The following is a 68,808-nucleotide window of genomic DNA, read 5'->3' as shown; positions in this document are numbered from 1 at the left end:
TGTCTATGTTGCCGCCGGTGCTGTTTCCTTGGTCTTTTTCGGTCCTCCTTTTTTCACCATTTTCTGCACACAACCCTTAACAAATGAGTTCTCAAAGTTAAAACTGAGTAAATTGACATGGACAATGATTCAACACCTATGCAACTCAACAATTAACATTACAGATTTAATTCCAAATTTTCGGAATTTTTTTTTAAGAAGTAACCCTAATTTTATGGTGTTTTAATTTTTTTTTTTAAAACAAAACTTAAAATTCCTAGATCTATCCCAAAAATATGATTTAAGCCATGATTGTGTACAAAATCTTCTCTAATCATCACCTTACACATGATTGAAGCCTAAACATCCTAACTAACTCAAAAAATTTACCTTTTACCTTTCTATTTTCAAACTCTAAAAAGAAGTGGAGATAGAGTTTTATACCTTTGCAGAACGAACTAAAGAGTGATAGATTCGTAAAAAGCTCAAGAAATTGTATGGGGTTAGGCCAAATAATCGTCCAAATCAGAGTGAAATTGAGTGAGTTAGGGTTAATGAACTTGGGTGAGAATTTTGATTTTGTCTCCCTTTATTCGTGAATGGGAAATTATGGGTTTCATCCCAGAGAAATCGAGTTTAAAGAGTTGAAATCATGCTTGGTCGGTTCAAATCAAGTGGGAATCAATCCGGATATAATCATACAAAACCAAAAAAATCGATTTGGGATTCTTTCCTCGGCACGGGATTGATCGATCTATTCTTACAGATCGGTCGATCTGTGTAAATCGACCTTCGCCGATCGAGTGAAATAGACCAGGTCGATCAGTATATATTTCGCGTTTTTTTTTGTTCTGAATAATGATCGGGATCGATCGATCAACTATAACTTGTAAAGTGAGATCGATCGATCCCCATTGTCGAACTCAATATATATCTTTTTAAAAAAATTACAATTTTCAGGGCATTACTGCCATTTTGGAAAAAAATAGTCTAATAGGACATAAAGTAGTATAAATTAGTATAAAGGGACATAGTTACCATTTTTTTGCTCTGAAAAAACAGATTTCCCAAAAGAATTTAAGGTGACATTGGTGGGTTTCAAAACTGGGTTTTGGGGGTTCAGTCACTGAACTTTACCGACTCTGCTACCGAAATTTTGACAATTACTTATACAAAACCAACACTTTATCGTATTTTTACGGTGTCAAGTACTCCATAAACTATAGTGTGGGTCCGCCCCTGTACATCGCGCGTCCTAAATCACCAAAAAAACATAATAGTGGTATAAGTTTTAAAGAATTTAGTAATAATATCTCGTCTCTTTTTTTTTCCCACTACAGTACGTAATTAAGCAAAGAGAGATTCCTTCGAGATTTGTAAGGAATAAACTATTGAACCACACATTTTCCTTTGTCTTAGACTAATTGTTAGTTTGTTACAAATGGCAACGTTCTTAGAAAGACATTATCAATCATTGTAAGTATTGTGATACACTGATACTGTACTAATCATTTTTTCATGTTAGTAATGTTAAAGGGATTGACTTTTTTTCCCTCGTGATTGTAATATACTTTTGGAACTAATTTTACGTGAGTTAAATGCATGTGATACAAGTAAAAGAAGTGTGGTTAACCAAAACTGATGAAAAGATGATTAGTTATGCGGTGCGTTAGAGAAAGTTTCATGGACGAAAAAGAAACTTTTGGGTTTTTGATATCAAAAATGCAAGGATAAAAGTAATAGCTGATTGTCTTTCCTTTGGAGACCCTAATGGGTCTCTTAGTGAATACTTAAGTAATAAAGTTAAGTTAAATTTTTTTGTTAAGATACAATTAGTTTGAGTGCTCTAATGCAAGAACTCAATTAAGGCTTCTTAATTTTTTTTATAAAACTTTAGTCTCACTGTACCTCCAATGCAGCGTTTGCATCTCGAATAGCACAGCGTTTGGCTTCTTCAGCTTAGTGTAGACACTAGCTGAAACACACAACATAGACAAGTTAGGCATAGAGAATAACTTTACTACTAGAACTTAGAAGAACAAAACTCAACTAGTACTCACCTATGTTCCCGACTTCCCGTACATGATAGCTGATGTCGGATGCTCAATTGATTCATCGAAGTTTTTTTCAGAGAGAGCCTCCATGGCTTTGCCTTTAGCTTCTTGAGCAGCTTCACGGTTCTCGTCAGTCACTTCCAGTGATGCATCTCCCATCTAAACCAAACACAAAAGGAGTTAAAGAGATATAAGCAAGGGAGAAACTAGTAAATCATATATTACTACTACCTTCTGAGGAGGATCATTATCAGGTTCAACAGTGTCTCTTTCAAGCTCCACATCAGATTCAACAATCTCATCCTCTACTTCTGTTAAAACAAAAACAACTCACTGTTGTTCAAAAAAAAAAAAAAAAAAAAAAAAAAAAAAAAAACAACTCACTCGTAAATTGGCTAGATAACAAGTCAAAATTTATTGTATGATGGGCTTTGCAGAGGAACGAAGCCGATTACCGAAATTTATGAAGCTACCTTTTTGAATTGGTTATAAAAAAAAAAATTAGAATCCTCACAATATTATATGGTGTCTTTGTGTCAAATATAAAATAGAAACGCAATTGTAATATATGTAAAATGCATCAATATACTAAAATTACAATATAGCAAAATCAAGAAAGAAACGTTAGGAGATAAATAAGGAAACTAATAAAGAAAATTAATAATTGGAAAAATAATTAGTTACCTTGATCGATCTAAAAAATGTTTAATGATAATTCTGCTAATTCAGAATAAATTTGACAAAATCAATTAAAAATACATGTCAAATTATGATAACACGCTGCCATAAAATATAGTAGAAGATGCTATTGTAGGTACGTCAACGTTTAATTTTGTATTTTAGACTAAAAAACGAGATCATCTTCATAACACAAATGTGTCATTGCTTAACTTATGGTGCCGAAAAGATGTTAACTTCTCTTCTTCTTTATTTATTTTTGAATTGAATGCTAACTTGTCTTTGTAATTCATCTGTAAATTTTCTTTTATGATACTAGAGTGTAATTCAAATCAGTTTTAAGAATAAATGTCAAAAACAAAACTATGGTAAAGAAAGAATACAAAACAAATAATAAAAGCAAGTAGTGGTAGCATTTATTAGATACTTGAACGTAGAATCAATGGGGGCAATATAAGGTTTTTACCAATCGATCAGTCATTTCGGTTCCTAGATCTGCGAAGTTTTGAGAACCCTTTCTACAATCAAAGATGAACAAACAAGACTCAGAGAGGATTCATGTTCTCTTCTTCCCCTTTATGGCTCATGGCCACATGATTCCAGTTATAGACATGGTCAAGCTTTTCTCGAGCAGAGGAGCCAAATCAACCATTCTTACCACACCAAGCAACTCGAAGATTTTGGAGAAAAGCATTGAAGCATTCAAGAATCAGAACACTGATGTAGAAATCGGAATCAAGATCTTTGATTTCCCTTGTGTAGATCTGGGATTACCTGAAGGGTGCGACAACGTTGACTTTATCAGCTCGTACAAAAAACCTGGGGCGGGTGACTTGTTATTAAAGCTTTTTCTGTCTACCAAGTATATGAAACAGCAATTGGAGAGTTTTATCGAAACAACCAAACCGAGTTGTCTTGTGGCCGATATGTTCTTCCCTTGGTCTACCGAATCCGCAGAGAAGTTTGGTGTCCCAAGACTTGTGTTCCACGGAACATCGTTCTTTTCCTTGTGTTGTTTTTATAACATGAATACTCATAAGCCACACGAAAAAGTTGCTACGACTTGTACACCTTTCGTAATCCCTGGTCTCCCAGGGGGGGGCATAGTAATGACAGCAGAGCAAGCCAATGTCGCCGACGATGAAACTCCAATGGGAAAGATTATGAAAGAGATTGGAGAATCAGAGTCAACTAGCTTTGGTGTTTTGGTGAATAGCTTTTACGAGTTGGAATCGGCTTATGCTGATTTTTACTCTAAGAATGTGGCCAAAAGAGCTTGGCACATTGGTCCGCTTTCGCTGTGCAATAGAGAGTTTGCAGAGAAAGCCGGAAGAGGACAAAAGGCCAACATTCATGAGGAGGAATGCCTCAAATGGCTCGAGTCTAAGACACCTGGTTCTGTAATTTACGTTTCGTTTGGCAGCGGAAATAACTTCACCAACGAGCAGATGCTTGAGATCGCTGCCGGTCTTGAAGGCTCTGGACAAAGTTTCGTCTGGGTGGTTGGTCAAAAGAATGAAAACCAAGGCAATGAAATTCATCTTTACTCATTATGCATGCATATTCATTACTATAACAAAATCAGTAAATAGATATATAGTACGTTATATTTAATTTTATCGGCAAATGTCGAAATGCCTTAAAAATCATGAAATTGACTTGGTGTTGACATGGTTGGGACAGGTGAAAAAGAAGAGTGGTTGCCTGAAGGATATGAGGAAAGGATGAAAGGGAAAGGGCTGATAATACGCGGATGGGCCCCACAAGTGCTTATACTTGATCACAAAGCAGTTGGAGGATTTTTGACGCATTGCGGATGGAACTCCGCTATAGAAGGCATTGCTGCGGGGCTGCCAATGGTGACATGGCCCAAAGGAGCAGAACAGTTCTACAACGAGAAGCTATTGACAAAAGTGTTGGGAATAGGAGTGAATGTAGGAGCTACAGAATTGGTGAAAAAAGGAAGGTTGATTAGTAGAGAAGAAGTAGACAAGGCTGTAAGGGAAGTGATGTCTGGAGAAGAGGCAGAGGAAAGGCGGATACGAGCTAAGAAACTATGCGAGATGGCCAAAGTCGCTGTTGGGGAAGGAGGGACTTCTTATAGTGATTTGAACAGGCTCATGGAAGAGCTTAACAGTAGAAAGTAAAAGAAGACAAAACATGCTTTATTTATGTGGTGTGATAATTTCGTGACTATGTTTTCATTATCCACTACAGTTGAGTTTGTTAAAGAAAATGTCTGGATTGGATGAATCGGTTAACCGAAATTAAACCGGACGTGTTTGGAATAATTGACCAAACACTTGGTATGACTTTTTCTTTTATTTATTGCAACTATTGTTTTTTTTTTGTTGTAAAATGTTAATAAGTTTATTCAAATTTTCTATTTTGAAAAAATATACGATTGGACATCAACACACACAAACCAATCTCAAATTCTCAACTAAACACACTGTAACTGGTTATTCCTAATAGGAATACATGGAATAAAAGGAATAATTATATGTGGAATGGGAAAAATTGGAATGATAAACAAAATGGAATAAAAACTGAAATTTGTTTTGGAATTGGAATTCCAATCATCCCACACATTCACGATCATTTTTGATCTGGAACAAATGGAAAAGATTTTACAAAGGATTTGTTTTTAAGTTTTATTCCATTTTTGGAATATGTGGAATTGATTTCAAAAGGTTTTCCATGTAACTGGTAAATATTTTTTGTAATTCTGTGGAATGATGCATTCCAAACAATTCTATTCCAAAATTTAGCATTCCAGTTGCAGCCTATGACATACCGCTTTGGAGTCTCTGTGTTTTTCATTAGCAACAGTAAGAATCTTAGCATCAAAACTGAAACCATCACAAAGAGAAAACACTCATCAAGCACAAAAGATTAGCTTCACGGATGAAAGACATGACCTTTCTTCAACAAGAGAGAAAATGATCTACCAATCCCACGAGAAATCAGTATATAACAAGTAATCAGAGTCACAAAAAAAATCGAAGCTTTCAACCAGAGATGAGTAAACAAGTACACACTTTCAATGAGCATAGATACACAAAGATCAAAACTTTCTGAATCTCAACCACAACAGATTATACAAACCATAGCAAACAAATTCGATCCAGGCATAAGAGGAGGATTCCACCTCTGGAGATAGTCGCATAAGAAGGAAAGCGAAAGAGACCAGAATTCCACCTCTGGAGATAGTCACAGAAGAAGGGGAGCGAAATAAGAGAATAGATGAACGCGCAAAGAGAGACACGTATCTCATAAGAGCCATATTTTGTAACTCTTAATTAAGAAACGTTCCTTATCATTTAAGCTAATTTTTTTTTTAAAAAATCCTAATAACATTAACAACCCCACCTAAGCAACCACGTTAATCATGGTCTAAGATTTCACAAGCCACTAAAAGTCTAAAACCAAGTTTCATTTCTTAGCTACAGAACTTTTGTGTGATTGCATTTTTTTTAATCAAATTTTATCCTGTGTGATTTGTATTAAACTCGATTGGATAATGCGTTTTATCCGTTCATATGTTCAAAATTCACAGGGTTCTAGCAAGAAAATTCAATTTAGAAATTAGAAATTTTATCAGTTGCTAATACTTTCGACCGAAACTTATATTAGTATTTAACAAATTAATGAAAAGAATAAGAGAAATCAAAGATTCTTTTTTTTTCTGTCACGGGCTGTTAGTTTAGCACATTCAGACAAAAAAAAGCCAAACAAAACTCAAACTTTGCATCTTTAGCAGAATTAAGAAGTCGCCGTTGATTTATGTACGGCTAAGGCTGCTGCTGACGATGACGACCTGACACAAACATTCACAGAAAATTCCGATCGTGTTCAAGTTACATACAAGTTTCGATCTTTTTCTACGAGAACTTGTTTTCATCGTCTTGATCGTGAGACCCGCACGAAATCTTCGCTCGGTCTCTATCATCTGTTCTCAAGTTCAGAGTCCACACACAGGTTAATCTTCTTCATTAGGTTACTTTCTTTTCAAGGTTCCACTGAGATTTCATGTTCTGGTTTGTGAATTGTAATAGTTCTGATCCCAGAGTGATGAGAGTTATAGTGTTTGATCTTTACTTGTTCTGTTTAGGAACTAAGAAGTTGTGTAATGATGTCTCAACCTGTTTGTATTCGTATAGAAAGCTCGAAACTTTAGGATTTTGATAAAAGAGAATTCTTGCAATGGCAAATAACGCGGCTGCTTGTGCTGAGAGAGCTACAAATGATATGCTGATTGGTCCTGATTGGGCTATCAACATTGAATTGTGTGACATTATCAACTTGGATCCTAGGTATCATCGTTTCATGTGTTATTACTCTCAGAAATAACAAGTTATTCAGCATCATTTGTTGACCTTGTTTTGTGTATGCAGCCAAGCAAAAGAAGCAGTGAAGGTGCTCAAGAAACGGTTAGCTAGTAAAAACTCTAAAGTGCAGATTCTCGCTCTTTATGTAAGTTCTTTTTATACAAATGACTTTGGTTTGGTATGGTTGGTTCTGTTTATTGTATTGATCTTCTCATTCGGTTTTGTGGTTCAGGCATTGGAAACTCTTAGTAAGAACTGTGGGGAGAGCGTGTACCAGCTTATTGTGGACCGTGATATTTTGCCTGATATGGTCAAAATAGTCAAGAAAAAGGTTTTTCTTCTCAATTCTATTTTCAAATTCTTTTACACTGGAAATTTTACAAACCTCACCTAATGCAGCCAGACCTGAGTGTAAGGGAGAAGATACTTAGTTTGTTAGATACATGGCAAGAGGCTTTTGGTGGAAGATTCCCTCAATATAAAAATGCTTATAATGAACTCAGGGTACGTAGCTTCAGCCTTTTATGTCTATACAATTGTATTGTTATGTATCAAAGTTTTGATTGCCTTTTGAAAACTTCAGTCTGCTGGAATTGAGTTTCCACCTCGAACAGAGAGCAGTGTACCCTTCTTCACTCCACCTCAGACTCAGCCCATTATTGATCACGCCGCTGCTGCTGCGTCAGATGAAGATGCTGCTATTCAAGCCTCTTTGCAAAGTGATGATGCTTCTGCTCTCAGGTACACTCTCTTGTTTGCTAGACCTGTTCTAATAGATGAATCCATCTTAAAGACTTTAGTATCTTTTTGTGTTTTTTTTTAGTGTGGAAGAGATTCAAAGCGCTCAGGGGTCAGTTAATATTTTGATGGACATGCTTGGTGCTCTTGATCCAAACCATCCTGAGGTGAGATTTAGTGACTCTGTTGTTTGATCTGGTCTGAAACACTAAACACTTCACTGTTGTTGATGTTATGTCAGGGTTTAAAGGAAGAACTTATAGTTGACTTGGTAGAGCAATGCCGTACTTATCAAAGACGTGTAATGACTCTGGTCAACACTACATCGTAAGTATTCGTTTGTTCCCTCCTGTCTCTTTTGTTCAGTTTGATAGAATCTGTTAATAGTGAGAGAGAGACTCATTTCCTTTTGGTAGAGATGAGGAGCTTCTGTGTCAAGGATTGGCGTTAAACGACAACTTGCAGCGTGTTCTTCAGCAACATGATGATAAGGCAAAGGGAAGCTTTGTTCCTCCAACAGCTCCTACTGTACCGCTTGTTAGCATCAACCATGACGATGATGATGAGTCAGATGATGATTTTGCTCAGCTATCTCACAGGTTGAAAAGAGAGAGTGCACGAGGGAGTTTCAACCCTATTCTTCCTCCACCACCACCTACAATGAGGCCAGTACATGTTGAATCTGGTGGTGCTATGGACTTCCTCAGTGGCGATGTCTACAAACCTCAAGGAACCTCAGAGAGTCTAAAGCCTCCTAGTACTTCCCATTCATCAGATCGAGACTCTTCTGCTCCTGTTTTCGATGAGCCAGCTCTTCCCCGGAGCAAATCCCCTGAACAAGCTTTGTACACAAAGCCAGTTTATGATCAGTTGCCTCGTGCTCCACCGCCAATGTCTGTTAGAACCAACCAGAGGCCACAATACTCGCAGCATGGTAACGTTCCTCAACGCTCAAGCAGTGGCTCTGAGTCCTCTTACGATGATCTCTTGGGACAGTCGAGGAATCTTTCTCTGAATCCAACCGCCTCTGCTGCTACACCACCACCAAAGAAAGATGACAAACCAGAGGATATCCTTTTCAAAGACTTGGTTGACTTTGCAAGAACCAGGAAGTCATCTTCCTCTTCCTCCAAACCCAACAATCAGAACAACACACCGTTTTGAGACAGTGCTGCCAGCTGTGTTCTTGTTTTCTTTTGAATGAACATGGATGATGAGAACCTTGTTTCTTATTGTATAAATTAATAAAGGTGAATATATAGAGATCTTTTAATCGATAGATATGTCATAATGTATACAAAGATTCTGAAGTTTCTCTTTTTGATGAAAGTAACAGAAAAACATCAGTTTCTACTAAGCTCTCTTGTTACTGTATCTGTTCCTCTAAGTCTAGTGTCGCTAGCTCCATGGGAGAGAGCCAGGGAAAGGAGCTGAACCACAGTACCTGAACAACCCTCTAATCTCAGAGCAGCCATCAGGGTAAGGTATAGTCCTGTGGAAAGGGTCGCGCTTCAGCTTCTTACGCCAAAGCGAACCAACACATCCGTACGGATCTTCTTGAAACTGAGTTCTAACCATAGCCTCGCCTTTCAGAGCGCCTTCTTTGGATGTTAGAGAAGCTGGAGTCCCTAAGTAGAAGAATCTTGATTCTGGAAACCTCATTGCTGAACAATGCAAATGCGCAAATCTCTCCTCCTTAAAATCATAACTCACTGCCTGATCCAAGCATCAAGTTAAACATTAATGTGACAAGAATGTTTAAATCTGGAAGCTAGAGTAGAGGCTTTACTGTTATATTGTGTGGGTAAGACCCTGTGAGCTCTCTGAATTTACAAACACTAAAGAGAAGATTCTCAAAGCTGTCTCTAGCGTGCTCTTCCGTCAACGCCCTCGACCTCACATCATCTTTGCCTATTCACAAAATCCCACATTATACTAAAAATCTTAACAAACAGCAAGAAGTAAGTTAAGTAGACTCACCGAACCATCGTTTGGATTCAGCAACAGCCCAATAACTCTGAGCTTCACTGCGAGGTCCAGCTTCTTTACGAGTCTCTCCACCACTGAACAAAAGCAAAGACTCATCATCTTTCTCTGCAGCTTCAACACCTTTCTCTATAGGACTCAAGAACGTCGCAGCTTGACCTGGATGCTTCTGATAAGACTCCAAGAACCACGACTCCTCTTTATCGATCTTACCGCAGTTACTACTCGTGTAAACAGAGTGTCCAGCCACCATCACAAGGTTTTTCAGATTGGCAAATGGATAAACATCGTTATCAAAATCGTTCTTCTTATAAGTAACAGCTGATCTAAAGTTGTTCTCGTAAACCGAGGAGAGAAGTATCAAGACTGTGATCCCAAAGGAGATGCAAACGATGAAAACGAGGATTGGGTGTAATCTGAAGAGGTGGTGAAAGCGAGTTTCGAGAGATTTGAACATTTTGGGACAGAAAGTCTTGGGTTTTCTAGGTTTTCTTACAGCTCCTGACTCTATATCACTTTGGTACGCATCGTGAAGCATACCCAGATCAGATTTAGGTGAGATCCATGAGTGTGAATCATCGAAATTATCTGAAAGGCGTAGACTTTGATCCAACCCAGATCATTGGCTTTTGGTGAATCTTCTAAAAACAAAGATCCTAATAAAGACAATTAAGGATTTGAAACAGACTTGGGAAACACATGTTTTGTCGACGTGAGTGAAAGAGGAAAAGAATATGAGCCGATACCGAATTTTTGTTAACCGTATCGAATTCATTTTCATATATGTAAACCATTTAGGGACTAAACCGTATGAACCGAGAACTAAAGTTCGACCCAATTGCGATACCAATTCATATAGTTTTTTTTTTTTTAACACCGGATAATTATGCTATTACGAGAAATATTACATACGATTTATACAGCCGACACGCCTACATCTGACTGCATCACTTGAACCGCCCTATGGGATCCACGCTTGCCGGTACTCCTTACGCCATACTGCAAATCTTTTATAAGTTTTTTTCTCTTTTAATTCGCATAATTCCGCATTTTCCGGAAATTTTATGTTCTAAAAACCAATTCATATAGTTTAATTTTATGTTTTTGGATTAATTAATTAAACACGTGACTAATTAGATTTAAAGCATTTTGCTTTCTCCTCTATGCACCCTTCCCTTCCTTTTCTCCTAATCATCACATCAATCATTAGCTGTTCTTCGTCACTAAAACCATCACCACACTTACATCGCATATCTCTCTCCAACTTCATTGAAAGTCCTTAAAGATATAGATTCCAACACGATCATGAAGGAGCCACCACAACTATCGCGTTTACACCAACAAGAACCGCCGTATCAGTCTCCGCCACTACCACCGCCGCTGTTACATCAACAAGAACTGCCGCAAGCGCCAAGGACACGTGGCAGACCCCCACCAACCTCCACAACTCCAGTCTCCTTTACGTCAGCAGCACCAAACTACACGTCAGAAGCTGAGCTGGAGAAAACAAAACCGAGACTAGGGTTTGCGGGTGGCGTAGAGACCACGTATCATCATCATCATCATCATCAAAACCGAGATAACCAACGACCAAATTTGTCTCCGAGATCCTCTTCGTTATGGGCGGAGTTATCTTTTACGATGAATCCACAAGGTTATATTCTTGATTGGGCTTTAAGTTTACAACGTTTTCTTGAAATGGGCCAAGAGGTGTATGTATGAACTTATTGGGCCGTCAATATTGGGTCCGGGTCGGGTTACCCAGATTAGGACCTTGACTCAAGAACACGAGCAATCACTCAGCTGCAAATTGCAATTGAAATCAGGGCGTTTTTTTTTTTGGTTTGTAGATTTGGAATTTTTTGGTTTGTAGATTTGGGTTGTTTTTAATGCAGAGGAATGGAGATCCTATTGTTCTTTGTTTTGTTGATTTTGAAACTCCTGCATGTGCAGCAACTGCTCGTAACGCCCTCCAAGGTAACTAAGATTCTCTAAATATTTGGAATTATGAGGTCTTATACATATTGAGTTTATGGTGCATTGTTTCTTGTTATATACTCTTATCTTCATCAACATGTTGTGGTTTCCTAAAGATAGACACTCAACCCTAGACTTAACTGATTACACTATGTATTTGACACAGGCTATCGAATGGATGAAGAGGAACGTGATTCCAAGATTTTGCAAATTCAGTTTTCCAGAAACCCCAGGTCCAAGACCAGGGCAACGTGGAGGAAGGAGGTGATGAGTTGAGATACTTTTGAGGCAAATCAACCCAAAATTGTAACTTATCGTTTTCTCTAGAGCCTAATATTCAGATCCTTAGTAGCACTCTCACTTAAAAGCTATAGAGATGTATGGATAGACACAAAAGTCTAGGAGTTGAGTTTATTGGAATCTGAACTTAGACACTGTAAATAAGTACTGATGGTATGTCTAGTAAGAATATCTCAATGCATACATGTTCTTCATTGTCTTGATACTCTGGTTTTAAACTGTTTAAGTGGGCCAAAAGAGGTGAGAAACTATATAGAAATGATATTATTTTTTCATTAAAAAAAAAAAGACTCAACGTGATTGAGACAGGGGCTTGAGTAATAGATATCAGCGACCAGCTGCAACTTGCATGCTTGCTACATTCTTGATGCTGTCATAGCCAGTGCTACTTGTATCGCCTTGCGCTGATAAGACTCCAACACCGACCAAGTTCTCAGTCTCGTCCCCAGGATACTGATCTGACCACTGATGTTTGGCTTTTGTGACTCTCAAGCCCTCAAGCTTTGCAGCTACTTCCGTCATCAGTGGCCTTTCCTCTCCTGTCACTCTTGTACACTCCATAGCAACTCTGACAGCTTCATTGATCTCCTTCCAGCTATTCTCGTTGATTATTTTCGCATCTATAACCTCGTGCAACCTGTTCTCTTTCATGGCAGACGAAATGTAATGCACCAGATGTTTTGACTGCAGTGGCCTTTCGAAGCACAATGCCTTTTGGCCTGAGAGCAGTTCCATAAGGACTACCCCAAAGCTATAGACATCACTCTTTTCATTCAACAACCCTGTGTTGTAGTATTCTGGATCTAAGTAGCCTAGAGTTCCTTGCACCATGGTTGTGAGCTGCTCCTTGTCCATTGGAATCAGCCTTGAAGCACCAAAGTCAGCTACCTTTGCAGTTAAGTTCTCATCCAGGAGAATATTAGCAGTCTTGACGTCTCGGTGGATGATTGGAATAGAAGCAGATGAGTGAAGATAAGCAAGAGTTCCAGCAATTTCCACTGCTATTCTCAGGCGTTGTTCCCATGTTAGAGAAGGACCAAACAAGGAACCATGCAAGTGATCGAAAAGGGTGCCGCTGTTAATGAACTCATAGACCAGCAAGGGAACTTCTGTCTCCAGACAACATCCTAGGAGCTTGACCACGTTCCTGTGGTTGATTTGGGAAAGCACTAGCACTTCGTTGATGAACTGCTCTACTTGGCTGTTGTCTCCAAGCCGAGCTTTCTTTATTGCGACTATGGAGTTGTCAGGTAATATCCCTTTGTAGACTGTTCCTTGGCCTCCCTGGCCCAGGATTCTGCTCTTGTCATAACCATTGGTTGATGTCTTCATGCCTTCTTCGGTAAAGATTTTTACATTAGCATTAGATGTCCCTGGTCCTGAGAGTCTCTGTATTAACATGCCGCCACCATTTTGTTCAAAGAATTTTTGTCGGAGCTCAGCTGTCTTCCGGTGCTTCATTTTCTGTTGTACGCAGCTAATGAGAAGCAGGATGGACAAGAACCCAATGGTTGTTCCTGATCACATCACACAGTAAAAGAAAGAATCAGGAAATAGCGAGGGGAGCTATAGACATGGCTTTTTAAGTTCAGGACGACCCCAAAGTTATAAATAGGAACGGCTTGGGCATTTCAGATACCAGTTAGGGTCAAGTATATGGGGTAGTTCCTATAGGAACGGAAAATTTTTGGTTCGGATAATAAATTAGGAGCACTCTAATACGTAAAAATTGGGTTCATGTTTGGTTCCAATTCCGATTCGGTAGTTTCAGTTAATTTGGATAGTTCAAGTAAAATATTGGATATGTATGGTCTAATTAGATGTTTGAATAAAAATCTTCAGATAATTCAGATTATTTTGGATAAAAATATATGATACTTTCAGATAATTTCAGATACAAGTTTAGATACAATGCTTTTTGATAATTAAGCTTTTCAAATACTTTCATACACTTTTAATAGATTTTGAAACTATACATATATTTAGTCATGTTATATGTATATATAATTAATATATTTATATATTCGAGTCTTGCTTGGTTCTTGCTAGTTCGGTTTGGTTATTTCAGATATAGAAATATAAGAATCGTTTGGGTATTTAAAAATTTTGATCCGGTTTTGGCTTCGGTTATTTCAGTAAATTTTGTTAAGGTTTTCGGTTTAATTTTTTTTGCCCAGGCCTGGTTATAAACATTAGGAGATCATATACACATAGAGATGATAACATCTTGGAAACTACAAGTCCAGAAAAGAAATGAGGGAAGCTTACCAAGAAGAATAGTAGCCCATCCAAAGTCTTTACGCTTGCAACTCATAGTGGTTGTATCTAAGCGGTAACCAGATCGGCACTTACAATAGAACCCTCCATCCTTGTTTCTACAGGTGCTGGGATCCGAGCAGTTATGTTTATGGATAGTACTTTTACATTCATTGATGTCTGACACAGGTAAATAATCCGTTGGATGAAACAAGAAATGTACGACTAAACCGTTGAAAGACGATAGAAAGAAAAAATAAATTAACGTGAAGTGTACCTTGGCAACCCTTTTCATTTGAAAGGTAAGGATTCCCCTCAAAACCTTCTAAACATTTGCAGTTATACCCGGTTCCACGAGTAGAATTGACACATATGCTGTTATTCATACCGCATATGCTTCTGTTTCCAACTTGATCGCATCTCTGGTTTCCAATAGACCAATCCAGTAACACAGGGAACTCTTTGACATTTCTTAGGTTCTTAAGATCTTCCGAAGCATTAAAGTGAAAAGTACCATTTTCGGCTAGAAAGGCGTATTTGCAAGGATTAAAGTCATGCATAACAGTCATGTTCCCAAAGCCAGATGGGCGATTTTCGAATCCAATGCTATCCAAAGGGACATAGACATCGGTCCTGCAGCAACCTTCACCATTACAGTCCCCATTTCCCGCCGGTGGAGAGTCACATGCTGACAAGCATCCAGTTGAGTAATCTCGCGCTCCAGTAGTGCTCAGAAGTGCAAAAGCGTTACAGCCAACTAAAGTGAATTTGTTGTTGCGGGAGAGAGATAAGTTAGCAAGCGAGTAACTGTAGGAAACCCCATCAGTCACATTTCCTTCGCTATCGTAGCAAGCGTAAGAAATATCATTCCAGACGCGTAGCTCCGTGTGAGAAATGTTGATTACTTTGTTACCACCAAAGATCAACTCTTCTCTCTCGTTACAGGTGATATTGAAACTAGGATCGTCGGCATAGTAACAACCTGGAGAAGTGCCAAAAGGGTACTCAATTGTGACGTGGCCACAACTAGTTTGGCAGTCCTTGCGAGGTTGCCCATTGACCAGCTCCGTATATGCATGGTAGAAGAAAGTAGCCACCAAGATCAGATGCTGCACCTTCATCTTCGACCTCTCTCTAAATTTGTTTATCTTCCTCCAAACTCTAGTGTTGAGATGTTCTCTTGACTGCCCAACCTCTATACTAGTATTATTTAACTATAGACTAAGTCAATGTACCAACTCATTTAGCATCACAACGTCTTTGTTTTTGTCATTTGGTTTTGTAGGACACAAAGACCAAGACGTTCTCTATTATTGCACGTCCACTGCTAAGAGACCTACCAAAATATCTCATAGGCAAAAATACTAATAGTTTAATATAACTCTATTATTAGTTAAAGTTTCAATGATTTAAATAACTAATCATAGGTTGATACATATTGTAAAAGTATTCAATTTTCTCTTTTTTAGGTTTCTCAAATAAAACTTCATTTCTTTTTCTTCCTATTTTTTCTTCACTTTTTCCCTAGTTCTATTATTATCTACGTACTTGGACAAAAATACTAATAGTTTAATCTAATTGTAGCACTAGTTAAATTTTAAATTATATATAAAATATTAAACTAATCACATGTTGACACATATTCTAAAGTATTTTTCAAGTTGGCCCAATAAAAATTAATTTCCTTCTCTTCCTATTTATTCATTTTTTTTATCAAAAAAATTAAACTAATCACAGGTTGACACATATTCTAAAGTATTTGTCAAGTTGCCCCAATAAAAATCAATTTCTTTCGCTTCCTATTTTTTTCCCTAGTTTATTATTAACAAGATATGAGCCCGTTGCGTTGCAACGAGTTTTTGTTTGATGTTTTAATTTAATAAGAACCATAAAATAATAAATCATTTTATTATAGTATTATAATTGTTTTTTGCATATGTTGTTTGAGATTTATTTTATAATTAAAATATTTTCACACATAAGTTCAAGTTAATATTTGTATTTTATAATCATGATCCATAGATGAGTTGTTAAAACTTTATACTAAGGATTAGAGAAAATACTATATATAAACATTTAAACTGAATACAATCTGAAATAAGAAATGAAAAGTAAAAACGAAATGAAAGTTAAATGCACCAATCAAATCAATGACAACATTATACATGTTCTTATGTATTAATTTAATGTTTTACTAAATAAGTCTTTAAAATTTTATTTTGCTAGGATTTTTAAAAAAATAAAACATTCTATTTTATAAATCTTCTTTTTCTTTACAATTAAAAAATAAGAAAAAAATATTAAATACTCTTTTACAATTTTGTTTAAAATTTTAGAAAAGATAAATTACTGTCATATAACCTATTACAATTATTTTGTATTTAAAATTTCATAAAAAAACTATATTGCTATCAAATAATTATTTTTAGTTATTAATAAATATTTTTAAAATTGCTATTTTACAATTCGTATCAATACTAATTTTACACTTCTTTTGATAATTAAATAATTTTAGTATCATGTTCATCATCAAACACTCTCTTAAACATAATATCAAATAACGTTTTACAATTATTTTTTGGTTAGGACTTAAAAAAATATTATACAATTTTTTTTTTGTTTATGATTTTTTTTTTATATAAAAGGAAAACAAATATCAATATTCTTTTACAGTTTTGTAAGATTTTAAAAAAGGAAATTAATATTACATAATCTTTTACTATTATATTTTATCTAGGATTTAAAAAAAACAATTCTATCAAATAACTATTTTCAGTTAATATTAACTATATTTAAAAGTTGCAATTTTCAAAAAAAAAAAAAATTCAATATCATTAATATTTTTACAATTTTTCTTGTAAATTGAATAATTGCTTTTTTTTTTTTTTTGTAACAAAATTGAATAATTGTTAGTTTCATGTTTATCATTAAATCTTTGAAGTAAAAATTACTATTAAATAAAATTTTACAATTCTCTCTAATCACGATTTAAAAAAAAAAAAAAATTCTTAATTGGTTAAGTTTAGAAAAAAAATTTCTTTTAGAAATCTCTTTTATTTAAGATTTTAGGAAAAGAAGAAGTTATTTTGACATAATGGAGGTTTACTGACACGTTCACAATCTAATTTTTTAATTGACACTTATCACAATTATATCACGTGAAATATTTGAAGTTAATTTTGGTTTATATTTTTTAACACAAAATTATTAAAAAGTAAAATTAGTTAATTATAAGAAAAATAAGATTAAATTCACTTTTTAATTTTATTTAGACTTTTTAAAAGAAAATTAATTATTTTATTTCGTTAAAATTTTTATACAAATATTTTATTTTTAATAGAAAAATTGTGTTTAATTATTTATATATTTTGTCTTATACATACACACACATATTAATTATATGCACAGATACCCATGTACGACAATAATAACAAAATTAAAAGTTATGCTAGCATCATAAGATGTAATAAAGATAATAATAAGTAATACTTTTCATGTAAATACTATTGTGTTTCGTAAAAATAATATGTGGAAGCTTAAACCTAAATATAGATGTGAAATATTTATAGTTATTTTTGGTCATAATTGTTTGACATACAATTATCTATTAAAAAGGAAAGTTATTTGCTTATAATAAAATAATAAGAGTACTTTTACAATTTTCTTTTAATTATGCCTTTGAAAAAGTAATATTAATTATTTTAAAGTTAGTTTTTCTTCATATTAATAATTAATTGTACTTGTAGGATTTTACAATTCGTTTTTGTTTAATATTTTTTTTCTTAAAAGTGAATGTTAATCTTTTATAATTATCTATCTTTACTATCTTTTAAAACAAACATTATAATGAAAAATAATAATAACAATAATAATAATAAAAGTAATAATAATAAGACTCTTAAATAATATTTATAATTAATTTTTAAGAAAAATCGTTTTTATTATTTTAGTATATATATTTTTGATTGTGATATAGTTTAACATATGTCACATTTTTAAATATATAACTACCATGTGTCACAATCATGTTAATTACTAATTTTGAAGAACCAAGCTCAATATAATATTTTATAATTATATTTTCATTAAAATTTTAGAAAATAAAAATTATATTAAATAAATTGTTTTCAGATCTATTTCTTTGGATTTTGAAAAAAGAAATTTCTAAAAACATTACTACTAAATATTTTTAAAAAATCATTTTTACTACTAAATAATTTTTAAAAGTAGTTTATTCAAAATTTGTTCTTATTATCTTATATATATTTTTAACCTTTAATATATTTAAACACATGTCGCAATATTAGAAGGATAATTATTATCAAATAATATTTTCCAATTATCTTTTGATTAGGATTTAAAAAAAAAGAAAATTACAATTAAATAATATATATAATAATATTTATGATAAAATTCGTTTTTGTTAATATCTTAGTATATCTATTTTTAATTATGAGATAGATTAACACATGTCACAATCTTAAATATATAATTGTTATGTGTCGCGATCATGTTAATTAACAACTTTGAAGAAACAAACTTTATATAATAAAACACTAAATAAAGATAACTGCAAAAGATTATTTGATAGTTTTTTAGTTGACAATAATTTCATTTTTATAAATTTTTTTTCTTTTTTACAATTATATTTTTTTATTTTAGAAAACGAAAATTAGTATTAAGTAAATTATTATACATATTTTCTTTTAGGAATTGTGAAAATGAAAAAAATTATAAAAATGAAATTATTGTCAACTAAAAAAACTATCAAATAATCTTTTGCTGTTATCTTTATTTAGTATTTTTAAAAAACGATTTTACAAAACAAAAATTAGTATTAAGTAAATTATTATACATATTTTTTGTTTAGGAATTGTAAAAAGAAAAAAAAAATTAGAAAAAGAAAATTATTGTCAACTAAAAACCATCAAATAATTTTTTTTCTATTATTATTTTTGTTTAGTATTTAAAAAACGAAAATTACTATTAAATAATTCTTTTGTGTTATTCTCTTTTTATATTTATATTCTTAATTATGATAGATTTTAACACATGTCATCATCTTAAATTTTTAATTGACATGTGTCATCGTCATGTTAATTAACAACTTTGAAAAACCAAGCTTTATATAATAAGATATTATTAATTATGATAGATTTTAACACATGTCATCATCTTAAATTTTTAATTGACATGTGTCACCGTCATGTTAATTAGCAACTTTGAAGAACCAAAATTTTTATAATAAGATAGATACTTTGGTAACAACTTGCAATGTAATTGCTTGCTTTTATACTATAATACGTTGTTTTCTGTTGAAAGTTCTAGTGTTACTTTGCTAGTTGCCTTTTTCCTCATTATGGAAATATCACATTTAGATACTATGAGTAATTAATTTCAAGTTAAATAACTCTAATAGATGTAAAAAAAAAGTTAAATAACTCTAATTACTATCTTATACCAATTACAAATTTATAATGAAGGAGATGCTCCGATCCTAGATCTCCATGATGTCTTTATGTATTTTCATGTGATTAGAGAGCTTTAACTCAATGATAATTATGCAAATAGTGTTCATCCCGTAACATTTAACATGGTATCATCTATATCTATATATATTATTAAAAGAGAAATACAAAATAGAAATGCCCATTAGTTTTGCAACTTATTTACTTTAGAATGCCACTAAATAATTATTGAACCTATATTTAAATATGTTTTATCTTTTTCTAATTTAATAAATAATTTCTTTAATTGATCCTAAGCTAAAACAATTATTTAATTACATTTAATGTCACTAAGAAACTACATAATTTTAACATTTAGTATTTATTATCGTTTTAGAAAATTAAACAACCATAAAATACCTAAATTTAAAAAGAATTATTTATATAATATATAAATAAAATATAAATTAACATATATATATATATATGTGGTATTTTACATATATTTTCTTATAAATAATAGCCAAATGTAAATTGATAAATGTTGAAGAATATAAAATATATAGCACAAGATTTTAAATAATATACAAAAAAAATTCTAATATACATTATTATAAATTTTGATCCATAAAAATGTGGATAATACAATTGACGGTTTGTAAAACAAAATAAATTACTCAATATAAAGGATAAATTATTGTATTTAGAAATTTAATATTAATAATTATTTAATACATGTAAATTATAAAACTATATACTATTACTTATACAAATAAATATTTATTTATAAAAAATAAAAATAAACACTCGCGCGGGTCAAGGTCTAGTAATTCTTTAATTCTAACTCTAGTAGATCGGAGTTACATAATAAGTCAAGACGACCTTATCTTTATTCTACATGAGTCGTGCATGATTTTTTTTTTTCTTTTGATGTAAATGTTAAATTTATATCAAAGTTTTAAGTTTTTGATAGCAGTTACAAAGAATACTAGAAGCAAAAATGACCAAAAACCTAAACACCAAGAAGAAAGAAGAAACAACATTGGAAGATCAGAAGACATAACATTAACATTTAAACACAAGCACAAAAGATACTAGCAAAAGTATAGCCTGGCCGATCGATACTACAGCATTGCCGAATGGGTTCAGAGCTTTTGATAAAATATGAGACCACGCTCGGTAGAAATCGGCTTGCCCATAACGCTACTCCAAAAGATTGACACCGACCACACACAGCTTTGCATAGACCGGCTGAAGGAATCAAGCCGCCAACTACCACTGGTAAAGGAGCTTGAGACCCGAGCTAAGAACCTCTACTTGTATCAAGCACACTAGAGCGCCAATCTGGCTTGACGTCCCAAGACCACCAAAGTCACACTTATGCTCGGCTCCAGAACATAGTGCGAGCAGATGCAAGAAGACAGGGAGCGATGATAGTCACATCCTGAGCCGCTCGCCCAAACCTACAATATAGAGATCGATCAGCCCTCCATTGGTGACCAAGCGACCAGACAATGGAGCTGTGATGGCCAATCAGCACATTAGTCTCCTTCAAGAAAATAGAGCTTCGAGACTCAAATGCCCTGCAAGGTAACTAAGATTCTCCCTGTTTCCTAAATATTTGGAATTATGAGGTCTTATACATATTGAGTTTATGGTGCATTGTTTCTTGTAATATACTCTTATCTTCATTCAACATGCTGTGGTTTCCTTAAGAAAGACACTCGACCTCATAATTAACTGATTCCACTGTGCATTTGACAGGCTATCGAATGGATGAAGAGGATCCTGATTCCAAGAGTTTGCAAATCCAGTTTTCCAGAAACCCAGGTCTAAGACCAGGGGCAACGTGAAGAAAGGAGGTGATGAGTTGAGATACTTTTGAGGCAAATCAACCAAAATAGTAACTTATTGTTTTCTCTAGAGCCTAATATTCAGATCCTTAGTAGCACTCACTCAAAGCTATAGAGATGTATGAATAGACACAAAAGTCCAGGAGTTGAGTTTATTGGAATCTCAACTTAGACACTGTAAAATAAGTACTGATGGTCTATAAGAATATCTCAATGCATACATGTTCTTCATTATTGTCTTGATACTCTAGTTTTAAACTGTTTAAGTGAGCCAAAAGAGGTGAGAAACTATATAGAAATGATATTATTTTTTCATTAAAAAAAAAAAGACTCAACGTGATTGAGACAGGGGCTTGAGTAATAGATATCAGCGACCAGCTGCAACTTGCATGCTTGCTACATTCTTGATGCTGTCATAGCCAGTGCTACTTGTATCGCCTTGCGCTGATAAGACTCCAACACCGACCAAGTTCTCAGTCTCGTCCCCAGGATACTGATCTGACCACTGATGTTTGGCTTTTGTGACTCTCAAGCCCTCAAGCTTTGCAGCTACTTCCGTCATCAGTGGCCTTTCCTCTCCTGTCACTCTTGTACACTCCATAGCAACTCTGACAGCTTCATTGATCTCCTTCCAGCTATTCTCGTTGATTATTTTCGCATCTATAACCTCGTGCAACCTGTTCTCTTTCATGGCAGACGAAATGTAGTTCACAAGATGTTTTGACTGTTGTGGCCTTTCGAAGCACAATGCCTTTTGGCCAGTGAGAAGTTCCATGACAACTACCCCAAAGCTATAAACATCACTCTTTTCGTTTAACAGTCCTGTATGGTAATATTCTGGGTCTAAGTAGCCTATAGTACCTTGGACCATGGTAGTGAGCTGCTCTTTATCCATCGGTATTAGTCTTGAAGCCCCAAAGTCAGCTACCTTTGCAGTTAAGTTCTCATCCAGGAGAATATTAGCAGTCTTGACGTCTCGGTGGATGATTGGAATAGAAGCAGATGAGTGAAGATAAGCAAGAGTTCCAGCAATTTCCACTGCTATTCTCAGGCGTTGTTCCCATGTTAGAGAAGGACCAAACAAGGAACCATGCAAGTGATCGAAAAGGGTGCCGCTGTTAATGAACTCATAGACCAGCAAGGGAACTTCTGTCTCCAGACAACATCCTAGGAGCTTGACCACGTTCCTGTGGTTGATTTGGGAAAGCACTAGCACCTCGTTGATGAACTGCTCTACTTGGCTGTTGTCTCCGAGCCGAGCTTTCTTTATAGCAACTATGGAGTTGTCTGGTAATATCCCTTTGTAGACGGTTCCTTGTCCTCCCTGGCCAAGGATTCTGCTCTTGTCGTAGCCATTGGTTGATGTCTTCATGCCTTCTTCCGTAAAGATTTTTACATTAGCATTTGATGTCCCTGGTCCTGAGAGTCTCTGTACTAACATGCCGCCACCATTTTGTTCGAAGAATTTTTGTCGGAGCTCAGCTGCCTTCCGGCGCTTCATTCTCTGTTGTACACAGCTAATGATAAGCAGGATGGACAAGAAGCCGATGGTTGTTCCTGATCACATCACACATAGATGATTAGACACACAAAGATGATTACATCTGGGAAACAATAAGTCCAGAAGGATGCTTACCAAGAAGAATAGTAGCCCATCCAAAGTCTTTATGCTTGCATTTCATAGTGGTTGTATCTAAGCGGTAACCAGACTGGCACTTACAATCGAAGCCTCCAACCTTGTCTCTACAGGTGCTGGGATCCGAGCAGTTATGTTTATGGATAGTACTATTAGTAGTACACTCATTGATGTCTGGCACAAGGGAAAAGGCATAAGAGATGTATCAGGAAAACAATGAACTCTCAAAAAAAGAAAGTAGTATTAAGATAAGACCAATTTGAAGTGTACCTTGGCAACCATGTTCATTTGAAAGGTAAGGATTTCCTTCAAAACCATCTAAACATTTGCAGTTATACCCGGTTCCACGAGTAGAATTGAAACATGTGCTGTTAAACATACCACATATGCTTCTGTTTCCAACTTGCTCGCATGTCTGGTTTCCGATAGACCAGTCCAGTACCAGAGGGAACTCATTGACATTCCGTAGGTTCTTAAGATCTTCCAAAGCATCAAAGTGAAAAGTACCATTTTCAGCGAGAAAGGCATATGTGCAAGGATTAAAGTCATACACAGAAGTCATGTTCTGCAAACGAGATGAGCGAGTTTGGAATGAATAGCTATCATACGGGTCAGAGACATCTGTCCTGCAGCAACCTGCGCCATTACAGTCTCCATTTGCCACCGGTGGAAAGTTACACGCTGACAAACATCCAGTTGAGTAATTTTGCGGTCCAAAAGTGCTCAGAAGTGCTACAGCGTTACAGCCTACTACATTAAACTTGTTTTTGTGGGAGAGAGATAAACTACCCAGCCTGTAAGTGTAGTAACGACTACCATTCGAATTTCCTTGTCTATCGTAGCAAGCGTAGGAAGTATTAGTCATGACGCGTAGCTCCCCGCTATGAGAAATGTTGATTACTTCAATATTATTTCGAAAGAATAGCTTCTCTTTATCGTTACATGTGAGATTGAAACTAGGGTCGTCAGCATAGTAACAACCTTGAGAAGTGCCGAAAGGGTACTCAATTGTGACGTTGCCACATCTAGTTTGGCAATCCTTGCGAGGTTGCCCGTTGACCAACTCCGTACATGCAAGGTAGAAGAAAACAGCCACCAAGATCAGACGCTGCACCTTCATCTTCGACCTCTCTTCTCTTTATCTCTCAAAATTTGTCTCTCTGCAAGTTTCCTCCAACCTCCAGTCTTGAGATGCTCTTTTGGCTTGTTTTCATTGACCCAATCTCTTAATACTATTATTTAACTATAGACCAAATCAATGTACCAACTTGTTTTGCATCCCCGAAGTCTTTGTTTCTGTCATTTAGTTTTGTAGGACACAAAAGACCAAGACTTTGGTGATTACCAGGAATATTCATATCGCCATATGTATGACTCATGATCGTATCGTCATATGTATGACTCACGATCGTAACGCATCTCTGTTAGAGTATGTCCACTTGTAAGAGAACCACCAAACTATTTAATAGATAAAAAAATGTTATTTTGTGATAAAATAAGTATTTTTTGTGCTCTATTTATTAGAATTGTCCATAATTTGATCATAGTAAAATTTTAAATCATAAAAAAAATTGAACTGACAGATACTGTAAAAATATTTCTTTTTTTTTTTTGGTTGTGTTTTTCAAATGAAAACTTTTTTCTCCTTTTCTTTCTATATTTTCGTCAATCTTTCTTCAACTTTCTCTATTTTTCTATTTTTTTTGTCCAGATTCTGCTAGAATAGCAAGGGGTAATTAATTGTAATGTTACTTTGCAAGTTGACTTTTTCCATATGAGTAATTAGTTTGAAGTTAAATAACTCCAGTTATTCTACTTCATCTGTTTCGTAAAATTTATTTGAAATAAATAAAATTATTTATAAGATCAATGTATTTTGTAATTGATATTAAATTAAAAGTAAGTATAAATTTCGCTAAAATTTAAAATGATAACTTATATAAAAGTTTTTTTTTTCAAAATAACACTTTTTATTAAAAAAACAAAATATCTTTCAGTGATTACAAATTTTCAAAGAAAGAAGTAGGCAATGATATTTATGCGTAAGCAGGATAATATTTCCTTGATCTCCAAGATGTCTTTTTATGTGTTTAGAGAGTCCAATGGGAGTCTTGGGAGTCCTTAGGAAAAAAATAATTAAATAATCAATGGACTCCACCAAAAGCTAAGGATTCAATCATTAAAATTCATAAATAAAGATTCTTTCTTAGCGAATCTTTGCACTATTTGCAGACCCCCACGACACGGGGCGATACGCGATTGGTTGATAGATATATTTTTTTTTATCTGAAAAAGAAAAAAAAATACTTAAAAAATCAAAATACACTTTTTTTAAAGAATTTTCTTTGGTTAACACCATTGCAGGTGTTCTTTAGATTAGAGCTTTGACTTTGTGTTAAAAAAAAAGAGCTTAGACTTTATGTATTAAGGGCGTGTCCGTGCTTGCGCGCTATTTGTTGCGTGTGATTTTGCTGTGGTGATGCTGTTTTGTCGTAGTGTATTTTTTTTTTTGTTAACTTTATCAGTAGTATTTTTCGCACGTGTATTTTGTTGGTGTTGTCATTGTGTTATACAGTAATATGTGATTGGTACCGATGCAGAAATGTTCTTCGCTGTCTTGATACTCTGGATTTTAACTGTTTAGGTGGACGAAAGGGGTGATAAGAAATACATAAACGATATTCCATCCAATTCAAAAATATACATGTTTTAGTTTATTCACACAAATTAATAGAACATACTCCTCCGTTCCTAAACGATAGATTTTTTAGTATATTCACACATTAAACTACCATAATAAATATATTGTTTTCTGTAATTTTCAATTTTCGATAACTTTTAACTAATAGTAATTCAATAAAATCAATTAATTTTCTTGAAGTTTACAATTTTTTCATAGAAAACACAAAAAATACATCTTTTTGAAACAAACTTTTTTCCTAAAAAGTCTATCATTAAGTAACGGAGGGAGTACTTAATTTTAATATTAAATGCATAATTTTCTGTGATTATCTATTTCCTATAATTTTAAACAAATAAAAATTCAAAAAATGTAATTAATTTTTTGTTGATTCAGCTGCATCAGCTATCGCAGTATCAACAAGCTACTTTATGTTGCTTGCTACCTTAACCTAGTTTGTAGTATTTGGGCTTTAGTGGACTTGAAGTGAAGTAATTTTTTGCCATAAATACACGAAAGTATTGGCTTTGTATTTTGAATTTTCATTTGCTTTCATTTTCAATGATTTGTAATAGTATTTTTCATTTTAATGATTATTTTTAAAAATTATGTAATATTATTATTTGGGCAATTCTTGTAAATAGTTTTTTTTTAAAGTTTTTATCACAAAAATAGTTGTAGAAATAAAATGACCAAAATGGTCCTTTTTAATTTTGAAATTTATAATATTTATTTTTTAATTTGAAATCTCATCCCCTAAACTCACCCTTTAATTCCAAATTGTACGTCTATATTAGTTAATCGTAAGGATATAAATACATATTTTATTCTTTAATAAAACCTCCTTGAGATCTGTCTTAAGCGATGAAGAAAACCCTAGCTTTCCTTCCAAGACGACACTTGACCATATGGGTTTACTCAAACTGTTACAATGCATAAAATCAAATCGGCCTTTTCTTTATTTTCAGTGACCAAAGAGTAAAAATATGTTTTAGAAAACCATCTTCTTATTTAAACTATAATATATCAAAGTTAAACTTAACTATATTGTATCTTGTTTTTTTCTTGCAAATATGTTTTATCTTAATGTTTTGTTTGTTATTCAAGGATTGGAAAACATAAAGAAGTTGTAAGATTTTAATTATATGCATACAATTGTCATAAAAGTTATCTCATGACAGTAAAACAACAGTAAAATTGTAAATGTAATTTTCTCTCGGAAGACTTATAATACTTCTAAACATGATCCAGCAATAAGTATTTACCTATATTAAAACATCTTTTAAAACATTTTCCAAGAAATAAGCATCTAATAAAGAGTATCAATGTTCATAATCTTAGCCAGCAGAAGACATCATGTTTCTCTCCTCTTCCTCCCAAGCTGTACAACATCCTTGTAATATTTCTTGAACATATTCAGGTCTAAAGAGTAGGTCAGTTGAATTACATGACATGTCATGTTTCTCTATTCTTATAAGTCAAATGTATTTTGTAACTTATCTTTTATTCTACGGACTATGGTCGACCTTCTCATGTTTGTTGTTAAATAAGTGGATCCTTTTGAACTGTAATAATTCTTCGCCATCTCAAAAATTTGCAATCACAACAAAATATGGAAGTATATAGGAATTGCGAACTGCAACCTGTCAAAGATTCAGAAAATCTTAGAGTTACAGTAATGGACAATCCATTACCTGTTTAAAGGGTGTCAAACCGAGCAACCGCAAGGAGTGTGGGAGAGGATACAAAATTTATTCATCCGCCGTACTGGCTACCCTAAGTGAAGTCATACTATGCTTTTGAAATATGGAACTATTAATGTACACACTGCATAAAAACAAACCACTTCAAAACTAAGCAGCTATCCCGGAAGAATCAATCCAAACGCAATAGTTTTTAATGTATACCTTACTGAAAGAAGAATCATATCTGTAATGCCTAATGCTTCAGGCGTTGACTTGCATCTCCCTTCTAGCCTAACCTTCTTGTCTCTCACATGCGGTAGAAGACACCGAGCCCACTAAGTAGGTATTCTACCAATCTGCTACATAGATATGGAAAGTCAACATAGCAAACTAAAAAGTGTGAAAAATAAGATGACTTTAAACACACCTCTCCTGAATCCTTTGTACGTAGAGATGGCCTTCCCCATCCAAAGCGCTTTGCAGTTTAAGAGTTTATGCTTACAGCTTACTATTTGGAAACTTGGAACAGCCCACGAACCCCCACTCATTCTCTGAAAGACACTCATCTTCCTCCACTCGATGATTCCATCCTTCTGAGCTGGGCTTAGCTTTTAGAAAAGTAAAAAGGGTACAAAATCTGATGCAGTTGATAGACAAATCTTAATCCTTTTCAGAACCAGTATTTATTCAAAACTTAAGAGGCGAAAGTATTTATTCTAAGTTCAATACGTTCAAAGTTTGTAAGTTATTTTATATATACAATACTTACAGTCTCTTTTTCTTGAGTAAAGCCAACATGTAAAGGCACAAGATGATCCAAAAGTGTATACCTTTTTGTCTTCTTTCTGGAGCTTACCACTTGACACTTCTTCATGTTTTCATTCAGAGAGCCATCTTATCTTCACACCTTACAGCAATCGCTACCGCACTTCAACCTAATCGAAACAAAACAAAAAATTGTAAGAACCCGTAAGACTGGATCAAATGAATCAATATCAAAACTAAAAGGCGACGCCCTTTGATTGGGTTATCAACACCATTGAAGAAAAAAAGAAATTGATCATCGCCTTAACTTTAGATTCGAAATCCTAATTCGTATTCTGGTGGACATGGTGAGATATCCTTGAAATACAAAGCGACAGAGACTTGCCGGTGGAGACATGAGACTTTTGATTGGATTTTATTGCCAGAGCTTTCAATTCTTCACTGGAGGTTTTCGGGTTTGCTTGCAAGTAAGTTTAGACGAAGATGTTGAGCAATCGATATATATATATATCTATGAGGATAAAAAGAGGGAGGTGGAACGAAACTATTAAGAAGGAATCAAAGAGCACCATTGATTGAGTTCACCGTAACGGACATCACGAAGAACCTAGATGGTGAAGACGAAGTGGAACCCGATTGATGCTTCGTATAGTATGATTCTCTCTGTAGTTGTATGACGTGTTAAAATACTTGTCCCTGATTGGTAGATTTTTTTTTTGAGGACGTGGACACCTCCCCATGGATTATATCTCACTTTTAGTATCGTATGATATATAAATAAAATATAAATTAATAGCAAAATGTAAATTGATAAATGTTGAAGAGTATAAAATATATAGCACAAGATTTTAAATAGTATACAAAACAATTCTAATATGCATTATTATAAATTTTGATCCATAAAAATGTGTATAATACAATTGACGGTTTGCAAAAAAAAAAGAATTACTCGATATAAAGGATAAATTATTGTATTTAGAAATGTCATATTAATAATTATTCAATACATGTAAATTATAAAACTATATACTATTACTTTTACAAATAAATATTCATTTATAAGAAATAAAATAAACACACGCGCGGGTCAAAGTAATAATTCTTTAATTCTAACTCTAGTATATGGGAGTTACATAATTGACATAATAAGTCAAGACGACCTTATTTTTATTCTACTTGAGTCGTGCATGATTTTTTTTTTTTTGATGTAAATGTTAAATTTTATATCAAAGTTTTAAGTTTTTGATAGCAGTTACAAAAAATACTAGGAGCAAAAAAGACCAAAAACCTAAACACCAAGAAGAAAGAAGAAACAACATTGGAAGATCAGAAGACATAACATTAACATTTAAACACAAGCACAAAAGATACTACAGCATTGCCGAATGGGTTCAGAGCTTTTGATAAAATATGAGACCACGCTCGGTAGAAATCGGCTTGCCCATAACGCTACTCCAAAAGATTGACACCGACCACACACAGCTTTGCATAGACCGGCTGAAGGAATCAAGCCGCCAACTACCACTGGTAAAGGAGCTTGAGACCCGAGCTAAGAACCTCTACTTGTATCAAGCACACTAGAGCGCCAATCTGGCTTGACGTTCCAGGACCACCAAAGTCACACTTATGCTTGGCTCCAGAACATAGTGCGAGCAGATGCAAGAAGACAGGGAGCGATGATAGTCACATCCTGAGCCGCTCGCCCAAACCTACAATATAGAGATCGATCAGCCCTCCATTGGTGACCAAGCGACCAGACAATGGAGCTGTGATGGCCAATCAGCACATGAGTCTCCTTCAAGAAAATAGAGCTTCGAGACTCAAATGCCCTGCAAGGTAACTAAGATTCTCTCTGTTTCCTAAATATTTGGAATTATGAGGTTTTATACATATTGAGTTTATGGTGCATTGTTTCTTGTAATATACTCTTTATCTTCATTCAACATGCTGTGGTTTCCTTAAGAAAGACACTCGACCTCATAATTAACTGATTCCACTGTGCATTTGACAGGCTATCGAATGGATGAAGAGGATCCTGATTCCAAGAGTTTGCAAATCCAGTTTTCCAGAAGCCCAGGTCTAAGACCAGGGGCAACGTGAAGAAAGGAGGTGATGAGTTGAGATACTTTTGAGGCAAATCAACCAAAATAGTAACTTATTGTTTTCTCTAGAGCCTAATATTCAGATCCTTAGTAGCACTCACTCAAAGCTATAGAGATGTATGAATAGACACAAAAGTCCAGGAGTTGAGTTTATTGGAATCTAAACTTAGACACTGTAAAATAAGTACTGATGGTCTGTCTAGTAAGAATATCTCAATGCATACATGTTCTTCATTATTGTCTTGATACTCTAGTTTTAAACTGTTTAAGTGAGCCAAAAGAGGTGAGAAACTATATAGAAATGATATTATCTTTTCATTAAAAAAAAAGAGTTAGACATGATTTTGACAGAGCCTTGACTAATATATCTCAGCGACCAGCTTCCATGTGCATGCTTGCTACATTCTTGATGCTATCATAGCCAGTGCTACTTGTATCGCCTTGCGCTGATAAGACTCCAACACCGACCAAGTTCTCAGTCTCGTCCCCAGGATACTGATCCGACCACTGATGTTTGCTTTTCGTGACTCTCAAGCCCTCAAGCTTTGCAGCTACTTCCGTCATCAATGGCCTTTCCTCTCCCGTCATTCTTGTACACTCCATAGCAACTCTGACAGCTTCCTCTATCTCCTTCCAGTTATTCTCGTTGATTACTTTCTCGTCAATAACCTCGTGGAACCTATTCTCTTTCATGGCAGAAGCAATGTAATGCACCAGATGTTTTGACTGCAGTGGCCTTTCGAAGCACAATGCCTTTTGGCCTGAGAGCAGTTCCATAAGGACTACCCCAAAGCTATAGACATCACTCTTTTCATTCAACAACCCTGTGTTGTAGTATTCTGGATCTAAGTAGCCTAGAGTTCCTTGCACCATGGTTGTGAGCTGCTCCTTGTCCATTGGAATCAGCCTTGAAGCACCAAAGTCAGCTACCTTTGCAGTTAAGCTCTCATCCAGGAGAATATTAGCAGTCTTGACGTCTCGGTGGATGATTGGAATAGAAGCAGATGAGTGAAGATAAGCAAGAGTTCCAGCAATTTCCACTGCTATTCTCAGGCGTTGTTCCCATGTTAGAGAAGGACCAAACAAGGAACCATGCAAGTGATCGAAAAGGGTGCCGCTGTTAATGAACTCATAGACCAGCAAGGGAACTTCTGTCTCCAGACAACATCCTAGGAGCTTGACCACGTTCCTGTGGTTGATTTGGGAAAGCACTAGCACTTCGTTGATGAACTGCTCTACTTGGCTGTTGTCTCCAAGCCGAGCTTTCTTTATTGCGACTATGGAGTTGTCAGGTAATATCCCTTTGTAGACTGTTCCTTGGCCTCCCTGGCCCAGGATTCTGCTCTTGTCATAACCATTGGTTGATGTCTTCATGCCTTCTTCGGTAAAGATTTTTACATTAGCATTAGATGTCCCTGGTCCTGAGAGTCTCTGTATTAACATGCCGCCACCATTTTGTTCAAAGAATTTTTGTCGGAGCTCAGCTGTCTTCCGGTGCTTCATTTTCTGTTGTACGCAGCTAATGAGAAGCAGGATGGACAAGAAGCCTATGGTTGTTCCTGATCACATCACACAGTAAAAGAAAGAATCAGGAAATAGCGAGGGGAGCTATAGACATGGCTTTTTAAGTTCAGGACGACCCCAAAGTTATAAATAGGAACGGCTTGGGCATTTCAGATACCAGTTAGGGTCAAGTATATGGGGTAGTTCCTATAGGAACGGAAAATTTTTGGTTCGGATAATAAATTAGGAGCACTCTAATACGTAAAAATTGGGTTCATGTTTGGTTCCAATTCCGATTCGGTAGTTTCAGTTAATTTGGATAGTTCAAGTAATATATTGGATATGTATGGTCTAATTAGATGTTTGAATAAAAATCTTCAGATAATTCAGATTATTTTGGATAAAAATATATGATACTTTCAGATAATTTCAGATACAAGTTTAGATACAATGCTTTTTGATAATTAAGCTTTTCAAATACTTTCTTACACTTTTAATAGATTTTGAAACTATATATATATTTGGTCATGTTATTTGTATATATAATTAATATATTTATATATTCGAGTCTTGTTTGGTTCTTGCTAGTTCGGTTTGGTTATTTCAGATATAGAAATATAAGAATCATTTGGGTATTTAAAAATTTTGATCCGGTTTTGGCTTCGGTTATTTCAGTAAATTTTGTTAAGGTTTTCGGTTTAATTTTTTTTGCCCAGGCCTGGTTATAAACATTAGGAGATCATATACACATAGAGATGATAACATCTTGGAAACTACAAGTCCAGAAAAGAAATGAGGGAAGCTTACCAAGAAGAATTGTAGCCCATCCAAAGTCTTTACGCTTGCAACTCATAGTGTTTGTATCTAAGCGGTAACCAGATCGGCATTTACAATAGAAGCCTCCATCCTTGTTTCTACAGGTGCTGGGATCCGAGCAGTTATGTTTATGGATAGTACTAATACATTCATTGATGTCTGACACAGGTAAATAATCCGTTGGATGAAACAAGAAATGTACGACTAAACCGTTGAAAGACGATAGAAAGAAAAAATAAATTAACGTGAAGTGTACCTTGGCAACCCTTTTCATTTGAAAGGTAAGGATTCCCCTCAAAACCTTCTAAACATTTGCAGTTATACCCGGTTCCACGAGTAGAATTGACACATATGCTGTTATTCATACCGCATATGCTTCTGTTTCCAACTTGATCGCATCTCTGGTTTCCAATAGACCAATCCAGTAACACAGGGAACTCTTTGACATTTCTTAGGTTCTTAAGATCTTCCGAAGCATTAAAGTGAAAAGTACCATTTTCGGCTAGAAAGGCGTATTTGCAAGGATTAAAGTCATGCATAACAGTCATGTTCCCAAAGCCAGATGGGCGAGTTTCGAATCCAATGCTATCCAAAGGGACATAGACATCGGTCCTGCAGCAACCTTCACCATTACAGTCCCCATTTCCCGCCGGTGGAGAGTCACATGCTGACAAGCATCCAGTTGAGTAATCTCGCGCTCCAGTAGTGCTCAGAAGTGCAAAAGCGTTATAGCCAACTAAAGTAAACTTGTTGTTGCGGGAGAGAGATAAGTTAGCAAGCGAGTAACTGTAGGAAACCCCATCAGTCACATTTCCTCCGCTATCGTAGCAAGCGTAAGAAATATCATTCCAGACGCGTAGCTCCGTGTGAGAAATGTTGATTACTTTGTTACCACCAAAGATCAACTCTTCTCTCTCGTTACAGGTGATATTGAAACTAGGATCGTCGGCATAGTAACAATCTGGAGAAGTGCCAAAAGGGTACTCGATTGTGACCTTGCCACAACTAGTTTGACAGTCCTTGCGAGGCTGCCCATTGACCAGCTCCGTATATGCATGGTAGTAAAAAACAGCCATCAAGAACACACCATGCACCTTCATCTTCCCACTCTCTCTCTCTTTCACTCTAATTTGTTTCTCTATGAGTTTCCTCTAGCCTCCCGTCTTGAGATGTTCTCTTGACTTATTTTCCTTGACCCAACTCTAATACTACTCCCTTTAACATAAGTCTCTTTAGAAATTTTTTTATTTTTCAAATTATATGATGTTTTCGGTTTTCTATGTAAAATTTATTAACACTTAATGTTATATGACTAATGATAATATACTTTCTATTTTATTATTGGTTGATTTGTGGTTAAGTAAATAATTAATGATGTTTTTGTTTATAAAATATAAAAAATTAATGATTTCTTATTCTATGTGCACAGTTCTAAAACGACTTATATTAAAAGATCGGAAGGAATATTATTTAACTATAGACAAGTCAATGTACCAACTCATTTAGCATCCCGAAGTCTTTGTTTCTGTCATTTAGTTTTGTAGGACACAAAGACCACGACGTTTGTGATTACCAGGAATATTCGTATGTATGGCTCCTGATCATAACACGTTCTCTCTATTATATCATGTCCATTGGTAAAGACCCACCAAAATATCTCACGGGCAAAAATACTAATAGTTTCAATTCTATCGTTAGTTAATTTTAAATTATTAAAAAAGAAATTAAATGAATCACAGGCCGACACATATTGTAAAAGTATTTCTAATCTTTTTGTTGGGTTTCTCAAATAAAAATTCATATCCCTCTTCCTATTTTTTTCCTAGTTTTAATAACTTCTACATACTTTGCAAAAAAAAAAAAAAAATAGCAGTGGGATTACTCTTAGACTATATATATAATAAGTTGTTTTCTGTTGAAAGTTCTAGTGTTACTTTGCTAGCAGATGGCTTTTTCCCCGCTATGGAATATCACATTTAGGTACTATGACTAATTAATTCAGACTAGTAATAGAATGGCAGTTCGTAATTAATTCAAAGTTAAATAACTCTAGTTACTATCTTATACCAATTACAAATTGAGATTATAACGAAGGAGATGCTCCGATCCTAGATCTCCATGATGTCTTTATGTATTTTCATGTGATTATAGTTGGACTAGATAGCTTTTACATTATGGTAATTATATCAATAGTGTCCATCCATAACATTTTTAACATGGTATCATAGTCCTTTATTAGTTATATTCTAGTGAATCGGAGACTCGGAGTTACACCTTATCTTTATATATTCCATATGAGTCGTGCATGATCTGATCTTTAAAAGGAGAAGGCCGAGACAATAATTGGAGGGCCGGACGTTAAAGACGAGGGAGACCAAGATGATGAAGTGAAGTACTGTGTGACTGTGACATATACCAGTGGAGGGGCCGGAAAACGAAAGAGACCAAAATGATGAAGTGAAATTTGACTTTTCGTCAAAAAGAAAAGTCTCTACTGTTTAACTTAACTTAAATGTTTGGGCTTAGAAGAGGAATTGCAAGGCCCCTTTAAGCCTAATCTATTTTAATAGAGTTACAAAATAATACTTACCTATTTTAATAAATTCTTACAGATTTTCATTCATTTTTATCTAATTACTTCATTTATTGTCTTTTCTAATTAATTCATCTTCATTTGTTTCAGAAATACAAAACAAAACTTACATTTTTTTTGAAACACACAAAACAAAACTTACATATTTTTAATTTTTTATTATATTTTTACATTGTTTTTCTACTTTTTCAAACTACTTCATTAATTACATTAACCATAATAATTCGACATCATTTATTTTACGTGTTAACCATAATAATTTCACATGTTTCAATAAAATTATTCTATTCGCGAAGGGAATTCAAACCGGTTATCAAAAAAATATACTTGTTTACAGAGTTAGCTAGATATAGGCATTCATGTACAAGTTCGAGTACATATCGATTTTACGGGTATTAATTTTTTTTTTGAATTTTAAAACTAAACTATGTTCGAGTATAATAAATTTTTGGATGGAGTTCGAATAGGATTCTTCTATGTATGGGTAAGTTTGTAAATAACTAAATTTAGACAAGTAATCTATGCATGTATTTAAAAATGTCATTACGCAATTTATAGAAAAGTAAAAACCAAATCTTCGCGCCCAAAAACCAAAACCCGCACGGGCGCGCTCTAGTTGTTTAATGAATTGCAAACCTTTCTGTCATTCATTAAAAAAAATCTCCTATATATTATTTGTGAAACATTACAACTTTTTTTTGTATCCACGTGTCATCAATAGGATGATTCTTAGAATTATTAGAGAAATATGTTAGTCCATCTAATTATATAATAAGCTTTTTATTAAACTAACCATAAATTCATTATTAATATCATTTATTATTTCCTTAAATAAAGATTACGGAATTGTCTAATGTGGCTAAAATATATATGACAATTAATAATTTTGAATAATAAAGATCTGATAAAAAAAATAATATATCTTGTATCAAATTTGTTTAATTTTAAACTATTAAAATAATTAAAAAAAATCACAATAAAAATATTATAAAAATTTAGCATTTTCTGTTTATGTTATATTTTAAATTTTAAAAAATGACTATAATTACTAAAACTGTTAAAAGTCTCACATTCAAATTTTGCGATTCATGGTTTAAAATTTTTGTTATGACAAAAATACAAATGATTACAAAATCATATAAATAAAAGTCTAATTTAATTAATCATTTAGATTTAAAATATATTGTATATATATCATTCTAAATTAAACTATAAACCATATTGAATAAATTAATATTTTAATTTCAAAATTTACTTTGTATAATATTTTTGATAAAAGTTTTGAACTAACATTGATAAATTCTTTTAAATTATAAATTACTAAAATTATTAATTCCACAATGAAAATTTTGTTATCAGTAATTTAAAGTTTTTGCTATTAAAGATACGCATGATAAAAAAATTATGAGTAGAAAGCATCATTTAATAGACATTAATATTAAAAATATACTATCTATGTTAATATCATTTAAATTTAATTACATATCCTATCAAATTTTTTTAAAAATTGTTTGGATTAATAAAATTGATTTATACGTTCGCACCAATTTAATTATATATGTAATAGTTATTGACTTTTAATTATTCAAGGCGCTGGTCTTAATCTAGTTGTTGGCCGGAGCCTACCTTCCGCACTCGACCCCAAATCACCCTATTATCTTGATTTTAATCCACTCTTTCTTTCTTTCTTTCTTTCTTTCTTGAGTTGTGCAACCATAATGGCATTTCAATGACATGAAATCACAACCACGAGGGGAGATTTTGTTAAAACACGTTTTACGTGTTGGTCGGCATGCATGGACTGTGAGCTGAAATTGTTGACGTTGGTTTTGTCAAAGATTGTGAGCTCACCAAACACATTTTTCATGTTTATAAAAGGAGAGCTGAGGTGAAGATGAAAGGCATCCCAAAAACAAAAAAAACAGAGAGAACGAGAGAAGAGCAGAAAAGAAAAGAAGAAGAAAAAGAAGAAAAAAAAGATTTTTTTTTTTTCACAAAAATTCTTCTATAAGAAATTACGAGTAATTTCTGAGTATATTTGAGATCGGGGTGTGAGTTGTGAGCTTGTAAAATTTTTCTGGTTAATAATAAAAGATCTGTAGCAGATCCGGAGACGTAGGCAACATTGGCCGAACTCCGTTAATAATTTTGTGTGTGTACTTCTTTCCCACTCCCATAAATTTTGGTTTTCCGCAAAATTTGACCGCGTATTTCCTAACATCTGGTATCAGAGCTTGAATTACGGTGATCGGTCAAATTTTTTGCGGAGTTATTATTCACATGAACAGTAATTCGTGAATAGTGAATTTTGTCGGTAACATCGGTTTGTCGATTGAGGTGTTTAATACACGGTGGTTCTAGAAACGATGGGAGGCGAAGACGGTTTGGCGCACAGTATCGGGAAATTTGACGGTACAGATTATGCATTTTGGAGAATGCAAATTGAAGATTATCTATACGGAAAGAAGTTTCATCAACCGCTGAGCAAGAAGCCTGAGAAGATGTATCAGGATGAGTGGGAGCTCCTTGACAGACAAGTTCTGGGTGTTATAAGGTTAACACTGTCGAAAAATGTTGCTCACAACGTTGCGAAGGAGAAGACCACGAAAGGGCTCATGAAAGTTCTCTCGGATATGTATGAGAAACCTTCGGCAAACAATAAGGTGTTTCTCATGAAGAAACTCTTCCATTTGAAGATGGAAGAAGGTGGCCTGGTTGCCGCACATGTGAACGAGTTCAACACGATTGTCAACCAATTGTCATCAGTTGAAATCGAGTTTGACGATGAAGTGCGAGCACTGATTCTGGTGGCATCTCTGCCAAGTAGTTGGGAGCCGATGAGGGTAGCGGTTAGTAATTCTGTGGGTACTCAAAAGCTCAAATTCAATGATGTTAGAGATCGTATCCTTTCTGAGGAAGTTCGAAGGATAGACCCTGGGGAGGCATCAACGAGCTCTGCTTTCAACGTGGAAACAGAGGGAGAAACCCATATAGAAATAACCGGAGTAATGGCAGATCGAAGTCAAGGAATGGACGAGGTCAATCCAAATTCAGACAGCCTGCAGAGTGCTGGAATTGTGGAAAGACAGGTCACATCAAGAAGAATTGCGGAGCACCACCGAAGAAGGAAGAAAACACTAGAGGCGGAGCCAATGCAGTGACACGTGAAATCGCTGATGCATTGGTAGTGTCTGTTGATTCCCCGAGGAAAATTGAAGCTCGTGATGCAGCTACAAGTACCACCAAAGCGTCAATATCCTATGTTGATAGCCCAGTCGATCCATGGGTTCTTGACTCAGGAGCGTCATTCCACACCACACCGCACCATAACATTATGGAGAATTATGTTGCGGGAAATTACGGAAAGGTATATCTTGCTGATGGATTACCTTTGGACATAGTTGGTATTGGAGATATCAACCTGAAAATGTCAGACGGACGTGTGTGGAAGATTACAAAGGTCAGACATGTTCCAAAGTTGATGCGAAATCTGATCTCAGTAGGTCAACTTGATGATACGGGGCACGATGTTAATTTTGGTGGTGGAGCCTGGAGAGTCAAGAAAGGTTCCATGGTGGTGGCTAGAGGTCATAAAAGAGGCACTCTTTATATGACGACGAGTTATCAAGACACTGTTGCTGTTGTCGAGAATGCCAAACATACCAAGTTGTGGCATTGTAGTTTGGGGCACATGAGTGAGAAAGGGATGAAACTCATGGTGGAAAATGGCGCTCTTCTGGATCTGAAGACGGTGGATCATCAGATGTGTGAAAGTTGCATCCTTGGGAAACAGAAACGAGTTAGTTTCTCTAAAGGAGGAAGAGAGCCAAAATCTGAGAAGTTAGAGCTGGTGCACACTGACGTGTGGGGACCCGCTCCTGTTGCATCGCTGGGAGGTTCGTACTACTATGTGACCTTTATTGATGACTCCACAAGAAAGGTGTGGGTTTACTTCATGAAGAACAAGCATGAAGTGTTTTCGGTTTTCAAAATATGGAAAGCCATGGTTGAGATTGAGACGAATCTCAAGTTGAAGTGTTTAAGGTCTGATAATGCTGGAGAGTACATTAGCGACGAATTCAAGAGATATTGCGCTGATAATGGGATTAAGATGGAGAAGACTATTCCTGGAACGCCTCAACAGAATGGAATCGCGGAAAGGATGAACCGAACCTTGAATGAGCGTGCAAGGAGCATGAGATTTCACTGTGGATTGCCAAAGACATTTTGGGCAGATGCAATCAATACCGCAGCCTTCTTAATAAACAGAGGACCGTCTGTACCATTGGGATTTAAGATCCCTGAAGAAGTTTGGAGCGGAAAGAAAGTAAATCTTTCTTATCTAAAGGTGTTCGGATGCTTAGCTTATGTTCATATTGATGATGCTGCAAGAAGTAAACTTGACTCGAAGTCTAAGAAGTGTTACTTCATCGGTTATGGTAACACGGAGTTTGGTTACCGGTTTTGGGATGATGAAAATCGAAAGATCATCCGCAGCAAGAATGTTGTGTTCAACGAAGAAGTGTTGTACAAGGATAAGCTAAGAGAAGGCTCGGAAAGGAAAGAGCCTAGAGCTGTTGACTTAGAAGATATCCTGACACCGGAGTTGCCACAGGATACCACAACAGCAGAAGAAGAAATCTCTCAAGACGAGAGTGGTGAAGCTGAAGAAAGTGATGATTCTGAAGTGGTCCCATATACACCAGTCACGGAGTTACGACGGCCATGCAGAATCATCAGAAAGCCAGTAAGATTTTCTCCATCGCTCAACTACATTCTGCTCACAGACAGAGGCGAGCCTGAATGTTATGAGGAAGCTATGCAAGTTGATGAGTCGATCAAGTGGGAGCTTGCAATGAACGACGAGATGGACTCGTTGTTATCCAATCACACGTGGGAGTTAGCAGATTTGCCTAAGGAGAAAAAGACATTGCATAACAAGTGGGTTTAAAGAATAAAAAAAGAACCTGATGGGAGTAAGCGCTATAAAGCGAGGCTTGTTGTGAAAGGATTCCAACAAAAAGAAGGCGTTGACTACACTGAAATCTTATCTCCTGTAGTCAAGATGGTGACCATCAGAACGGTTCTTGGGCTGGTAGCACAAGAAGATCTGCATCTTCAACAAATGGATGTGAAGACGGCATTTCTTCACGGTGATTTGGATGAGGAAATTTATATGAAGCAACCCGAAGGCTTTGAGATCAAAGGAAAGGAAAGCCTTGTTTGCAAGCTGAAAAGGAGTTTGTACGGCTTAAAACAAGCTCCAAGACAGTGGTATAAACGGTTCGACAGCTTTATTAAAGGCGTTGGTTTCTTGAGGTGTGAAGCTGATCACTGTTGTTACTTCAAGACGCTTGAAGAGTCCTACTTGATATTGCTCCTATATGTCGATGACATGCTGATAGTAGGAGCAGACTTGCACGAGATCAATAGCTTGAAGACGAAACTCTCAGAAGAGTTTGCGATGAAAGACCTTGGAGAAGCAAGACAAATTCTAGGGATGAGAATCAGTAGAAGCAAGGAAGGTCTTAAGTTATCACAAGAGGAGTATGTGAAGAAAATCCTCAAGAGGTTTAACATGGATGATGCGAAGCCAGTCAGTACTCCCCTGGCAAGTCATTTTCGGTTATTCAGAGAACAGTCTCCAAAGACGGAAGAAGATATGAAATGTATGGATAAAGTTCCATATGCTTCTGCTATTGGCAGCCTGATGTACGCAATGATATGTACAAGGCCAGACATTGCACATGCAGTGGGAGTCGCCAGCAGATTTATGAGCAATCCAGGAAATGAACATTGGGAAGCCGTTAAGTGGATTTTCAGATACCTGAAAGGAAATCCAAGTTTATCGCTATGTTTCACGAAGTCTAAGACGGGATTGCAGGGATATGTAGATGCTGACAATGGAGGTGACGTTGATAGCACGAAGAGCACAACCGGTTATGTCTACACCTTTGGCGGTATTGCAATTTGTTGGGTTTCAAAGTTGCAGAAAATTGTATCTCTATCAAGCTGTGAAGCTGAGTATATTGCGGTAACGGAGGCAACAAAAGAGATGATATGGCTACAGTATTTCCTAGAAGAGCTAGGCCATGACCAAGGGAAAAGTATGTTGTACTGTGACAGTAAAAGTGCAATCGATTTGGCAAAGAATCCGGTTTACCATGCTCGGACGAAGCACATACATCGTCGATATCATTTCATCAGATCAGCGTTAGAAGATGAAATGTTAGTGCTTGAAAAGATCCCAGGAAGCAAGAATCCGGCAGACATGCTGACGAAGCTCGTGCCATATGATAAGTTGAGGTCGTGTGCAACCTCAGTTAGCTTGTTGGAGTAACAAGCTGGAAATACCTGCTACATTGATCAAGGTGTGAAGACAAATTGAAATCAGTCTTCAAGTGGGAGATTGTTAAAACACGTTTTACGTGTTGGTCGGCATGCATGGACGGTGAGCTGAAATTGTTGACGTTGGTTTTGTCAAAGATTGTGAGCTCACCAAACACCTTCTTCATGCTTATAAAAGGAGAGCTGAGGTGTAGATGAAAGGCATCCCAAAAACAAGAAAAACAGAGAGAACGAGAGAAGAGCAGAGAAAAAAAAAATTCACAAAAAATCTTCTTTAAGAAATTTCGAGTAATTTCTGAAAATTTCTGAGTATATTTGGGATCGGGGTGTGAGTTGTGAGCTTGTAAAATTTCCCTGGTTAATAATAAAAGATCTGTAGCAGATCCGGAGACGTAGGCAACATTGGCCGAACTCCGTTAATAATTTTGTGTCTGTGCTTCTTTTTCGCTTCCATAAATTCTGGTTTTCCGCAAAATTTGACCGCGTATTTCCTAACACATTTTGCACAAGAACTCTAAATTTTCTATCAGTTAGCATACAAATTATGAACATTAGTAGTACTGATGGTCTATAACAATTTGTCAAAGCATAAATGTTCTTGAATGTCTTGATACTTTCATTAACAAGAGATCTAGATGTGGTTTTGATAGAATTTTAACTAACACTTCCTCCGTAATAAAAAATGATGGTTTTGACTTTTAGTTAATGCACTTTGTTTTATAACATAAACATAAAATAAAATCTAAAAATATGAATGATTTAACTGTATTGGAAATGAAATAAAGCTAAAATAAAAAATAAGAAATAAAATATGTATTTAACTTTTGTTAATATATGTGAAAATCCTAAAACATCAGTATTTCAAATGAGTAAATATCAGCGACCAGCTTCAATGTGCAACCTCGCTACATTATTGATGCTGTCATAGCCACTGCTACTTGTATTCTCTTGCGCTGATAAGATTTCAACACTAAACAAGTTCTCAGTTTCATTATGATACTGATCCGACCACTGATGTTTGATTTGTTGGAATGAAAATTTTATAAAGATCGAGGAAGTGTTTAATTGTTTGAAGAGAAAGAAGTTTTGTGAAGAAGAAAGATTATATAACTTAGAAGAGGATTTTATTACTTCTTACAAACTTGGATTATTTCTTGGTGATACAAAATGAAAGAGGAGTGGAGGTATTTATAGTCTCCAAAATACAAAATATCTTACATATTTTGATCCTAAATCTAGAGAATTCTACCATAATATCTAAGATTTTTTATTATAATTATCTAGATAATTCTATGAGAATATCTAGATTTTTATTCTAAGGAGGTGGAAGATTATTCTAGAATTTGAGTTAAGGTTTTGGATCAACACATGATTAGCCCAATAATGCTTAACCCAAATCAAGTTTACTTTTCAACACCCCCTCTTAAACTTGATTTGGTTACTCCGAGTAAGCTCCTCATCTTGATAAAGTCTTCTCGCTTGAGTGGCTTGGTGAAGATATCAGCTACTTGATCATTTGTCTTCACATACTCTAACTGCACATCCATCTTGGTAATACATTCTCTAATGTAGTGATAACGGGTATCAATGTGCTTACTCCGATCATGGAAGACTGGATTCTTCGCCAATGCTATTGCCGACCTGTTATCCACAAAGATCTTTGTTGGCTCCTCTTGTGGTAGGTTCAACTCCTTTAGCAAGTTTCGTAACCAAATGGCATGGCAAACACATGAAGTAGCTGCCACATACTCTGCTTCACAAGTAGAAAGAGTGACAATTGGTTTCTTTGACATCCATGTGAAAGCGGTTTCTCCAATGAAAAACACGAAGCCACTTGTGCTTTTCCGGTCATCTACGTCTCCATCCCAATCGCTATCGCTATATCCAACAAGCTTGTAATCGTCAAAAATAGAGTAATACAAGCCAAAGTTGATTGTACCTTTGATATAGCGTGGGATCCTCTTGGCTGCCTTGAAATGAGTTGTTGTTGGATGCTCCATGTATCGACTCACAACTCCAACTGCGTGTAGGATGTCGGGCCTTGTGCACGTTAGATATCGTAAGCTTCCAACCAAACTCTTAAAGAGTGTTGGATCCACACTCTCTCCTTCTTCTTCCTTTGATAACTTGACTCCACATTCCATTGGCGTGCAAACTGGATTTGAGTCATCCATCTTGAACTTCTTAAGCACCTCTTTAGCATAGCCTTCTTGAGTAATGAAGATTCCATTTTCTTCTTGCTTTACTTCAATGCCAAGGTAGTATGACATCAATCCAATGTCGGTCATCTCGAACTCCTTTGTCATCTCCATCTTGAAATCTTCAAACATAATCGGATTGTTGCCAGTGAATATCAAGTCATCAACATATAAGCATGCAATCAATATATCATTGTTTTGAGTTTTGATATAAAGTGCATGCTCATATGGACACTTGATGAAGCCTTTCTCCTTGAAGTACTTATCAATCCGAGTGTTCCATGCTCTTGGTGCTTGCTTTAATCCATAAAGCGCCTTCTTCAGCCTTAAGACTTTGTCTTCTTCTCCTTTGACTATGTAGCCTTGTGGTTTCTCAACGTAGACTTCTTCCTCAAGGTCTCCATTTAAGAAAGCTGATTTTACATCCAGTTGATGTATCCTCCAACTCTTTTGGGCTGCCAATGAAATGATTAGTCTAACCGTTTCTAAGCGAGCAACTGGAGCAAATACCTCATCATAGTCGATCCCGGCTCTTTGACTATAGCCTTTTGCCACCAATCTTGCCTTGTACCTTTCAACTTCTCCTTTAGAGTTCTTCTTTGCCTTGTACACCCACTTCACACCAATTGCCTTGTGTCCATTTGGAAGTGAAGCTAACTCCCATGTATCATTCTTTTGAATCGACTTGATTTCCTCATCCATTGCACTTCTCCATGACTTCTTTTCTTGGGCTTCTTCAAAGTTCATAGGCTCGCAATCCGCAAATAGACAAAATAGAGTAAGATTGTCTTGATTTTTGGTTACCTCGTAGATGTCCTGTAGACTTCTAAAACGTGGAGTCCTTTCACTTGAGCTTTCATCTCCTTGAGAACTTGTTGTTGGTGGTGTAGCTGGCTCTTCTCTCGGTTGCTCCACATTCTCTTCTTCAAAGGATGGAAAGAAGTTGTAGTCTTCATTATTTGATCTCCAATCCCATTCTCCTTCTTCATCAAAGATGACATTCCGACTAATGATTGTCTTCTTTGTTTCAGGATTGTAGAGCTTGTAGCCTTTGGAGTTAGCGTCATACCCAATGAAGATGTACTTTTCACTTTTATCATCTAGTTTGCTCCGCTTCTCGTCTGGAACATGAGCGTGAGCAATGCTTCCAAAGACTCTTAGGTGTGAGACTCCAGGCTTCCTTCCGCTCCAAGCTTCTTGTGGTGTCTTTTCTAAAACACTCTTTGTTGGAGAACGGTTTGATATATAAACCGCACAAGCAACTGCTTCTGCCCACAACTCCTTTGGTAGCTTCTTACTCTTGAGCATGCTTCTTGCCATCTCAAGTATTGTCCTATTCTTTCTTTCCGCTACTCCATTTTGTTGAGGGGTTCTTGGCACCGTCAACTGTCTTCGAATGCCATTATCTTCACAATACTTCAGAAACTCCTTGGACATGAATTCTCCTCCTCGATCTGATCTCATGGACTTGATCTTAAGACCACTTTCCTTCTCAACATGGGCTTTGAACTTTTTGAAATTTTCAAACACTTCTGATTTTTGTTTCAAAAAGTAAACCCATGTTTTTCTTGAAAAGTCATCAATAAAGAGAAGGAAGTAGTTACTCTTACCAAGTGAACTTGGTTTGATTGGGCCACATACATCTGTATGTATGAGTTCTAGTGGCTTTCTTGCTCTTGTCTCCGACTCCTTTGGAAAACTCATCTTGAATTGCTTTCCAAGTAAGCAACCTTCACACACTTGATTTGGATGATTGATGCAAGGTAATCCTTTCACCATTTCTTTCTTGGAAAGTAGCTCTAAGCCTCCAAAGTTGAGATGCCCAAATCGAAGATGCCAAAGCCAAGATTCCTCCTTGTAGCACATCTTGAGACATCGTGCAATGTCATTTTGAATGTTTAGGACAAACATTCTATTGCTTGACATTGGCACCTTTGTGATGAGATTATTTGCATTATCTCTTAAAGAAAGGCTATTATCTTTTAGTCGAATGTCATAACCTTTCTCTAAGAGTTGTCCTAGGCTCAAGATGTTGGTCTTCATGCTTGGAATGTAGTAAACGTTGGAAATGAATTGATGATCTCCATTCTTCAAGCGGATGAGAATATTTCGTTTACCTTTCACTTCCATCTTCGATTCATCTCCTAAAGCCACATCAGTTTTCACCGATTCATCAAGCTCCACGAACATGCTTTTATTTCCACACATGTGGTTGCTTGCACCACTATCAAGGTACCACTTGTGAACCTCATTTGGTTCATCTTTCTTGTAAGCCATCAATAGCATATCTTCTTCTTTACTCCTTTCTTCAACATAGTTGGACTTCTCTTCAACTCTATTGTTGTTTGGAGTTTTGCATTCAGAAGCATAATGTCCAAATTTCCCACAACTATAGCATTTGATGCTTGATTTATCGTACCTTGATTTTGGATTTCCTCTTCCACGACCTCTTGATGAGTTCTCTCCTCTTTGGTTGAAGTTGTCTTCATATGGTCTCCAACCTCGTCCATTTACACCACGACCTCGTCCTCGAAAATGACCACCACCACGTCTCGGATGATTTCGGCCACTGTCTTCCTTGTGATCAATTCTCATCTTGAGAACTTGCTCCACAATATCTTCTTTCTTCTTCTTCTTTTCTTCATAAGCTTGTAGTGATCCAAGAAGTTGCTCCATTGTCATAGTCTCCAAGTCTTTTGTCTCTTCAATCACGGTAACAATGTGTTCGAATTTCGAATCCAATGATCTAAGAACTTTCTCCATGATTCTTACATCATCTAACTTCTCACCATTTCTTTTTAGGTTATTAGTAACCGTCAAGACTCTTGAGAAGTAATCTGAGATGAGTTCTCCTTCCTTCATTTGTAATGCTTCAAATTATCCTCTTAGAGTTTGAAGACGTACCTTCTTAACTTGTTCCGCTCCCTTGTAAGATGTCTGAAGCTTCTCCCATGCTTCTTTGGATGTCTTTGCTCCAGCAACCTTCTCAAATGTATCTTCATCTAATCCTTGATAGATTAGACAGAGAGCCTTCTTGTCTCTCTTCCTTGAATCTCTCAAACCATCCTTTTGAGTTTGAGATAGACCACCATCATTCTCCGGTTCATTGAAGCCTTTCTCGACTATCTCCCACACATCATGTGCTCCTAGGATAGCCATCAGCCTAAGACTCCAATTGTCATAGTTGCTCTTAGTGAGCAATGGAACTTGGAAGGGAACACCATTGTTTGCCATCTTCAAAAGGAACTTGTAGCTCTGATACCACTTTGTTGGAATGAAAATTTTATAAAGATGGAGAAATTGTTTAAGTGTTTGAAGAGAAAGAAGTTTTGTGAAGAAGAAAGATTATATAACTTAGAAGAGGATTTTATTACTTCTTACAAACTTGGATTATTTCTTGGTGATACAAAATGAAAGGGGAGTGGAGGTATTTATAGTCTCCAAAATACAAAATATCTTACATATTTTGATCCTAAATCTAGACAATTCTACCATAATATCTAAGATTTTTTTATTATAATTATCTAGATAATTCTATGAGAATATCTAGATTTTTATTCTAAGGAGGTGGAAGATTATTCTAGAGTTTGGGTTAAGGTTTTGGATCAACACATGATTAGCCCAATAATGCTTAACCCAAATCAAGTTTACTTTTCAACATGATTCTTGCGACTCTCAAGCCCTCAAGCTTTGCAGCTACTTCCTTCATCAGTGGCCTTTCTTCTCCCGTCACTCTTGTACACTCCATAGCAACTCTGGCAGCTTCCTCTATCTCCCTCCAATTATTCTCGTTAATTACCTTTTCATCAATAACCTCGTGCAACCTATTCTCTTTCATGGCAGAAGCAAAGTAACTCCCCAAATGTTTTGACTGCTGTGACCTCTCAAAACACAATGCCTTTTGGCCTGATAGCAGTTCCATGAGAACTACCCCGAAGCTATAAACATCACTCTTTTCGTTTAGTAGGCCTGTGTTGTAGTATTCTGGGTCTAAATAGCCTACAGTTCCTTTCACCATATTTATGAGCTGGTCTTTATCCATTGGTATAAGCCTTGAAGCACCAAAGTCAGCTACCTTTGCAGTTAAGTTCTCATCCAAGAGAATATTAGTAGTCTTGACGTCTCGGTGGATGATTGGAATAGAAGCAGAGGAGTGCAGATAAGCAAGACTTCCAGCTATCTCCACGGCTATCCTCAGGCGTTGTTCCAACGTAAGAGAAGAATCAGACATGGAACCGTGCAATTGGTCGGAAAGGGTGCCATTAGTTACAGACTCGTAGACCAGCAAGGGGACTTCCGTCTCCAGACAACAACCAAGGAGCTTGACCGCGTTACTGTGGTTGATTTGTGAAAGGACGAGCACTTCGTTGATGAACTGCGCCATTTGGCTACGGTCTACTAGCCGAGATTTCTTAATAGCAACTATGGAGTTGTCTGGTTATATCCCTTTGTAGACTGTTCCTTGGCCTCCCTGGCCTAGGATATTGCTCTCGTCGTAACCGTTACTTGCTTCCTTCATGGCTTCCTCGGTAAAGATTTTGAAATCAACATTAGACAGCCCTGCTCCTGAGAGTCTGTGTATCAACATGCCGCCACCATTCTGCGTAAAGAATTGTTGTCGGAGCTCGGTGTTTTTCTCCTGCTTCCTTCTCTGTTGTACACAGCTAATGACAAGAAGGATGGACAAGAACCCGATGGTTGTTCCTGATCACATCACACATAGATGACCAGAGTAAGTTTTTTTTACGTAAACATCATAGAGACATAGAGATGATAACATCTTGGAAACTAGAAGTGTAGAAAAAAAAAGTGAGGGAAGCTTACCAAGAAGAATGGTAGCCCATCCAAAGTCTTTACGCTTGCAACTCATAGTGGTTGTATCTAAGCGGTAACCAGATCAGCACTTACAATAGAAGCCTCCATCCTTGTTTCTACGGGTGCTGGGATCCGAACAGTTGTGTTTATGGATAGTACTATTACTAGTACACTCATCAGATTACTAGTACACTCATCAGAGATGTATCAGGAAAACAATGACCTCTAAAAAATAAAAAATAAAACTAATTTGAAGTGTACCTTTGCAACCATGTTTGTTTGAAAGGTAAGGATTCCCCTCAGCGACCAGCTTCAATGTGCAACGTTGCTACATTCGTGATGCTATCATAGTCAGTGGTACAACCCCCTTGGGCTGATATGATTTGAACACCGACCAATTGTTCAGTTTCCTCAGGGTACTGATCCGACCACTTATGTTTGTCTTTGGTGACTCTCAAGCCCTCAAGCTCTGCAGCTACTTCCTTCATCTTTGGTCTTTCTTCTCCCATCAGTCTTGTACACTCGACAGCAATTCTTGCAACTTCCTTGATCTCCATCTTGTTATCCTCGGTCAACATTTTCCCATCAATAATCTCGTGCAACCTATTCTCTTTTATGGCAGAAGCTAAGTAACTGACCAGATGTTTAGAGTACTGTGGCCTTTCAAAGCACAATGCCTTTTGACCTGAGAGGAGTTCCATGAGGACTACCCCAAAGCTATAAACATCACTCTATTCGTTTAGGAGCCCTGTGTTGTAGTATTCTGGGTCTAAGAAGCCTAAAGTGCCTTGCACCATGGTAGTGAGCTGCTCTTTATCCATTGGTATCAGCTTTGAAGCACCAAAGTCAGCTACCTTTGCAGTTAAGTTTTCATCCAAAAGAATATTAGCAGTCTTGACGTCTCGGTGGATGATTGGAATAGAGGCAGAGAAGTGAAGATAAGCAAGAGTTTCAGCTATCTCCACGGCTATTCTCAGGCGGTGTTCCCATGTAAGAGAAAGACTAGAGAAGGAACCGTGCAAGTGATCGAAAAGGGTGCCACTGTTAATGAACTCTTAGACCAGCAAGGGAACTTCAGTCTATAGGCAGCAGCCTAAGAGTTTGACCATGTTTCTATGGTTGATTTGTGAAAGCACAAGCACTTCGTTGATGAGCTGCTCGACTTGGCTGTTGTCTCCAAGCCTAGCTTTCTTTATAGCAACTATGGAGTTGTCAGGCTATATCCCTTTGTAGACTGTTCCTTGGCCTCCCTGGCCCAGGATTCTGCTCTCGTCGTAACCATTGGTTGCAGTCTGTTGGATTTCCCTCCTTAAGCCCAAAACTAATCAAATCATAATCAAGCCTTAGTCCAAGAAGAAGAAACGTCTACAGAAAAGTGGAGAAGTATAGAAGAAGAATTGTGTAGAAGAAGAGAGAAAGTTATGGAGTTAGATATTTTGAAATAAAATAATAATTTAGAGAAATCTAGAACATGTTAGAGTGTGCTCCTTCACTTGTATAAATAGGGGTGCTTAGCACCATTTGTAATCATCCAAGAGTCAAGCAAAGCAATAGAGAGAAAATATTTCATAAAGAGTTCTAAGAGTCTTTAAGAAATCTCCAAACACAAGCCTTAGTGAAAATCCCTTTCCCAAAAATAAGAAGGTTATCTTAAACACTAACCGTCTACATTCCATCTCAACCTCTCAAAGAAATTATTATCCGATAATTTTCCCAACAGCTGGTATCAGAGTAAGGTTACCGTTATCTTTGAAGAAGTGAAGATGGAGGCAACCGTTACCGTTGAAGGTGACATGTTCAAGCTCACGACAGACAACTTCTCTTATTGGAAACCGATGATGGAATATCACCTTTATTGTAAGGATTTGCATGAGCCCATCATCATGAAGGATAAGCCGGAAGGAAAAGATGATAAAGCATGGGAGATTCTTAATAGAAAGGCGGTTGCCGTAATACGTAAGTATGTCGACCGATCTCTCTTTGAACATGTCTCTACCTACACAAATGCTTTTGAATTATGGACAAAACTTGAATCCATGATTTAAAAGAAAACACCTCGAAACAAAGCTCTTCTTGTTCGACGGTTGGTAAAGTTGGAGTACAAGGATGGCCAGACCATGATGGAGCACTTGAACAATTTCAAGGGGATTGTAAATCAGCTTAACAAAGTTGATATGAAGGTTGAAGACGAAATGCAAGCCCTTTGACTCCTTAGTTCATTACCGGAGAGTTGGGATATACTAGTTGTCACTCTAAGCAATTCAGCACTGGAGGGAAAGCTTACCATGGACACCGTCACTGATAGCCTTCTAAACGAAGAAGTTCGCAGGAAGGAGCAAGGTTCGAGTTCTTATTCAGAAGCTAACATTGTTGATAGACGAGGCAGAGAAGAGACTCGTGGTCAAAACAGAAGCAGAGGACGAGACCAATCTCGAGGAAGATCTAAGTCACGTCCGAGAGTTACTTGCTATTACTGTGGCAAACCGGGTCACATGAAGTCGGAATGTCGGTTTTTCAAGAAAGACAAACAAGCTGGTAATATCAAACCAGACCGGCTCAATCCTACAAAGAAGCATGAAGACAAGACTACCACCATTGTGGAAGACCAGAGCGAAGAATTATATCTCGTTGGAGAATGTAATCTTAGCTCAGATGATAGTTCATGGATCGTTGATTCTGGTGCTTCTTTTCACGTCACCCCCCATGGAAGCTTTTTCACAACCTACCAAAGTGGTGACTTTGGTAATGTTCAAATGGGAAATCAAGGAAGAAGCAAGATTGTTGGAAAGGGGGATGTTATTCTTACATCAAACACTGGATGTAAGATAGTTCTCAAGGATGTGAGACATGTTGCTGACATGCGACTCAATCTCATATCAACCGGGAAGCTTGATGATGCCGGTTTGGATAGCCACTTTGGCAGTGGCAAATGGAAGCTAACCAAGGGGAGTTTGATCATGGCGCGAGGAAGAAAAGAAGGCTCTTTATATGTAACACAAGCCAAGCTTTGCAAGGAAGAAGTAAATGTCGCAAGTGATGACATCGATATATGGCACCGAAGACTTGGACATATGAGTGAGAAAGGTTTAAATATACTTTCTCGCAAGAAACTTCTTCCTGATATGAATGGTATTTCTCTCTCACCATGTCATGATTCTTAGCCGGAAAACAACATAGGGTCGCTTTCCGAAGATCATCTACGCCTATGAGAAGAAAGCATATTCTTGATCTTGTGCATACTGACGTATGCTCCATGTCCGAGAAATCCAATGGAGGGGCATCATATTTCGTCACCTTTATTGATGACCATTCAAGGAAGGTATGGGTATACCTTTTGAAGTCAAAAGATCAAGTTCTTGATGCTTTCAAGGAATTTGTAGCCCAAGCAGAGTGAAGTACAGGTCAAAAACTCAAGTGTGTTCGATCTGACAATGGTGGAGAGTACCGAGGTCCGTTTGAAGCGTTTTGCAAAGCTCATGGAATCAGGATGGAGAAGACACCACCAAAGACGCCACAACTGAACGGGATAGCAGAAAGAATGAATCGAACGATCACAGAAAGAGTTCGGTGCATGCTCTCTCATGCTAAACTACCCAAGCCATTTTGGGGAGAAGCCATACAGACTGCAGTGGATGTCATAAATCTTACACCATCAGTTCCTTTGGAAGGCGATGTCCCGGAGGAAGTTTGGTCGTATAAGAAGGTCTCTTACAACCATTTGAAGGTGTTCGGTTGCAGAGCGTTTGTTCATATACCTGAGGATGAACGAGCCAAGCTAGACTCCAAGACTAAAGAGTGCATCTATCTTGGGTCACCAAGAGATGATTTTGGCTATCGGCTTTGGGATCCGGTTAACAGGAAAATTATCCGGAGAAGAGATGTTGTTTTCTTCGAAGATCAAACAATCGAAGACATCAACAAATCAAAGAAACCAAAGCTAAGGGTTGTAAGGAATGAAGATTCTCATAAGCCTCAAGATCATGAACAAGTGATTGGAGATGATGGTGAAGGGGATCCTATCATGGATCCGAATGGTGATGAAGGTGAAGAAGAAGTTCAAGTGGAGCCAGAGGAAGAACATGAGCCAAGAAGGTCTGGAAGAGAGACAAGACCATCTGTAAGATATTATCGAGATGACTACGTTAATCTTACATATGAGGGGGAGCCTCAAAGCTATGAGGAGGCCATAGGAGACACTCATAAAGATGAGTGGGTTGAAGCTATGCAAGATGAAATGAAATCCTTGCATGATAATCACACTTATGAGCTGATGAAGCTACCGAAAGGAAAGAGAGCCTTGAAGAACAAGTGGGTGTACAGGTTGAAGTATGAAGAGAGAAGCTCAAATCCAAGATACAAAGCTCGATTGGTTGTGAAAGGATTCAACCAGAAGAAAGGCATAGATTTTGAAGAAATATTCTCTCCAGTGGTGAAGATGTCCTCTATCCGAGTGGTTTTTGGTCTAGCAGCGGTTTTAGACTTGGAGATTGAACAACTCGATGTCAAGACGGCCTTTCTACATGGTGAACTCGAGGAGGAGATCTATATGGAGCAACCTGAAGGATTCAAGGTTCCAGGAAAAGAAGAATTGGTGTGCCGATTAAAGAAGAGTCTTTATGGCCTCAAGCAAGCTCCAAGACAATGGTACAAGAAGTTTGACTCCTTCATGGTGGATCATAACTTCAAGAAAACCAAGAATGATCATTGCGTTTTCATAAAGAGGTACGAAAGCGGCGACTTTCTTATATTATTGCTCTATGTTGACGATATGTTAATTGTGAGCCAAGATCGCAACAAGATAGCTGCGTTGAAGAAAGATTTGGGAAGGTATTTTGCGATGAAAGATCTAGGGCAAGCGAGACAGATTCTTGGAATGAAGATCACTCGGGATAGACCAAAGAAGCTTTTATGGTTGTCCCAAGAACGATATGTTGAAAGGGTGTTGGAGAGTTTCAACATGCACAAAGCAAAGCCGGTGAGCACTCCACTTGGTGGACATTTCAAGCTAAGTTCGAAGCAAAGTCCAGCAAGTGAGAAGGAGAAAGAGGAAATGAACACTACCCCATATGCATCAGCAGTGGGCAGTCTCATGTATGCTATGGTGTGCACCAGACCCGACATTGCCTATGCTGTAGGAGTTGTGAGTCACTTTCTCGCCAATCCAGGAAAAGAACATTGGAAAGGAGTTAAGTGGATCCTACGCTATCTACGAGGCACAACGAAGAAGTGTCTATGTTTTGGAAATGGAAAATTGGAGTTGAACGGTTACACCGATGCAGATTGGGCTGGTGATAAAGATTCAAGGAAATCAACATCAGGATTCGTGACTACCTTTGCAGGGGGAGCTGTTTCTTGGCAATCGAAGCTACAAAAGTGTGTTGCCTTATCCACCACAAAAGCGGAGTACATCGCAGCAACAGAAGCGTGCAAGGAGATGCTATGGATGAAGAACTTCTTGCTTGAGTTGGGAGTAAAGCAAAAAAAGTACAACATGCTATGTGACAACCAAAGTGCTATTCACTTAGCAAAGAATCCAACGTTTCACTCTCGCCCAAAGCACATCGATTCCCGACATCACTGGATCCGAGAAGTTCTTGAAGAGAAGCTCATACATCTCACAAAGGTACACATCGACGAAAACTGGTCAGACTTTATGACCAAAGTATTACCGATCAAGAAGTTTGATGATTGCTACAAAGGCACGGGCATGGCGACTATTTCGGGCTAAATCGGGAAGGGGGAGATTTGTTGGATTTCCCTCCTTAAGCCCAAAACTAATCAAATCATAATCAAGCCTTAGTCCAAGAAGAAGAAACATCTAGAGAAAAGTGGAGAAGTATAGAAGAAGAATTGCGTAGAAGAAAAGAGAAAGTTATGGAGTTAGATATTTTGAAATAAAATAATAATTTAGAGAAATCTAGAACATGTTAGAGTGTACTCCTTCACTTGTATAAATAGGAGTGCTTAGCACCATTTGTAATCATCCAAGAATCAAGCAAAGCAATAGAGATAAAATATTTCATAAAGAGTTCTAAGAATCTTTAAGAAATCTCCAAACACAAGCCTTAGTGAAAATCTCTTTCCCAAAAATAAGAAGGTTATCTTAAACACTAACCGTCTACATTCCATCTCAACCTCTCAAAGAAATTATTATCCGATAATTTTCCCAACACAGTCTTCATGCCTTCTTCAGTGAATATTTTTATATTAGAATTTCATGTCTCTTCTCCTGAGAGTCTCTGTACTAACAAGCCGCCACCATTTTGTACGAAGAATTTTTGTCGGAGCTGACTGTCTTTCCGGTGCTTCATTTTCTGTCGTACACAGCTAACGGCAGGCATGATGGACAAGAAGCCGATGGTTGTTCCTGACCACATCCACATAGATGATTAGATTAAGTTTTTTTTTTTTTTTCAATAAAGAACCAATCCTGGACAAGTGAGGGGACATGACCGGTCATCCAAAGTCCAGAGGGAAGCTTACCAAGAAGAATTGCAGCCCATCCAAAGTCTTTACGCTTGCAACTCATAGTGTTTGTATCTAAGCGGTAACCAGATCTGCATTTACAATAGAAGCCTCCATCCTTGTTTCTACAGGTGCTGGGATCCGAGCAGTTATGTTTATGGATAGTACTAATACATTCATTGATGTCTGACACAGGTAAATAATCCGTTGGATGAAACAAGAAATGTACGACTAAACCGTTGAAAGACGATAGAAATAAAAAATAAATTAACACTACAAGAAAACAGCAAGGATACTGAGGGAAAAAATCGTCGGAATTTCGTCGGAATAACGTTATTCCGATGACATACCGACGAAACAAGTCCTCGGAAATAATTCCTCGGAATTTCTTCTTTCCTCGGAAATCTCTCGGAATTTCCCGACGGAATTCCGAGGAAACAAATTTCCGAGGAAATTTCGAGGATCACTAGTTTGTCGGAAATCTCCTCGGAATATACCGAGGGAGAACTTCGTCGGGATATTTCCTCGGAAGTTCATCGATCGATGCGTTTTTGGACATATATCCATCGATCGATCCGTTTATAAAAAAAACGTTCGGAAAATTCCGAGGTATTCCGAGGAACATGTCCCTCGGTATATTCCGAGGAACATGTCCCTCGGTATATTCCGAGGAAAGGTGTCCCTCGGTATATTCCGAGGAAGATGTCCCTCGGTATATTCCGAGCGTTTTTTTATAAACAGATCGATCGATGGATATATGTCCAAAAACGCATCGATCGATCGAGTAAAAAATATAATTAATTTCCTCGGAATGTAAAAAATATTAATTTTTTAAAAAAATAAAATTTTTGAAATTTAAATTCGAAAATATAAAATTAAAATTAAAATTGAAATCATATTAATTAATATTCAAAGTTTCACAAATAAAAATAAAACTTTCCGAGTTTTTGGAAAAAAAAAAAACTACGGGTCTGGCACGTCCGGGAACACCTCGTTCGGGTACATCCTCTGCATCATCTCCATCATTTGCTGGTTCAGCCTCCTATGTGCCTCATAGCCCGCCTGTTGAGCCGCCATCTGGGTCTCCAACAAAGATATGCGATCATCCTTGTCCTTCAACTGAGCCGTAAGTACTTCTAGATCAACAAAGGGCGGTGGTGCAGAAGAAGGAGGAACCGACCGGGTGCGACGACCCAAACCGACCAAACGTCCCTTCTTCTTTGGAACCGACTGAATAGAAAATAGTCAAATTTACAAATTTAAACCAAGAAATAAATGAATTGAACTTTTAAAAAAAGAACTTACGGATTCAACGATTTCGTTGATTCGAAACCGGGACAAGTTGGTCGAAGCCGTCAAAGCGTCATCCTCGGTTTGAAGCTGAGACACTTCGTCTACCACCTGAGTTTGGACCAGGTCGACCACGTCCCTCACAAGACCGTCATCAATCTGGCCGGTCTTCTTGTTGGTATACGCCCTCCTCATTAGGGCGAGATCATCAACCGGCTCGCCATCATTTTCTTCCGCCTTGAAAAAAAACATAAATTAAAGAAACATTAGAAATTATAATAAATGCACAATAAATTAAAATTCTGAAACTCAAATAATTGAAGAAAAAGCGGTTGAACTTACCATGCGATCTCCCAGAGTGGCAATAGATTGAGCACCCAAGTTATGCTTGTAGATGCCTTTCCCTTTACGGTCGCTCCTGCGGTTGGTGGAGTTGGTGGAAGAAGTTTCTTTCTTCTCTTCCTTATCCCAATGCGCACACAACTCCTTCCAGACCGTGTCGTTCATCGACTTTGGGACCTTTTAATAAAAAAAAAAATAGTTTAATAAATTAAAAAATTGTTTAATAAATTAAAAAATTGTTTAATAAATTAAATCGAACCTTATTGATTTTCCACTTCTTCTTCCACTCGTGGATCTGCTTCCCATAGTTGTCCATAACTTTATGGACGAAGTGGTGATAGATAAAGAGCGTCTCATCGGAATTCCAGTTGAACTCTTGCTGAAAAAAATCACAATTAGTAGAAAATTTATATTAAAGATTAAAAGTATAAGTAAAAAATTATAATACTTACCGCAAACTGACGAAACCACAGAACCTGCTTGTCGGTAGGGAAGTGAGTGAAAGTCGGATGTCCCCTGTCGAGGGCCGAGTACATCATACGGTTGATCCATTCGCTGATCCTGTTCCCGGATCGGTTGAACCTAATAAAAAGAACAAACGGTTAATAATGAATCCAAATTTAAAGAAAAAAAAATGTTAAATTACCATGTTTGACCCCGTCCATGTGGATACGGAGTGAGATTCGGAAGATGGTCACGACCGGGCTGTTGAACCAACTCCGCAACACTCATCACTCCCGGAGGACCCGGAGGAGCCTGAGCGGATGCAGCAGCGGGAGCGAGAGGAGCAGGAGCGGGTGCAGCAGAGGGAGATGTATGGTTGGAGCTGTGGGGCGAAGGAGAATTCTGAAAATGGCTGGAATCCCGAGACTGGCTCCCCGTACCACCACGACCACGACGCTGTCGAGGCCGGGTCTGATCATCATGAAACCTATAAATTAAAAATATATATGTAATAAATACAGAAATATATAAATTATTTAAAAAAAAAAAATCCCAAATAATTTAATCACAAAAAAAGATTTATAGATATTAAAAATATTTAATAAATATATAAAAATAGTTCTAATAAACAAAAAATAGTTTTAATAAATAAAAAATAGTTTAATAATTACAAAAAATAGTTTTAATAATATATATATATATATATATATATATTAAAAATATTTTTAAATCCCAAATAATAGTTTTTAATCACAAAAAAAGTTTTATAGATATTAAAAAATGTTTTGTAAAATCCAAAAAATCGAATTTATATACAAAAAAGATTTTGTAAAATCCAAAAAATCGAATTTATATAGAAAAATCGTTTTGTAAAATACAAAAAATGATTTTATATACAAAAATCGATTTTATAAAAATACAAAAAAATAAAAAAATTATTAAAAAATTCAAAATCAATTCAACAAAACAAATTATTCAACCAAATCACAATTCTAAACCTATTATACAACCAAATCACAATCCTAACCAATCAGCCTAACAAAAATCTATCAAAACTACACAAAAACCTAACAAATAGAACCTAAGAGAGTAGGATAGGGACCTTACATGATTTGTGTAAGAGAAGGGGGGAGATCGCCGGAGATATCGTCGGATTTCAGGGGGAAATCGCCGGAAAGAAGAGAGGAGTCGCGCAGAGGAAGAAGAAGGGGCTCGTGGTTATAAAACCTAGGGTCCGACGGACATTATCCGTCGGAATTCCGTCGGAAATATAATTTCAATTTTCGCGAAATATTTGCCCGGTAAAATGAAAATATTCCGAGGAAATACCGAGGAACTAGTGTTTGGGGTTTCAAAACATCAATTTTTTTTGCCGTATTTCATTTCTTATACAATTGTAATGCATACCATTGAGGATTCTTTGTATAGATGAGCATAAACTATGAAATAACAAATTTCAAAACTAATTGAAAGTATTCCCTTTACCGTTCATTAAAAGGTATAAGTGTTTCTCTTATGTTGTGGGATTTCGTTCATACAATCGGAAAAGTGTTAATTATACGGTAAGGAACAAATTTTTGACTTCATAATGAACGTAAGACACTTAATAAGGGTTATATAGGTGTTATTCAAACCGCAAAACGTTGTTTTCGGTTTAAAAACCCTATTTCCTCGGAATTTCCTCGGATTATTCCGATGGAATTCCGAGGAACCCCTTTTCTTCCTCGGAATTACGTCGGAATATTCCGAGGAAATTCCGAGGAACATGTATTTGGGGTTTCAATACGTCAATTTTTTTTTATAAACGGATCGATCGATGTATATATATCCAAAAACGCATCGATCGATCACTAAGATGGACCAAAGCGTAACAATGTGATCGATCGATTAGATTATCCGATCGATCGATCGAGAATCTCAAGCGTTCCTCGGAATGTTCTCGGAAAATCTTGTACGTTTTTTTTATAAACGGATCGATCGATGTATATATATCCAAAAACGCATCGATCGATCACTAAGATGGACCAAAGCGTAACAATGTGATCGATCGATTAGATTATCCCATCGATCGATCGAGAATCTCAAGCGTTCCTCGGAATGTCCTCGGAAAATCTTGTAAGTTTTTTTATAAACGGATCGATCGATGAATATATGTTCGAAAACGCATCGACTGATCACTAAGATGGACCAAAGCGTAACAATGTGATCGATCGATTAGATTATCCCATCGATGGATCGAACAAAATCTCGGGAGCCTTTTTTTAAACGCATCGATCGATCCGTATTTGTACAAAAATGCATCGATCGATGGGTGTGCGGGAAACATAATTATAAGGCAAAACCCGAACTTTTTGGGTCAAAACCTCAGAACTCTCATCCCCTCCGATTTTCCCTATAATTCGACCCCTCCCCCTTTTTCTCTCTCTATAATCATCCGATTTGAACAATTTTGGGCTCTATTCCCCTTGATTTTTCGAGCTCTACCTGATTCCTACACTCGTTTTCACCCTAAGACAGGTATACTCCGCGACTAAATCCAGTCTTGACTTCAAATTATCCTTTGTTTTACCTTGAACATTAAGGATCGTGTTCATGAGATTGTCAAAAAAGTTCTTCTCAATATGCATGACATCTAAATTATGCCTTAGCAGATGATCCTCCCAGTATGGCAGATCCCAGAAAATACTTTTTTTGTGTCAGTTATGTAGTTCTCCAACAGCATCTACCGGAAAACGCTCATGTCCACCGATGTCTGGCGTCCTTTCTGCACCAAAATCTCTTAGTTGTATCTTCAAATCTTTCCCACAAATTTCCGGAGGTGGACTGTCAAACACCCTCTTGTTCTTCGTAAACAAATTCCTACTCCTACGATATGGATGATCAGGTGGTAGGAATCTCATGTGACAGTTAAACCAACATGTTTTCCTTCCGTGTTTTAGTTGGAAAGCATCAGTGTTATCTTGACAATATGGACATGATAGCCTTCCATGCGTTGTCCATCCAGACAACATACCATATGCTGGAAAATCACTTATTGTCCACATTAGTACTGCCCGCATTTGAAAGTTTTCTTTACACGAAACATCGTATGTTTCAGCACCTTGAGCCCATAGTTGTTGCAACTCATATATTAGTGGCTGAAGAAACACATCAAGTGATCTCTTAGGATGCTCTGGTCCGGGAACGAGAATCGAGAGAAATAAAAACTCTCGTCGCAAGCACAAGTTTGGGGGTAGGTTGTATGGTGTAAGAATGACGGGCCATAGAGAATACTGTCTTCCACTCTTGCCAAACGGACTGAAACCATCAGTACATAATCCAAGGTAGACATTTCTTCTCTCATACGCAAAGGCGGGATACTTTGATTGGAAATGCTTCCACGCTTTTGCATCTGAAGGATGTCTGATCTCACCATCTGTTGAGTGCTCCGCATGCCATCTCATTGGTTGCGCTGTGCGTTCAGACAGATACAACCTCTGCAACCTTTCCGTCAAAGGTAAATACCACATCCTTTTATATGGCACTGGAACTCTTCCACTCGTATCTTTATAACGAGGCTTTCCACAAAATTTGCATGTAACCCGCTGTTCATCCGCCCTCCTATAAATCATGCAGTTGTCGCTGCATACATCTATTACCTGATACGATAAACCAAGACCAGCTACGAGTTTCTGAACCTCGTAGTATGAACCAGGAGCTACATTATCCTCGGGTAGAATACCTTTTACAAAATCAGCAATCGCATCCACACAGTCTTCAGCCAAATTATAATCTGTTTTAATGCCCATCAATCTTGTAGCAGATGATAAAGCTGAATGACCATCTCTGCAACCTTCGTACAATGGTTGCTTTCCAGCATCCAACATATCATAAAATCTCCTAGCTTGTGCATTGGGTAAATCTTCCCCTCTAAAATGATCATTTACCATCTGCTCAGTACCTACACCATAATCTACATCCGTTCTAATTGGTTCTTCTAATCTAACCGCTGGCTGAGGTTCGCTAGTACTACCATGTTCATAATCAGTTTTCCCATGATGATACCAAATTTTGTAACTTCGTGTAAACCCACTCAAATATAGACGAGTCCAAACATCCCACTCTTTAATAACCTTTCTATTTTTACAATTAGAGCAAGGACATCTTAACATACCTGTTTTTGCTTCCGGTTGTCGGTGAACTAACCCCATGAATTCGGTTATACCTCGTTGGTATTCTTCCGTAAGCAATCTCGTGTTCGGATCCAAATGAGGTCGATCGATCCAAGAACGGAAATAATTTGAAGAAGACATATTTTTTATGAATCAAATTCGTGTGTAAATAGAGTAAGAGGGAGGATGAAGATATGGAGTGAATGAAGAGGAAGAGGAGTGCTTGTATTTATAGTTTAAATCCTGCCGACAGACCGAGAAAATTCCGACGGAATTCCGACGCCAACGGATAGTTCGTCGGAATTTTCTCAGAATTTTGTAAAATCCCCCAACGGCTCTCCACCGGCTATAATATTTCCTCGGAATTCATCGGTTTTTTCCGAGGAACACATTTTTCCTCGTAATTTCCTCGGAATATTCCGACGGATTGATATTTCCTCGGAATTCCGTCGGTATATTCCGAGGAAATTCCGAGGGAACCCAATTTTGTGTTTCCTCGGAAATTCCTCGGGATATTCCGAGGATTTCATTTTCCGTCGGAATGTCCGTCAGAATACCGCTGTTTTCTTGTAGTGTAACGTGAAGTGTACCTTGGCAACCCTTTTCATTTGAAAGGTAAGGATTCCCCTCAAAACCTTCAAAACATTTGCAGTTATACCCGGTTCCACGAGTAGAATTGACACATATGCTGTTATTCATACAGCATATGCTTCTGTTTCCAACTTGATCGCATCTCTGGTTTCCAATAGACCAATCCAGTAACACAGGGAACTCTTTGACATTTCTTAGGTTCTTAAGATCTTCCGAAGCATTAAAGTGAAAAGTACCATTTTCGCCTAGAAAGGCGTCTTTGCAAGGATTAAAGTCATAGACAGAAGTCATGTTAGGCACACGAGTGGGAAGAGTGTGGAATTTATTGCTATCCAACGGGACAAAGACATCTGTACTGCAGCAGCCTTCACCATTACATTCTCCATTTGCCACCGGTGGAGAGTCACATGTTGATAAGCATACAGCTGAGTGATTTCGTGTTCCATAAGTCATCAGCAATGCTAAAGCGTTACAGCCTACTACAGTAAACTTGTTGTTGCGGGAGAGAGATAAATTAGAAAGCCCCATCATTCAAATTTCCTGTGCTATTGTCGCAAGCGTAGGAAACATTATTCCAGACACGTAGCTCCCCGCTGTGAGAAATGTTGATTACTTCAAAGTCACGTCCAAATAATAGCTTCTCTTTGTCGTTACAGACGTGAGTTTGAAACTAGGATCGTCAGCATAGTGACAACTTGGAGAAGTTCCAAAAGGGTACTCAATTGTGACGTTGCCACATCTAGTTTGGCAGTCCTTGTGAGGTTGCCCATTGACCAGATGAGTATATGCAAGGTAGAAGAAAACAGCCACCAAGAACACACCATGCACCTTCATCTTCTCCCCCTCTCTCTTTCTCTCCAAATTTATTTCTCTATGAGTTTCCTCCAACCTCCAGTCCTGAGATGTTCACTTGACTTGTTTTCATTGACCCAAAATTATAGGCCAAGTCAATGTACCAACTCATTTAGTATCCTAACGTCTTCGTTTCTGTCATTTAGTTTTGTAGGGCCTCAAAGACCAAGACGTTGGTGATTACCATAAATATTCATATGTATGTCTCCTGATCACAAACACGTTCTCTATTAGAGCTTTGTCCGTTGGTAAGAGACCTACCAAATATCTCATACGTAAATTTACTAGTTCAATACTATAATTTTATCATTAGTTAAATTTTTTAAAAATAAACTATCATAGGTTGACACATAATGTAAAAGACTAAAAGTTCTCAAATGAAGATTCATTTCTTTCTAGGAATCTGTTTCTTTTTTTCATCACTTTTTCTCCAACCTTTTCTATTTTTCTAATTTTATTATTATTCAGATACTTTGTTAGAAACTAGCAATGAAGTTTTTCTTATCATTTGATATTTTTTCTGTTAAAAAAAATCTAGGGTTACTTTACGAGTTGGCTTTTTACCCATTATTGAATATCACATTTAGATACTATGAGTAATTAATTCAAAGTTAGATTTTTTTTTTTTTTTTTTTTTGATAACTCTGGTATCTGGGCAGCCACATTCCCAGTTATCCCTTCGAAAGGGGTCCAGTGCCCCAACGGAATAGATATGAAGGAGAGAGGCTTCTTAATTCTTATGAAGGAGAGAGGCTTCTTAATTCTTTACCGATTACAAATTTAAAATGAAGGAGAGAGGCTTCTTAATTCTTATAAGAAGTAGGTAGAGATATTTAGAGCAAGAGCATTAGTGAAACCCCCTTTGAGGTTCATAAAGATTTTTTAATATTTTTTGGTGGGTCCATGAATAGTTATGAACTTGTATCTATTATTTTATGCATTAGTGAACCTGAAGAAGAAGTTCATAGGAATAAAATAATAATATTTATATTTTTTAAAAAAAAAATCAAATTATTGAGAATACATGAATAAAATATTAAAATATATTATAAATATTTTAAAACTTTTTATTCAATACATTAAGAGTAGATTACATAAATCGAGAACATACAAACATACAAACATTATTCATCTTCATTACCAAACTTTTGCCATATATTTTTCATTAAATCAGCTTTCAAACGATCATGCTTCTCTGTATCTCAAACTTCTCTGTGAATGCCTAACATATCACCGACATGGATCCTTTCTCTCCTTTTCACCTTCGAACTTCTGCTTGACTCTCCTGACTCGAACTCAGATGTATCAATTTGAGCGTATCCGTGTCGTTCGTTCTCTACTATCATATTGTGCAATATGACACAAGTTCTCATTATCTTTCCTATCTTTTCCTTGTCCCATAATAGAGCTGGGTTTTTAACAATTGCAAACCTCGATTGCAATACTCCAAAAGCCCGTTCGACATCTTTTCTGGTGGATTCTTGACGTTCAGCAAATAGCTCTGCTTTAGGACCTTGAGGAAGTGAGATGGGTTGGATAAATGTTGCCCAATTCGGATAAATTCCATCCGTAAGGTAGTAGGCCATACGATAAGTGTGGTTGTTGACCTTGAACTTAACTTTAGGTGCTCGACCTTGTAAGATGTCATCAAAAACTGGTGACCGATCAAGAACATTGATATCGTTGAGGGTACCTGGTAATCCGAAAAATGCGTGCCATATCCAAAGATCCTGTGATGCCACGGCTTCTAAGACAATTGTCGGCTTTCCTGAACCACGTGTGTACTGACCTTTCCAAGCCGTTGGGCAGTTTTTCCACTCCCAATGCATACAATCGATGCTGCCTATCATCCCTGGAAACCCGCGTACCTCTCCAACATCGAGTAATCGTTGAAGATCCTCAGGTGTAGGTCTTCGTAGATACTCATCTCCAAACAATTGTATTATTGCATTAGTGAAATTTTATCAAAATCTAATTTTTTTTTGCATTATTCTATCATATTTTTTCATAAGCTATATTGTTTTTCATTATTCTATCATCTTTTTTCATAATCTAAATTTTTTTTCACATTATATCATCTTTTATTAAAATCTAATTTTTTTTTTTCATTATTCTATCATATTTTTGCATAAGCTATATTTTTTCACATTATATCATTTTTTTGCATTATCACTTACCTTGATTTGGAGCTTGAAATTTGTTGTTGAATTCACTACTACATGAGAGAAAGTTTGAAGCTTCAAGTTTGATGTTTGAGCACCACGATCAGCTTGCTCGAAGGTTGTTGTTACAGATTGTTACCACAGTTTGTTGACAAGAGAAGAGAGAAGAGAGACAAGAGAAGAGAAGAGACAAGAGAAGAGAGGTGATAACGAGAGAGAGACAAGAGAAGAGAAGTGAGACAGTTTCTTTGTGTGCTTTTCTCAGTTGTAATAATATGAGACAGACATAGAGAAGAGAAGTGATGCACATTTTATAACCAAACCGAAAGACATAGTTTATATAGAGAGAGACATTGTTTTACATCCGTGAATCAACATATTTTACATCCGTAAATCAACAGCAAAAGACATCAAGTCCTACACATAGTACATCCGTTCACATCCGGGATTAAAAACTGACATAAAGTCCTACTACTTGTGGCTTAAAGTATCCGCAAATAACAACCACAGTTAATTACACAACAACTAAATGTTCTTCAGAGTCTTCCTCGTAGTTGGCGCAGGTGAAGAAACGCTTCCCAGGAAGAGTGCCGTACTCCTGCTTCTCTCGAACCTCGTCGATGATTCTCCCACCACAGGAACACCTTCTCGGAATCCCGTATTCTGAATCGCAAGTGTATGAAAGCATGTTGATGTAGTCCTTTTGCCTCTTTGAATGCTTTCTCTCTTCTGAGGGATCCATCTGTAAAACAAATCGAATCTATTTTAGAACATTAAAATCCAAACAATATAATAAACGACCCCTATATCGAACCCTCTTGAGGATTTACAATTATTAAACGAAACCCCCGAATCAATTCAGAACCCTAACTCAAAATCCCTCTATCGATTTGAAATCTCAGAGAAACGAACCCTAAATGAAACGACCATGACGATTTACAGCAATTATTCGAAACCCAGATATCGATTTACATCCCAAACTCGAAAGCCCCAAATTGATTTGAAATCCGAGAAAACGGTTTCGAGTTTCGACCACAAAATCGACCCAATTCAACCCTCAATCTACTCGATACTCACCTGAGCAAGTGGAGAAGACACTCCGTCGTCGATTAGAACGAGAAAACCTCCGGGAGACGGCGTCGCACGAGAAATCGCCTCTCACAACGAAACCCTAGCTTTTTGGTCGAGAAGAGCAAATGAGTCGATACACGGGGAAGCCCAACTTTCCTCCTCCTCTACGCGCCTTCGTTCAACAAATCAACACACGACGCGTGGCTTGAACCCGCTTCATACGATATCACTCGTAAGGCCCGGTTCATCAAAACGAACCCATTTTTTATTTTCTTTTATTCATCGGTCCCTTAGAACTCGAGCCCATGAACCTCACTAAAACCCCTGCTGTGCATGGTCTTATATCTAAGCATAAGAATATTACCTACTTCACCATGGTGTCTTTATGTGGAGGGGCCGGACGTTAAAAGACGAGGGAGACCAGGACAGGATGATGAAGTGAAGTACTGTGTGACTGTGACATACCATACCACTGAGACAGACAGGGGAGACCAAAATGAAGTGAAGTCTCTACTGTTTGACTTTTCTTCAAAAAAAAGTCTCTATTGTTTGACTTGACTTTTGAGATGATGATCCCTAAACGTTTGGGCTTAGGAGAGAAATTCAAGGCCCGTTTAAGCCCAACTATTTAATAAATAAATAGTGCAATCCTTTCTCCAATTTTGAAAATTTTGTTTATATGGGCGTGAGTTCGTGACAATGGCCGGAGCACTCGACCGCGGATCACCACCCTATTATCTTTCTTTCTTGAGTTGTCTTGTAACCACAACGGTATTTCAATGACATAAAATGACAACCATGAGCAGAGGTTTTGCACAAGAACTCTAAATTGTCTACCAGTTAGCATACGAAGTGTGAACTTTAGTAGTACTGATGTTCTTGAATGTCTTGATACTTTCGTTTAAACTGTTTAGGTGGATAAGAGTGGTGAAAAATACATAAGTGATATTATTGGATTAAGATGTCAGAGATAATAGTACATCAGAATGATGAAGAAAGAGACCAAGAGGTGCTTTTCCTAACCAAATCCTTGCTCGCTACATTCTCCACATTCATCACTGCATGCAACCACAATGATCTCTCACATCAAAGTCTCGAGATCATTTCAATCAAAGCAAACCTTACAATAACACAAAACTAGTCTTCCTTTTAGCGAAGCTCTGTATACAAATTAAGAAGAAAAAAAACAAAAAGCTAACTCCGTTATAACTCAACACCCAGTTCCCTTTTTTTCAACTCCAGTCCCATCCTATCATTCTCAAGTTTCATCCTCTCATTCTCCATCCTCATTCTCTCTAGCTCTTGATCCCTTTTCTTACTAAACCTTGTTGGGGTCAAAATCAGTCACGACGGAATCAATGTCTTAAAGTCCGTGTTGAGGTCGAAAACGGTTGCAACGAAGTTAATGTCAAAATCCCCGAAGAAGAAAACGTAGAAACCTTCTTCGACAAATACTTTTTCGAAATAGATTCTTCTTTACGAAAAACTTTGCGGAAGAAACGCGAATCATCGAACAAGAGCTCGAGAAGGATCGTTACGCAGCGACCAAACGCGTGCTCCGCTTGGTCGCTACGTAGCGACCGAGCTCGAGCCGGAGCTCGGTCGCTGGCTCGAGCGCTCGGTCGCTACGTAGCGACCGAGCTCTTCCGAAACGTCGATACGACATCAGTCCATGCATTCTCGTCCACCCTTTGATGCTATCTCCCGAATACCGTAGCGAACCCATCTCACTTTCCCCGCCATTTCTAAGTTATCAATCAAACTTTACCGTAAAAACCGCGGAAAGTTCATTCTTTATCAAAAGAAGCCGTAATAAACGCTTCGAGTCGAAAGACGGCCCAAAGGACCTAGGACACGACTCGAGGCCCAACTTACGATTTCTTAACCAACAGCCCGTAAACCGCATGTCGGTTTACACTTGGTCCGCAAGGGGAGATAAATGTCAAGTTTCCGCGGATAAATACGAAATTTTGAAGATAATTACGAAGATCGGAAAAAATGGAATATCTCCATTTTTATGCTATGGCGGCTTAAGGGCAGAAGAGGAAAGGCGTAAACCGACCTTGGAGTCAGTATATAAGGGGTCCTAGGCGAGAGGCATGAGAGGAAGATTTTTCAGAGCGAACTTAGCATTTAGAGCAATTAGGCATATTTCCATTTTTGTTATTCGAGCTGCGACTCAACTATGTTATTGCCGTCTTAGGGTTTTAGAACTAGGAATCTCGCCGATAGCTCTTGTAGCCCAGGCTCTTACCTTGTTGTAACGCTCAAACGTGAATTCGGAATAAGATTTACTTTGCTCTCTTTTCGATTTCTTATATTGTTGTCATTATTGTGTTTTGATTGCTTGGCGTGTGGTATTAGCAGATATCTGGGACCTCTGGGAAATTAGGGTTTTCCTAGTTTCCTTATTTAAACGGAAATCGACAGTGTGAATTTTGGTTCCCACAGTTTGGCGCTAGAAGGAGGGGGGTATGGATCAATCTAACTCTCAGCCACAAAACGCTTGATCAAAACAATGTCTGAAAACACGAAAGACAAAGTCGTAGTGTGCAATAATGCTGGTAAGACAACTCCATCCGCCACTGCGCCTACGGCGAACGCTTAGGCAAACGCCACAGTTCTTGAGAAAATCGAAAACCTAGCTGCGACTCTTCGCCACAGGAAGTGCAACGAAACAAGCTCGCGCTTTCTCTGTCT

The 68,808-nt window shown here is 36.9% G+C and overlaps 10 protein-coding genes across 13 annotated transcripts in view; 2 read left to right on the top strand and 8 right to left on the bottom strand.

The window, feature by feature from the left end:
• The window catches only part of LOC106392384, a 4,080-nt gene extending 1,736 nt beyond the window's left edge, over positions 1-2,344 (bottom strand). Inside the window, exons 1-3 of the mRNA XM_048766496.1 lie at positions 2,265-2,344; positions 2,040-2,192; positions 1-1,954 (exon numbers count right to left, since the gene is read on the bottom strand). The exon at positions 1-1,954 is cut by the window's left edge and continues 1,736 nt beyond it. The gene's annotated coding sequence lies outside the window, so the exon portion shown is untranslated. The remainder of the gene's footprint in view (positions 1,955-2,039; positions 2,193-2,264) is intronic.
• Positions 2,345-2,441: 97 nt separating this feature from the next.
• Positions 2,442-5,058, top strand: LOC106392383 (UDP-glycosyltransferase 73B5-like). 2 transcript variants are annotated; one of them, XM_013833199.3, is made up of 2 exons: positions 2,442-4,217; positions 4,395-5,058. In XM_013833199.3, exons 1-2 carry the CDS (start codon positions 3,242-3,244, stop codon positions 4,856-4,858), a joined length of 1,440 nt encoding a protein of 479 aa, XP_013688653.1. In that variant the 5' UTR covers positions 2,442-3,241; the 3' UTR covers positions 4,859-5,058. The 2 variants fall into 2 exon arrangements, with proteins under 2 accessions (XP_013688653.1, XP_013688652.1); XM_013833198.3 differs by having other exon boundaries at positions 2,500-4,238.
• Positions 5,059-6,438: 1,380 nt separating this feature from the next.
• LOC106396612 (TOM1-like protein 3) lies at positions 6,439-9,055 on the top strand. Of its 2 annotated transcripts, XM_013837052.3 has the most exons (9): positions 6,439-6,692; positions 6,875-7,027; positions 7,109-7,187; positions 7,275-7,373; positions 7,442-7,546; positions 7,626-7,783; positions 7,866-7,947; positions 8,022-8,107; positions 8,197-9,055. In XM_013837052.3, the coding sequence occupies exons 2-9, from the start codon at positions 6,918-6,920 to the stop codon at positions 8,942-8,944; spliced, it is 1,467 nt and encodes a 488-aa protein (XP_013692506.1). In that variant the 5' UTR covers positions 6,439-6,692; positions 6,875-6,917; the 3' UTR covers positions 8,945-9,055. The 2 variants fall into 2 exon arrangements, with proteins under 2 accessions (XP_013692506.1, XP_048622451.1); XM_048766494.1 differs by lacking the exon at positions 6,875-7,027 and having other exon boundaries at positions 6,462-6,692.
• LOC106396613 (uncharacterized protein C57A10.07-like) lies at positions 9,026-10,515 on the bottom strand. The gene is made up of 3 exons (XM_013837053.3): positions 9,761-10,515; positions 9,570-9,691; positions 9,026-9,496 (listed from the first exon to the last, which is right to left on the bottom strand). The coding sequence occupies exons 1-3, from the start codon at positions 10,302-10,304 to the stop codon at positions 9,179-9,181; spliced, it is 984 nt and encodes a 327-aa protein (XP_013692507.1). The 5' UTR covers positions 10,305-10,515; the 3' UTR covers positions 9,026-9,178.
• A 1,669-nt stretch (positions 10,516-12,184) lies between these two features.
• On the bottom strand, positions 12,185-15,511 carry LOC106396656 (wall-associated receptor kinase 5-like). Its single transcript, XM_013837115.3, has 3 exons — positions 14,577-15,511; positions 14,312-14,479; positions 12,185-13,560 (listed from the first exon to the last, which is right to left on the bottom strand). The coding sequence occupies exons 1-3, from the start codon at positions 15,418-15,420 to the stop codon at positions 12,371-12,373; spliced, it is 2,202 nt and encodes a 733-aa protein (XP_013692569.1). The 5' UTR covers positions 15,421-15,511; the 3' UTR covers positions 12,185-12,370.
• A 6,256-nt stretch (positions 15,512-21,767) lies between these two features.
• LOC106396097 (wall-associated receptor kinase 1-like) lies at positions 21,768-24,553 on the bottom strand. The gene is made up of 3 exons (XM_013836393.3): positions 23,506-24,553; positions 23,236-23,409; positions 21,768-23,156 (listed from the first exon to the last, which is right to left on the bottom strand). Exons 1-3 carry the CDS (start codon positions 24,353-24,355, stop codon positions 21,967-21,969), a joined length of 2,214 nt encoding a protein of 737 aa, XP_013691847.1. The 5' UTR covers positions 24,356-24,553; the 3' UTR covers positions 21,768-21,966.
• A 6,184-nt stretch (positions 24,554-30,737) lies between these two features.
• Positions 30,738-48,912, bottom strand: LOC106396098 (wall-associated receptor kinase 4). 2 transcript variants are annotated; one of them, XM_013836394.3, is made up of 3 exons: positions 33,043-33,998; positions 32,778-32,945; positions 30,738-32,026 (listed from the first exon to the last, which is right to left on the bottom strand). In XM_013836394.3, exons 1-3 carry the CDS (start codon positions 33,884-33,886, stop codon positions 30,837-30,839), a joined length of 2,202 nt encoding a protein of 733 aa, XP_013691848.2. In that variant the 5' UTR covers positions 33,887-33,998; the 3' UTR covers positions 30,738-30,836. The 2 variants fall into 2 exon arrangements, with proteins under 2 accessions (XP_013691848.2, XP_048622447.1); XM_048766490.1 differs by lacking the exons at positions 32,778-32,945; positions 33,043-33,998 and adding an exon at positions 48,750-48,912.
• Positions 47,261-48,663, bottom strand: LOC106392579 (wall-associated receptor kinase 4-like). The gene has a single exon (XM_048766492.1). The coding sequence runs from the start codon at positions 48,307-48,309 to the stop codon at positions 47,557-47,559; it is 753 nt and encodes a 250-aa protein (XP_048622449.1). The 5' UTR covers positions 48,310-48,663; the 3' UTR covers positions 47,261-47,556.
• Positions 48,913-49,039: 127 nt separating the features above from the next.
• LOC106390797 (wall-associated receptor kinase 4) lies at positions 49,040-49,504 on the bottom strand. Its single transcript, XM_048766493.1, has one exon. The coding sequence runs from the start codon at positions 49,439-49,441 to the stop codon at positions 49,040-49,042; it is 402 nt and encodes a 133-aa protein (XP_048622450.1). The 5' UTR covers positions 49,442-49,504.
• A 5,451-nt stretch (positions 49,505-54,955) lies between these two features.
• Positions 54,956-67,538, bottom strand: LOC111202607 (wall-associated receptor kinase 1-like). Its single transcript, XM_048766491.1, has 4 exons — positions 66,115-67,538; positions 62,023-65,779; positions 55,224-55,391; positions 54,956-55,107 (listed from the first exon to the last, which is right to left on the bottom strand). The coding sequence occupies exons 2-4, from the start codon at positions 62,552-62,554 to the stop codon at positions 54,956-54,958; spliced, it is 852 nt and encodes a 283-aa protein (XP_048622448.1). The 5' UTR covers positions 62,555-65,779; positions 66,115-67,538.
• Positions 67,539-68,808: the final 1,270 nt, after the last annotated feature.

Source organism: Brassica napus, chromosome C8, assembly GCF_020379485.1.
Source record: "Brassica napus cultivar Da-Ae chromosome C8, Da-Ae, whole genome shotgun sequence".
In the NCBI taxonomy this organism is placed as follows: domain Eukaryota; kingdom Viridiplantae; phylum Streptophyta; class Magnoliopsida; order Brassicales; family Brassicaceae; genus Brassica; species Brassica napus.
This window is presented reverse-complemented; position numbering and strand designations above follow the sequence as displayed.

What these genes read in the sequence shown, in the direction of transcription:
- LOC106396613 (XM_013837053.3), bottom strand. Translation starts at nt 10,304, where the DNA reads ATGCTTCACGATGCGTACCAAAGTGATATAGAGTCAGGAGCTGTAAGA. An exon ending in TGAATCCAAACGATGGTTCG is followed by an intron (nt 9,692 to 9,760) that starts GTGAGTCTACTT and finishes TTTTGTGAATAG; the next exon opens with GCAAAGATGATGTGAGGTCG. An exon ending in CTTACCCACACAATATAACA is followed by an intron (nt 9,497 to 9,569) that starts GTAAAGCCTCTA and finishes TGCTTGGATCAG; the next exon opens with GCAGTGAGTTATGATTTTAA.
- LOC106396097 (XM_013836393.3), bottom strand. Translation starts at nt 24,355, where the DNA reads ATGAAGGTGCAGCGTCTGATCTTGGTGGCTGTTTTCTTCTACCTTGCA. An exon ending in AAATGAACATGGTTGCCAAG is followed by an intron (nt 23,410 to 23,505) that starts GTACACTTCAAA and finishes CCCTTGTGCCAG; the next exon opens with ACATCAATGAGTGTACTACT. An exon ending in ATGGGCTACTATTCTTCTTG is followed by an intron (nt 23,157 to 23,235) that starts GTAAGCATCCTT and finishes TGATGTGATCAG; the next exon opens with GAACAACCATCGGCTTCTTG.
- LOC111202607 (XM_048766491.1), bottom strand. Translation starts at nt 62,554, where the DNA reads ATGATGGGGCTTTCTAATTTATCTCTCTCCCGCAACAACAAGTTTACT. An exon ending in AAATGAAAAGGGTTGCCAAG is followed by an intron (nt 55,392 to 62,022) that starts GTACACTTCACG and finishes TACCTGTGTCAG; the next exon opens with ACATCAATGAATGTATTAGT. An exon ending in ATGGGCTGCAATTCTTCTTG is followed by an intron (nt 55,108 to 55,223) that starts GTAAGCTTCCCT and finishes GGATGTGGTCAG; the next exon opens with GAACAACCATCGGCTTCTTG.
- LOC106392383 (XM_013833198.3), top strand. Translation starts at nt 3,242, where the DNA reads ATGAACAAACAAGACTCAGAGAGGATTCATGTTCTCTTCTTCCCCTTT. An exon ending in TCAAAAGAATGAAAACCAAG is followed by an intron (nt 4,239 to 4,394) that starts GCAATGAAATTC and finishes TGGTTGGGACAG; the next exon opens with GTGAAAAAGAAGAGTGGTTG.
- LOC106396656 (XM_013837115.3), bottom strand. Translation starts at nt 15,420, where the DNA reads ATGAAGGTGCAGCATCTGATCTTGGTGGCTACTTTCTTCTACCATGCA. An exon ending in AAATGAAAAGGGTTGCCAAG is followed by an intron (nt 14,480 to 14,576) that starts GTACACTTCACG and finishes TACCTGTGTCAG; the next exon opens with ACATCAATGAATGTAAAAGT. An exon ending in ATGGGCTACTATTCTTCTTG is followed by an intron (nt 13,561 to 14,311) that starts GTAAGCTTCCCT and finishes TGATGTGATCAG; the next exon opens with GAACAACCATTGGGTTCTTG.
- LOC106390797 (XM_048766493.1), bottom strand. Translation starts at nt 49,441, where the DNA reads ATGGAACTCCTCTCAGGTCAAAAGGCATTGTGCTTTGAAAGGCCACAG.
- LOC106396612 (XM_013837052.3), top strand. Translation starts at nt 6,918, where the DNA reads ATGGCAAATAACGCGGCTGCTTGTGCTGAGAGAGCTACAAATGATATG. An exon ending in TGCAGATTCTCGCTCTTTAT is followed by an intron (nt 7,188 to 7,274) that starts GTAAGTTCTTTT and finishes TTTGTGGTTCAG; the next exon opens with GCATTGGAAACTCTTAGTAA. An exon ending in TTGATCCAAACCATCCTGAG is followed by an intron (nt 7,948 to 8,021) that starts GTGAGATTTAGT and finishes ATGTTATGTCAG; the next exon opens with GGTTTAAAGGAAGAACTTAT.
- LOC106396098 (XM_013836394.3), bottom strand. Translation starts at nt 33,886, where the DNA reads ATGAAGGTGCATGGTGTGTTCTTGATGGCTGTTTTTTACTACCATGCA. An exon ending in AAATGAAAAGGGTTGCCAAG is followed by an intron (nt 32,946 to 33,042) that starts GTACACTTCACG and finishes TACCTGTGTCAG; the next exon opens with ACATCAATGAATGTATTAGT. An exon ending in ATGGGCTACAATTCTTCTTG is followed by an intron (nt 32,027 to 32,777) that starts GTAAGCTTCCCT and finishes TGATGTGATCAG; the next exon opens with GAACAACCATAGGCTTCTTG.
- LOC106392579 (XM_048766492.1), bottom strand. Translation starts at nt 48,309, where the DNA reads ATGGCGCAGTTCATCAACGAAGTGCTCGTCCTTTCACAAATCAACCAC.